At 40.6% G+C, this 72,089-nt stretch overlaps 2 protein-coding genes, 1 non-coding gene and 1 pseudogene across 3 annotated transcripts; 1 reads left to right on the plus strand and 3 right to left on the minus strand.

Annotated features, from left to right (window-relative positions):
• Positions 1–19,333: 19,333 nt before the first annotated feature.
• Positions 19,334–19,967, minus strand: LOC131228802 (auxin-responsive protein SAUR64-like). Its single transcript, XM_058224664.1, has one exon. It carries the CDS (start codon positions 19,889–19,891, stop codon positions 19,448–19,450), a length of 444 nt encoding a protein of 147 aa, XP_058080647.1. The 5' UTR covers positions 19,892–19,967; the 3' UTR covers positions 19,334–19,447.
• A 389-nt stretch (positions 19,968–20,356) lies between these two features.
• Positions 20,357–20,532, minus strand: LOC131238091 (U2 spliceosomal RNA; annotated as a pseudogene).
• Positions 20,533–39,205: 18,673 nt separating this feature from the next.
• LOC131225414 (uncharacterized) lies at positions 39,206–41,779 on the minus strand. Its single transcript, XM_058220949.1, has 3 exons — positions 41,652–41,779; positions 40,716–40,962; positions 39,206–39,568 (listed from the first exon to the last, which is right to left on the minus strand). The coding sequence occupies exons 1-3, from the start codon at positions 41,777–41,779 to the stop codon at positions 39,338–39,340; spliced, it is 606 nt and encodes a 201-aa protein (XP_058076932.1). The 3' UTR covers positions 39,206–39,337.
• Positions 41,780–63,925: 22,146 nt separating this feature from the next.
• On the plus strand, positions 63,926–64,032 carry LOC131238179 (small nucleolar RNA R71). The gene has a single exon (XR_009167589.1). It is a non-coding gene; the product is annotated as a small nucleolar RNA R71 (small nucleolar RNA).
• Positions 64,033–72,089: the final 8,057 nt, after the last annotated feature.

Genomic DNA, 72,089 nt, shown 5'->3' on the forward strand with positions numbered 1-72,089 from the left:
AAAGATAATTTTAAGACTTGTAATAGAAGAAAAATGAGACAGATCCAATTATCTGGTGGACCATATTATAGAAAAACAATGGGTTTGAACATCCACATTAAGCCTTTGGGCTTCAAAGTTTGGACCAATATGATATTTGTTTTTCCTCTAAATCCAGGTCTTTGTGACCTTATGAATAGGCTGGATGGGAAATATACCCTATGATGGGGCCCACTAGAATTTAACCATGGAAATCATTATCAACACGGTTAAATATGGTATGGTCTAGTTGATCTTTTGATATGGTTCATGTTTATACAATACTCTACATTGATATCTAAAAATAAATGAATTGTGCTCAGCCTATTCGCCTTGGCCCATTTGATTAGGTCTGATGTGATATATGAGGCCCGTTGTTGAGGCCCACCTTAATATGATGTATGAGGCCCGTTGTTGAGGCCCACCTTTATGGGATGTATGAGGCCCATTGTTGAGGCCCACCTTGATGTGTATAAGGCCCATTTGATGTATTTGAGGCCCTTGGGTTGAGGCCTAATGGGATGTACGTAAGGTCTATTGCAATGTGTGATTCCACCATGGTTTATGTGATGATGTTTGGGCTATGCCTTGAGAGCAATGATGGTTTGACGTCCACATTGTAAAAATAATGCTGGTTAAATGTCCGCATTATATCTCTCCCTAGGGCCCATTTATAGGCTCATACTTGTTATGTGTAGGCCGTCTAGGCCCATCTTCGTTGTAAGGATAGTTCATCACTTTATAACATGCTTAGTATAATTCCATGACTCATGCCATACGCATCATATGTATGCTTGATATGAGTAATGACTGATCATAGCATATGTCATTGGGCAGATTATTTATGGGACTCACTGATAGGAGTTACCCACATGAGCGCGTGGTACGCACAAGATTGCTGCATGACTAACAATATGACTCATACATTTCGCATATGTGTGACATGATCATTGTACGCCCTAGCTACATCAGGGTCGTGGCTTCCACAGGCACATCGTGGATGGCCGTATCGGATAATGGAAATATTGGATTTAGCATTGTGGGTACTGAGGATGTCCCTAGGTAAAAATTCCAGAACCTTTTTGGTACCAGGAGATGCTCCAACGTCTAGACCGAGTAGATACACGAGTGCCCGAGTGCTGAATACCAGTAGTCCGCGTCTCCCACTATGTCATGGTCAGTTGGAAGGGAGTATGGCCTTATCCGCCCGAGTGAGGGGGTTGTAAGCTAGGCTGAGTTTGACCAGCTTGCAAATGATTCCGCTATCGACAAGCCGGGTAGGTATTAGCAGACTACTGGTCAGGCGGATAGTGTGGTCTATTCCACTTACCGGGCTGTGCGGCTAGGGAGACGGCAGTTAGTGTGAAGTGTATTAGACCCCGGTGATATTCTAGAGAGAAACTGTACTGATATGTATACTTGATTAGGACTCACATCTTGCTTTGCATCTCGCATATGACATTTGGCTACATAGGCCTCGCATCGCATGGTATTGGTATGGCCGATAGCATTCATGTCTTGCATCACATAGCTTTGGTACGGCTGATTGTATTTACGGGCTTACCCACATATTTTCGCATTACTCTGATATTGTATACTTGGCACTTACCTTGCGCACACACTTACACCATCCACTAAGCTTTTATAAGCTTATACACGACCGTTGCGTGCAGGTGTCATTGGATCGCAGCAACACTGAGGCAGGAGTGCGTATCAAATTATTTTAGAGCTTTTTTATTACCTTGTATTTCCCTTTCTGCATTATACTTAAAAGTTTTTGATATAGTGGATATGTGATAATGTTGTTTTGTGACTTGGTTATGCTTGTTGTTATGCTCCATCATAAAAAAAAAATCATACTGAAAATTCTCCTTGTAGGATCCCATGATCGAAATCTGGCATACGAGTGCCGAGAGCCTAGAATGGGGCACTAAGGAGGCTGTCGGCGCCAGATTCGGCGATCAAGAATTTTGTGAGCCCGTTTTCCGAGTTTGGGGTGTGACAAGTGGTGTGTGGGACACCACGCAATTCATTTCCTAGCTAGGAGGCACAATGTTGGTTGATTGGTCAAATCACTCCAGCTAAGGTCCCTAGGCTTTGTTTTAACTTTCCAAACATTTTACTTTTCCATCTTTTGTAAGCTTTTCGCTAAATATTAAACCACTGTAGTAGCGTGAGATGGTTTTATGCAATCATTGCAGGCATCATTTTTTGCATGTGGCTTAAATCCTATCGATATGGTTTTAGACCTTTAAATCTCCTAATCAGGTCTATAAATGGTTGGGTTTAGGGTGGGTTTAACCAAAACTAGTCCTCCACATTTACTAAGTGGGTTTAGGTCAAAATTTTGGACCCAGGCCCTTTTACTAAATGGGTGGGTTGGGGTCGGGTCTGGGTCGGGTTTGAGTCAACCCATCTACCCATTTATAAATGGGTCTGGGTCTGGTAAAGGGAGATCCACCTAAACCCATTAATAAATGGATTGGCTCTAAACGGGTCTGACAATTCTAGTCAGGTCTAACAAGTCTGAGTCACCTTAATTTTATACCAAAATTAATCAAAAGCCTTTGATATGCAATCCGTGTCCATCCTAATTAACTAATCCTAATATCTTCAGCATGTCGATTTGGATTACGTGGTACCCCATAGTCCTAACTGGATATGGGGTGTATTTCTCATTTTCCCATGTTACTTGTCAGGGTATGTGTGTCACACCTTGCACTTCGGATATAGAGTGAGCACCCTCAGACCCAAGTTATGGTTCATGACTCGTATACTAAGTATACATGAATCCACTCATTATACAATTATTAAGATGCACAATTTATATATATTCTACATCATTACAACATTAATATTCATATAACCTACTATTTTTACTACATTTATCAATACTGCATCCATAACATTCTTCATTCATAAAATAATGACCAAAACTAGTCAAAGTCCACCCATTTTGGACTTTATTCGATTAAAATAATCAATCATGGTCTATTAAGGTCATGGCTATAAATATATTTCAAATTTAATCAAATCAGCAGCAATTAAAAAGAATGTAAACTGAAACTACTAGAATCAATCGCATAATTAATTTAGTTGTATAATGCAGCAAGCTCATCTTCTATTAAATACGACCATTGGTCTTAAGTTTCATCCACCAACTAGGTCTCATTTTTTGGCACTTGATTAGATCATCCTACATCATCCATCTCCATAAGTTGTTAATCCACAACGTTAGTTGGCCAAGCTAGTGAGTGAACCCAAGTAGTTTATACGTAATACAATATAAGTTAGCACAATATAACTGAAATAGTATATATGCAGTATAAGTATGAATTTATGAATGTCATGAAGTATATGTCAAGTAGGATGATCATCCACTTACATAGGTTGGATATCTATCAACCCAAAAATTATACCCTTTAGACATGCACCTTAGGTAGGTATGGGCAACTATACTCGTTAGACATCCACTTAGATCGGCATGACTAATCATACATCTACGCTTTGATCTGGCTCCCACTATCACGGGCATCTGGTGATAAATCTACCAGGCATAACCATCCTAAGAGGTCCCTGAGGAACCCAAGGACAAGGTGTGCATACAATCACGATGGATGCACGTCATCCGTGCTCAATGTCCATGCATGGTAATGTATAGTTAGCAGATACATCTCTCTCTATGAGAAATAATGAAATTAAAATATCAATGATTGGTATGTTTATATGTTCAATATGTATATATCAAAATTATTTCAGATAATATGTCATATAACAGAGATCATATTATCAAAACGATACAACAGTCACATGGAAATCATACCACATATATCAATCAACAGAATCACATCTTTGTCATAGTCGTACAGGTATGAGACCTGTTGGGATTCACTCACGTATTTATAGTAGGGTCGAGTCCTTCAAATAATTGAATGTATTGGAAACTATACTTCAAATCCATACTAAGATGATTTAGCATACCACAATTCAATCACATTATCCTAACGACTAGGGTGTTGAGTGTCCAATATTGCACATTTTCCCCTATTTATATTGTAGTTTTATGAACATTATAAGGCGTACTGGTCTATTTTATACATATTTGTGTTGCAAGGTGAATCGGAGAGCTTGGATTGAAAAGAATACTAAAAACATGGATTTAATGCTCAACAATCACCAAGGAAAAAGATGGATCTTAGGAGACTAAGTGTCATACAACAAACTCAGAAACCGGGCTCACAAAATTTTCAATCACCGAATCCGGTGCCGACAGCCTCCGTAGTACCCCATTCTCGGCTCCCAGTGTCCATATGCCAGATTCCGATCCTGGGATCCTACAAGGAAGATTTTCGAACTTACATTTAACTCGTAATTAGTATAACCATAAGTTTACCCAAATCACAAAGGCAACATCATCATCACATATCCACTAATCACATTTGAATACAGCGCTAAAAGGGAAATACATATGACAAAATTAAAGCTCTAGAGGTCTTCTGCATGCTCCAAGCTCAATGTTGCTACAACCTAACGCCACTTGCATGCATCTATCATGCATAAGCTTATAGAAAGCTTAGTGGGTGGTGACAGTGTGTGAACAACATAAGTGCCAAGTAAGCAATATCAGAGTAATCAGAGTAAACAGAAATATTAATAAGCCCATAATTATACAATATCAGAGTAATACGAAAATATGCTGATAGGCCCATAAATACCATCAGCCTTATCCAAGCTATGCAATGCAAATATATAATAAAAATAATATTATATACTGATGAAGCAATGTAGATCAGCTATGCAATGCGGGGATAATAAGCCAAATCTCATATAATGATGATACAATGCAATATGCGGTACGAATGAAATGACCAAGCTGGAGTGAAGTTAGGATGATAATACTTAGTATCATAGGTTATGGGTCCATCACAAAGGACTTCTATCCAAACGAGTCTAATAACTAAAATTGGATAGCCAGACTCAATGTAGTAGACTCCTGATCTTAGGTTAATCGCACGCCCAACCGAAATCCTTACCATTATGAAGGTACACAACAATTAGTTACGCACCGCCAACCCAAGTAGATAGTGAATGAATAAATGAGTATATAACTCCTGCTCAATAAATCCACATATTAGTACGGTTCTTGTCTGGGATCATCACCAGGGTCTAGTACACTCTACATGCAAATCGTCGCCCACTGACGCGTGACCATGCAAGTGGAAGAGACCTCACCATCCGCCTGGCTAGTAGTCAGCCAATATCTACCTGGCATGTCGATAGCGGACTCATTCATGAGTTGGTCAAACTCATCCTAGCAATGCCCCCTACTCTCAGGCGGGTAAGGCCACACCCCCTCCCAACGACCACGACACAATAGGAGACGCGACCTCCTGGTATTTAACGCTCATGCGCTCATATATATACACTCGGTCTCGACGTTGGGGCATCTCCTGGCCACGAAGGCTTAGGGATTTTCACCCAGGGACATCTATGGCGCCCATATGTTAGAACCAAATATTTTCGATGTCCCATCTGGCCATCCACAATATGCCTATAGAGGCTATGGCCCTAATATCGCTAGGGCATATAGTAGTCATAATACACAATGCAAGATGCATGAGTCATACAATCCAGTCATGCATCAATCCTTCGCATACCGTGTGCTCATGTGAGATAACCTCTGCCTATCATGGAGTCTCATAACAACCTGCCCAATGACATATGCAATGGTCAACCACATCTCATAACAAACATACAGGTAATGTGTATGGGCATGTATCATGATGTTATGTTGTCACATACTCATAATTGGTATTAATAACCAGCATCAACAATCGGCCTCGATAATGTGGACATTTAACCAATATTACCCCCAAGGAATGGCCCACGTAGAGTCTAACATATAGTGGACCCATGGCCTCGCATAAGGGCCTAATATATAACACCATGGACCTTACTCAAGAGCTTAAGACACATCACAATGGGCTTTATTGTATGACCCTCAAATGTATCACAATAGGCCTCATCATATTGACCTCATATTCATCACATTAGGTCTTAAACACAGGCTGAATACACATCCCAATGGGCCTCAAATACGAGCTGCATATACACCATATTGGGCCTTAAACAGGGGCCACATATACATCACATTGGGCCTCAAACACGAGCTGCATATACATCACATAGGTCTTGACAATCGGCCTCAGCAATCGAAATTGGCCTCGACAATTGGCCTGGACAATCGGAATCGGCCTTGATAATCATAATCGATGATCAGCATCAACAATCGGCACTGACAATCAGCATCAATAATCGGCACCGATAATTAGCATATAAATAAGGCTGGAGCCATAGATGAACAACCGATCAACCATAATATAAAGATCGGACCTCGGCCGTGGTTATATCAAATCTGATAGCGCGAAACCATCCGTCTATGGCGAATGAGACCCACTTATCTGGGTTAACCCACAATAGAATTATGAGAATGGGCCTAACAAGGCTTAAGGGAAGGTCATAATGTGGACATCCAACCATTATTGCCCATCAATGTGGACATCTAACTAACATTGCTCCCAATGAGTGGCATACATATAGATCCAAAACGTATAATGAGCTCGCGGCCTCGCGTAAGGGCCATATACATGTCAAGTGGGCTGCATCGCATGGGCCTTGAGTACATCACAATGGGTCTCGCTCATGGGCCTCGAATACATCACATTGGGCCTCGCCCACGGGCCTCGAATACATCACATTAGGCCTTGCCCACGAGCCTCGAATACATCACATTGGGCGCCACCCACGAGCCTCAAATACATCACATTGGGCTGATCAAAAGGGTTGATCAAATGGCCGAATCAAATGAGTCAATCAAATGGGCTAATTCAAGTGAGCCGAATCAATGGGCCGGATCAAATGGGCTGATTCAAATGGGCCGAATCAATGGGCTGGATCAAATGGGCCAATTCAAATGGGCTGAATCAATGGGCTGGATCAAATGGGCCTATTCAAATGGGCTGAGCCGAATAGGCCAAATCGAATTGGTCGAGTCGAATAGGACGAGTCAAATAGGCCGAGTTAAATGGCTGAGTCAAATGGCCGAGTCGAATAGGTCGAGTCGAATGGGCCAAGTTGAATGGGCTGAGTCAAATGGTCGAGTCGAATAGGCCAAGTCCAATGACCGATTCGAATAGGCCGAGTCGAATGGGCCGAGTTGAATGGGCTGAGTCAAATGCACCATTAATCCATTGTTAGAGATCATTATAGTGCATAAAAAATGAATCATATCCGAGGGATCATCTAGACCATACCACAAATGGCAGTGGTGATAATGATTTCCACAGTTAAATTTCTAGTGGGCCCAACATAGTATTTATTTTCCATCCAAACTATTCATAAGTCACAAGGACCTGAACAGGGAAGGAAAATAAATATCATATTGAATCAAAACTTCTGTAACCCAAAGGGGTTTTAAGGGTGGGCATTCAACACCACTATTTTCTGTAGTGTGGTCCACTTTATATTAGATCTGTCTTATTTCTCTTCCTAAGCCTGACCGGCTCACCAAATGGATGGACGGTTGGATGAACCATATATATCAGGGTGGGGTCCACGTACGTGACCCACTAGAGACGTGAATCTGCTTCATTTTTAGTCTCAAGCCTTAAGAGAGCTCACCATGAGAATGGACGGTTGGGGTATAACGCCTACATCATCGGAGGTGGGTCCCACCCGTCTAGATTGCTGGACGGTGTGGATGAGACCCTTACAGCAGCTGGGTCCTAGGGACCTTACTGACGTCAATACACGGCTAGCCGGTGTGGGGATCCCAACCAGTCCGTCCAGCAGGTGGGTCCCACACGGGACCACTACACACCGATATATGAGATATATTATATATATATATATATATATATATATATACATATTATATATATATATATATATATATATATATATTATCATATAAAAACAACAACAACACATATATATATAATATTATATATATTATAACTGTCTAGTGTCCAGGTGGTGATCTCGTCCCAACAGTGGACGGTGTGAGTGAAACACATGCACAGGGGTGGGTCCCACCGTCCAGATTGTTGGACGGTGTGGATAAGACCCATACATTATGGTGGCCCTACCTGACACGTCTAAAATGGACGATGTTGATATAGAATACCTACATCAATATGGACCACACCGTCCTCAGCTAGATGGTGTGAGTGAAACACATACACTATGGTGGTTCCATGTGCTAAATAAAGCATGGTGGGCTCCACCTGATATTCGAATCTGCCTCATTCATGTGGCCCACACCTGATGTTGGATGATACAATCCATCAAGGTGGGTCCATGCGCCGCATCAAGCTGATATTTATGTTTCCCATCATTTGGGCCGTCCAGACGGACCAGCGGCAAGGTGGGTCTCACAATCAGACGGTTAGGATCATTTGTATCATGGTGGGCCACAAGACATCACAAAGAGAGAGAGAGAGAGAGACGTGAAGGGGAGGGACCCCGCCACTATTGGGCCCTCCCTTATACAATGCATACATCAAGTGGGTCCCACAACAAGTGGGCCTTAAAAAATGGAATCCAATGGTCGATCACCCACCTATCGACCTTCTTCCTTAGCTCCTTGGACTCCTATGCTCATTACCTTCAATTTTGATGGAGGATGATGAAGAATGAAGGGTTAAGATGAGAGATGAGAGGGTGGGAAAGTGGGCCACACATGTTTTTGAGAAATCTTAGGGATCTCATATGTTGGGGCTTGGGTTGCTTGGGAGTGAAGAGAGAAATGAGAGGGATAGAGAAGTGATGGAAGAAAAGAGATGGGATGATGGGTGATGGGTGGAGTGATGGAGTTGTAAGAAAGGGATGGGTGGAGAGAGAGAGAGAGTTGACTTAGGGAATGAGAGAGAGATAGGTTGCTTGTACTTGACTTTTACTTGTGATAGGATATGTACTTGACATTGATTGATTGATTGATTGATGGGATAGGTTGTAGAGATTCTCTTGGAATTCGCAACGCACGACATTTTTCTCAAACTGAACGCGGGCCCACATCTCCTGGCTTGGGTATCGGATCGATGCGTGAGTCACGGTGTTGGAACTGCGACGACGGCGCGGTTGCTAAGATAGAAGTTTCAAGTCGATCTGACTTCAGTATGCAAGACTCAGCTTAGGATTACGCGTAAACATCGGATACAGGTGAAGGGTTGCCAGAATTCCACCAGGAGGATCGCGGAAGCCTACGGAATGGTACGGGCTAAGATACGGGCCTTACACTAAGAATGAAGAATTCATATGTCAAAGATCTAAGGAAACCAAGTGCAAAATCTAAAGAAAAGACTAGAAAGATCACAAAATTTGTAGCAGAAAACAGACAAGTTCGGTCAAACCGAACCCATGTTCAGTCGGACCGAAGGGAGGATTCGGTGCGACAAGAAGTGCATAAAAAGCTCCAGTGCTGAAAGGAGTTAATTCAGTCCGATTGATGACTTAAGTTCGATCCAACCGAAACCATCTTGGTCCGATCGAAATCAGGCAACTGCTGAAACGAGATCCTTTCCAAATTCATACTCGACTTCGGATTTGACTTCGGTCCAACCGAATATGACTTCGGTCCAACCAAAGCGTAACGCGGAAAAGTAGTGAATTGCGTAATTCAAGTTGGTTTGCAAAAATTCCAAGTCAGTGCGTATGGTGGAGCTTTACAAGTATAAATAGGAGTCCCTATGATGTCCATAGGTATCTTCTAGGGTTCAAGGAGTTCGGAAAAAGGGTGGAGCCGCCGCTTGGGAGTTTTTTTTTCTTCTTCCTTAGTTGGTCTTTTCGTTTTGTTTAAGAGTTCTTAGTTCAATCATGTCTATGGTTGGATAAACCTCTTAGCTGGGGCTAAGAGGGGAAGCTTATAGCGTGATTATGATGTTTAGTTTGCTTTGATTCATATTTATGTTGAACTTCATTGATTTCTAGTTGATTTTGAGGAATATTTTTAGTGTTCAATGGTTTGTTATGACTTAAATTATAATAGATCTATGATAGCTTTAGATATCTTCTTTTCTTAATTGAGATTGTGGGATTGGTAAATCCTATTGTTTGCCATCATCTCCGGGGCATGGTTTGGTGACGAAATTCCTTCCAAATTCTCATAAATCTCCTCCTCTGAGACTTATCAATGAGAAGTTCAGAGATTCGATCATCTCTTTCTTCAACTAGACAAGATAGGACTTTGATTCCAGTTGGATCCCTTGAATCAAGTGAGGTAACTTCCCAATTGCTACAAGTAGATCCTTGGCATCCTAGTTTCCACCCTTAAATTGATAGTTTAATTACAATATTCACAATTCCTTTCGTATTTCAAATAGTTTATATCTTTCTCTAGTTTTAGTTCTACTTACTTTCAGAAATATATAAAATTAGTCCCTATGGATTCGACCTTGGTCTCACCGAGATTATTACTACATCGCGACCCCACACTTGGGGTTGTGAACATAGGGTCCACCTATGATTCAATCAAGATGCCTAACATTAATTCTTAAATTTAAAATTTGGAAAACGATAGGGTTTATCAATCAATGCAGTGATCGAGATAACTTGAGGCCCCTCGCTTGATCGAAGATCGATCGATCATGGTTGATAAATTTTTAATTTAGTTCCTTAAGTCTCTAGATAGTTTTGGGTACCTTCGATTGATCGAAACCTGCTCATCGATCAATCGAGCTTGGTTAGATTAAATCAATTTGCTTGCTGGATAATTTTGATTATTCTCATTCGGTACCCTCGATCGATTGAGACCAGTGAAGGAGACCCTCGATCGATCGAACCTATACATCGATTAATCAAAAATCAACATGATCTTTTTTACTTTGGTCTCTAGACAAAAATAAACACCTTCGATCGATTGAATACTGACTTCAATTGTTGACTAAAATCAGATAGGTTCTGTTACACAATCCGATTTTTGAAAATTTTAAGGTTTCTTATATTCTTACTTAGCTTTTGTGAAAACTATGGATTCCTAGATCGGGTCCAACTCATCTAATGGTTTTTCTCATTGTCAAATTCAGAATAAGCAAAAGATCGCTTGGTTCTAAAATATCTGAAATCCATAACTAGAAAATGAAAGTTGTCTTTTTGCATAAAATAAAATCATCCATACTATTCACAGATCATTGTTGGAAATCTTTCAGTCGAATCACTTTAGGATTCAAAGTCCTGACCCGTTTGGCTTTAAAATCCTCTTATTCTAATCTCCTGAACCGATACAGCTGGATTTCTCAAAGTTGATCTTCCAATGGAGGCTCCTCTTTTATTCTCTCTTTCTGTTTTTTTAGGTTTGAGGTTTCTATAGGAATTTCCAACAGCTCTTCCCTTTAAATAGACAAAGAGTCATGGATCTATAATATTCCACCAGGGTTTTAAGGATTTTACCAAAAAATATAACACTTGAGGTGTGAGGGATCAATCCACCAACCCATTTCTCTACTGAGAGTGCTACTTTTTTTTTTTTTTTTTTTAAAGAAGATTCCATTGATGAGGCAAAATTTACAATGAGGATGTTCGAGTGAAGACTAGGGACAAAAAGGTTGGCCCACCTATCATATCCTATACACAGTAGATCTTTTTAACTTCCTAATTGAGCCCAGCCTAGTTTTGTCCAGAAAAAATGAACCTCTAACTAGAGATCGGAGATTAGTGGGGACCATGTAAACCCGAGTCTCTTGGGACAAACTACTCTGCTTAGCCAAGCAATCAGCTGGACTGTTGGCCTCTCTAGGGATGAGGGCGAGAGAGAACGATCCCATGAGAAGGAGGTTCTTAATCCTTGCCGCCCAATATTTCCATTTCCAAGTAATAGTGGACTTCCCTAGAATGCAATCTACTACCCATTTAGAGACTGATTCGATGAGGACATTTGTAAGAACGAGATGGACACACATCTCCACCCCATTGTTAAGAGCCCAGATTTTTGTTGTGTTGTTAAAGGTGACTCCGTAACCATTGGAAAAGGCGAACATCTTGAGGCCGTTATGATCTCTACAGATTCCGCCACCCTCAGCCAGCCTTGGATTACCTATGGCAGAACTGTCAACATTGAGCTTGCACCAGCCGGCAGGGGTTTTGTCCACTTCATGACCTCGAAGTGAGTGGCCAGGAGACGAGGCAGGGAGCAGGGGACAGCTGAATGGGGAGGAGCAAAAAGGTGAGACCTGGGCAGTGCGATGAGATTGCCCAGCCACTAGATGACTCTCCAATATACACCTTGGAACGGGAATTTCTGGCCGTCAAATCTGGACCTATTTTGGCCTTCCAAATCTCCCATAACATGAAGGGCAAGGCAGAGTGAGACGAAGGGCTATGGCAAAGCGCCTGCGAGGGCGGGGCAGCAACCACCATCAGAGGAGGCGATCTTGGATGGAGGAGTGGGCAGCTGTGGGCACATCCAGCAGGCTGGCAATGAGGCTCCAGACTCCCTGCGTGAGGTACCCGTGTAAGAACGGGTGGGACAACGTCTCAGGGAGAGTGAGAGGAACAAAGTTGTTGATGAATCCAGGCCGGGAGAGATACCACCCTGCATGATGTGGACCCGAATCCAGGCCAGGAGAGATACCGGCGTGACCTGGTTGAGACTGTCAACTCCCAGGAAATCAGCCACTACGAGGCCCCGAAGCTCAGCCAGGATCTAAATGGAGAGGATGTCCTATAAAGGGCCCAGCCCCAACCAGTTACATTGCCACACGTTGCAACTGTCGTGACCAACTTCCCATTGGGAATTGCTATCTAGGGTGGGGAATAACTTCACCAGATTATTCTAGAAAGGGGAGCACCCAGCTCCAGATCTGAAGTTGTTAAAATTAGTGCCAGTCGATCGGTACTTAGACATCAAAAACTTCGCCCAGAGGCTGTCGTCGACGCTGAATCTGGCCCCCCACGCCATCTTGAGATGAAGTGCTCGCATAACATCTTTCAATTTCCAGATTCCCAGCCCCACCTTCGGCCTTAGGGGTGGACACTGATCCCCAGCTCTTCTAATGGAGTTTATTCCTTCCATCCCGCCAACCCCATAAAAAGTTAGCTATGGACTTCTCAATTCGTTGCAGTGATTTTACAGGGACAATCGAGGCTGACATGATGTGGACTGGAGTGCTACATAAAACTAATGAGATCAAAGTCAGCCTCCACGCTTGGGAGAGTAGCTGATCGTTCCAGCCTTGAATCTTGGCTAAAATCTTATTTACCAGAGGACTGAAATCACTACTAGTAATTCTTCCTTGGACAATGGGGATACCTAGATATGTAAGGCCTCCTAAAGCCTTCCCGAAGCCTAACATCCTCTCTATACTTCTGATCCTGCCAGCTGAGAGCTTAAATGAGCAGAAAAACGTGCTTTTCCTACTTTTCCTCATGTTAACGCCCTGCCTGGAGCCAATTGATATTTTACCAGAAGTCACGAACCGCAAGGAGCGACCAACAGGACCCGTTTAAGAGCAGAACCATATCATCTGCATAGAGGATATGGGTGATTTGGTGGTAACCCTGCTTCATCTTGAAAGGCTTGTACAGCCAGTCCGTGACCAGCCTAGAAAAACCCCTGCTGAGAGCCTCCGCTGCAAGGATGAATAAACTCGGGGATAGAGGGTCACCCTGTCGCAATCCTCCTATGGATTTAAAGAAGCCACAACTTTCCCCATTCACTAAGACCAAGAACCAATTATTGTTCCAGCATGATTCAATCATCTTAACCCAGGGGGCGCAAAACTGAACCACAAAAGGACCCGCTTCAGGAATGACCAGTCCACCTTATCATAAGCCTTCTCCATGTCGAGTTTTAAAAGAAGATTCCCACCCTGCGCATTCCTATTGATATCTCTGAAAGATTCCTAGGCAATGGCGATATTTTCAGTAATTGATCTCCCCTTAACAAACGCGCCTTGCTCCTGAGAAATCAACTTAGGTAGCACCGAACTTAATCTGCACACCACGATTTTGGCAAAAATCTTATAAATGCAGTTACATAAACTGATGGGGCAATAATCCGATAACGATTTTGGTCCAGGCAACTTAGGGATCAATGCTATAAGGGTGGATGAGAAGGCTCGTGGAAGTTATCCCCCTTGAAAAAAATCCACTGCAGCTTTGTGGATATTTGCACCCACAATGTTCCAGCAACTAGAGAAGAATGCTCCAGAAAAACAATCAGGCCCTGGCGCACCATCTAGAGGAAGGGCTGCGGCAGCGAGTCTTACTTCCTCGAAGGATGGGATCTGAATGAGGAGGGAGTTGTCTTCTTCCGTGACAAGGGAGGGGATGGAGAAATCTGCCGGGTTTGGGGTGGGGCAGGCAACAGCTAATGAGGGCGCGGTCAGCAATGTGTGCAGGAAACGAACTGCTTCCTGCTTGAGAGCAACTTGGTCGGTCAAAAGATCTCATGATTCGAGCTTGATCTGATAAATACCAGACCTTCTAATCTTGCTGGAGGCTGAGAGGTGGAAGAATTTAGTGTTCTTGTCGCTTTCTGTAAGCCAACTATTACGGGATTTTTGTTTCCAGAAAATCTCATCCGCAAGCTCCATACGGGCCAGCTTCGATTTGGCTGCGCTAATATCTTCCGAGCTGATGTCTGAGGAGGGTGATTGGGCCGAGGCCTCTAGATGTACTAACGCCTTTTCTGCATCTTTGAAGTTTTGGGAGATGTTCCCAAAGACGTTGTGATTCCAAATCCATAGACACATTTTCGCTTTCTTGAGCTTAAGGAGGAGATTCGTCATGGGCAGGTCTAACAAAGGGAGCCTCCAAGCATCTTCAATCACTTTGGAAAGGGAAGCATCAAGCAGCTACATCCTCTGGAACCAGAAGGGCCTCAGGAAAGCGATGAGCAAGGGAACATGGTCAGAGTTCATTCTAGGAAAATGATGGACTCAGAAGCTAGGAAAATTGCTCATCCAGTCCCCATTTCATAGAACTCTATCCACCCTAGCCCAAACCCTAGCCCTACCAGCCTGGTTGTTGCTCCAAGTGTAGGTGTTACCAATAAATCCAATGTCTATGAGACCTGCCAAATCAATCGCATCTCTGAATTACTGGAACTGGCTTGGTCGTGGTTCTTGTTGCCTATCCTCTCTGATAGGTCCAACACTGCATTGAAATTCCCACTGATTGCCCATGGCCATGTAGTCCTTGCTGCCAACGTATTCAAGCTGTCCCAGAGGAGCCTTCTTTCATATCTTGAACATTTAGCATAGACCAAGGACAACCTGCTGATGGGAGAGAGATCAGCATGACAAACATCTGCTGAGATGATTTGGTTCGACATATTAATGAGGGAGACAAAAATTGAATTACTGAAATAGACCCAGATTTTACCCCCCTCGCCAACATTGGAGAAGGACGAGCGGAAGCCCAGCTTAAGGTCGATCCCAGCTCGCTTGTGCTCACTAGCCATGGGTTTTAAGATGGCCAAAATAGCTGGATTATGTTCTTTTATCAACCTGCGAACAGTTCGGATTGTGGCCAAGTTGGCCATGCCCCGAGCATTCCATATGAGGACTTTATCCATCAACTACGCTTCCGAAGGAGGCCACTTTACCCTTCAATATAGGAAAACTTCCTTTCCTGAAGCTGCTATCCAGCTGAGGTCCCCTAGTAAACTTCAACTGATCAGTCTTCTTGAGCACCCCAGTCCATGGGGCCTTCCTACTAGCCTTAACGGAGAAGATAGGGGAGGGGTGAGAGATGTGGAATCTGATTGGGGGCGAGATTCCTCATTGCATGGAGGGGAGCCCATCTCACCCAAATGACGACCACCATCTGTCGCTAGACTACAAATAGGGCTGCCATCAGACAGCCCACAGTTTCCCTGGTTAGTAACCTGATGGTCGCCGCCTTCGCTGTGAGATAGACAATATGAGGAAAGATCAACAGAGAGATCTAACTTCCTATATACCGAGACATGGCCATCAGACAGCCCAAGGGGTAGTGGAATTCTCTCTGCATCCTCAAGGGGCAGGGGTGTTTGGACAGGGAATGCCGAGTCTTGGGAGTCCGGTTCGCTGCCACTGTCCTCCAGAGGATTAATAGGGGAGTTTCCGACTGATCTGGATAATCCCAACGGTTGGATTTCGACCAAAGTTTCACCTTCTGTGAGGCTTTGGGGACAAGCTCCTACCAACAATCCTGGAGGGGAATTAACATTGTTGTTGTTAATAAAATTGTGCACCTGAATGTTGGGCAGAGACTTCGTAGAAGTCGGACAAAGGAAGTCCAAGTGGAGGGGAATGTGCAACTGCTTCTCTGTTTGGGCCTCCTCTCTCACGACAGAGGGAGCATAGGTATTGGCGAGTGCGTTCTCTGCAAAGGAGGACTAGGAGGGGAATTAACATTGCTGTTGTTAATAAAATTGGGCACCTGAATGTTGGGCAGAGACTTCCTAGAAGAGGGAGAAAGGAAGTCCGAATGGAGGGGAATGCACAACTGCTTCTCTGTTTGGGCCTCCTCTCTCATGGCAGAGGGAGCATAGGTATCGGCGAGCGCATTCTCTGCAGAGGAGGACCAGGAGAGGGAAATAGCAATCCACTGTGGCGGGGGAGACTGTTGTATGTCGACTGCCAAGAGCTCGATGGAGATGCTGGAGGGGAGAACGTGGTGGCCTAGAGTCGGCGAAGGTAGCATGGGAAGGAGAGGGGCAGCTTCAATGGCCGACACTGTCTGAGGATCTGCTACTGCCAGAGAATGTGGGTTGCCTGAATGGGGTTCTCCGAGGGGAGGCGAGCAAGTTGGGCTGGGATCCACATCGAGAAGGGGAACAGAGGGGTGGGAGAGTCTCCCATATGCCTTGGCACTGACACAGGAATTTGCACACACATCTGTGGAGCAAACCTTCGTCCAGGAGTTGCCTCTGAAAAATCTGTTGGCGACCCACTCCCTGGTGGACTCGGGAGTGCCTGCTTGATAACCTTTGGTGTTACCGGTGGAATGGATTGAGACATTGCCCTTGTTGTTCTCCAAATGGCACCAGATGGAGTATGATTTCCGGGCTACCAGGAGGGATTGCTTGGAGTGAAGGAAGAGCCCAGGACCATCCACACCTGGATTCTTGCAAACCGTTGGAAAATCCCGTACCGTGAAAAAGAATCTATCCGAAGGACCGTCCCGTACGTGGACCCCAGATCTCGGAGCACCAACTCAATCCACGCATGCGTTGGAATGCCATAGAGTCTAATCCAGACATCTTCGCACACCGGGTAAATGTCCGGGGACCACAGAGTCACCTTGACAAGGCCAAGGTTATGCCAGAGAGAACTGTCTTCAACAAAATCATTTAGTTCTGACTTGGTTTTGAAGATGACGAGGAACAGGGTCTTGGAGAACCTGACAACGTCAATGGCAGAGGCCCTGAATCTAGATTCCCTGATACCCTCCTGCAGCTGAGTGATGGAAATCAACATCTCACCCGAAAATCTGACCAGGCCAAGTTCCAGTTCCTGAAGCTTTGTAGTAACGGCCGCAGGGTCCGCCAAAATCTGACCATGGTGGGGGCGCACATCTCTTGGATGTTGAGGAGGGGCTTGCCAACCTCTCCTCTTTGGACTAGGATGTCTACTGGAAGAGGGATCTTTGGGGGTCGTGATTGGCGGGAGATCAGCAGGCTTAGGTGGGAGATTGGAGGAGCTTTTGGGGTTTATGGGTTTGGGATGGGCATGTTGGACCGACACTACTCTGCCATCAATCCTCTTCCCGTCTAGCACTCCTTTCGCAGCCTTGCATCGTCCTCATACATGAATTGGACGAACCCATATCCCCGAGATTTTCCTGTCCCGGGGAATAGAGGGAGATACACCTTGGCCATCCTGCCATATTTCTGGAAAATTTGGAATAGGTCCGCAGTGGAACAGCTGAATGCCAGGTTACCGATGAAGAGGGTTTTAGCAGCAGCATCAGTCCTTTTCCTGGCCGGGAATGAAGCAGAAGACCCTCTGATCGTCGGGGCGCGGACTCTCGAGCATCTTCTCATGCCCTAGCTCTCTTCAACACTCGATCTCTTTCCTCAGTTCTGCTTCCTAAAACATACACTAGTTTGTATAGCTTAGCGGAGAGTGCGGTTTGTGCCCTGATTGACGAGAGGTCACCGTTGCGCGGTACCTCGTTGCGCATTGGCCACTGTTGCACGGTCACCGTAGCATTTTGTGAACAAACCTGATAGACGTGAGGTTACCGTTGCGCGCTGGCAATCGTTGCGCAGAACAGAGCCGTTGTGCGTTAGGTACCTTTGCGCGCGGACACCTTAGAGAGAGACCCTTCCGCTCAGCATTCCACTCCGCCTATAATGCTGAATAGTCGGAGATTTGGGGGATTTCACGCTACTGACGTTGCGCGCTAACATTCAGCTTCGCATATTGACTTTCCTTCCGTTGCGCGCTAGCATTCGGCGCCGACGTGAACCATTCAGCGCCGACGTTTTAAACTTATTACCTGTTAATCGTCGCGCGCTGGCAATCGTTGCGCAGAACAGAGCCGTTGTGTGCTAGGTACCTTTGCGCGCGGACACCTTAGAGAGAGACCCTTCCGCTCAGCATTCCACTCCGCCACTTCTAGCAGTAGAGCTAAACCAACGCATGTGGGGTCGAAAGGACACGATTCTGAGAGTGGGATAAATGCTTAATTTGTTAATAAAATAAAATTCAAATTATTAGTGAGTCACAAAAAATTTACAATGCAAACATTTTTACCGAGTTTTAAATCGGGTCTAGATGGGTCCCTTGCAACATAAACCAGATCTGCTTCCTAAATGGGTTTTAGGTCTAGCCGGGCATATTATAAAGGAAACCAAATGGAGACCCATTTAGTAACTGGGTCTGTTCTTTGACATGGACCTTTACCATTTAACAAACAGGAAAGATCCGGTTTGGATCTAATGGGCCGGGTCTAGTTACCCCATCGGGTCTGCTAACCCATTTACAACCCTACTCCTAATGAGACACTTCCTGCTTAGCCTCTTGTTAATAATTAAATTAATTAGTGCTATGTGGATAAAGGACTGGATACCTGATACTTAGTGGTTGCTGATATGTCCATTAAAGTAAAACATTACATGGTTTATAATATTGGTGATAAGTAACCAACCAAACCTGTTACTAACGTATATTTTTCAGCATAAATATGAGAGTAACTTAATGACTTTCAATCTTAAAGAGAAACACATTTTCAAAGCCTTGACGCACTCTTCATTGGAATTTCAGATCTTAAAGAGAAACACATTTTCAAAGCCTTGACACACTCTTCATTGGAATTTCAGCCTTAAAACTGAGAAATAGCAAACAAGATTTGGATTGAATCAAAATTGTAGAATAGAGCATATATACATGTAAACTTTTTGGAAAGAGACAAGAATTTTTGCACCACCGTCCGTAAGGCTCAATTAGAAGCCGTGAAGGAGTATGTTTTGATTGGGCAATCCTTCAAGTTGTAATGAAGAAGTCGAACAATGCCCAAGGGTTATGGAAGCAAGCAAGGCCTTCTCTACATCTTCAGACATGCTTCTTTGGATCATCGAGACAATGTAATTAATTAAGACCGCATCGCAGGGAAATGTGATAGGCCCATTACATGGTAACCCAAACATATCTTCAGACATTTTAAAGAGCTCTTTGAAGATGGGACTGCTGAGATACACCAAAGGAATCACAAAACGGCTTCCATCTGTGGTGTACACGACGAAGTGTCCCGTATCTGCCACCGAAGTGCTGCACCCACTTGAATCTGCAGAGCCATCAGTTCTTGAAAATGAGTTTCTCCTCCTCCCAAGGGCAGCCACCTTCTGGCCCTTCTTCACCATCTCCACAAGCTTCTTGGGATTGATCATTGTCTACTTTATGAGTTGAAGGTGACCTAAATCTTAGATTGCAAAAGATGTGAATCGTGCTGTGAAAAAAGGAGCGGAAGTGGTTAGTTATATACATGCAAGGGTGGACACTACATCCAAATGTAGCTTTCTTATGTTAGGGAGCAAAGGATACAATACCATGTGCTGATTAGATGAGATTTTAAGTTTGGTGGTGGACATGTCTGCGTTTTGTTGTCAAGGCTTTGTAAAATCATTTATGGTTTGGAGATTTCGAAGATGAAATTGAGGGGATCAACTCTAGGGCATTCAGCTGACTTCTCATTATTAGTGATTGCTATATTCATCAATCAAGATAGAACTATAAATTATACAGTGTCAAGGATAAATGCAGTGTAAATACATGTAAGATTTGAAATTGGTTAGAATTTTACCAATTTTTTATTTTTATTTATTTTTATTTTTTCACTTCCTTTTCATTTCATTGGGTTGTACTCAGTCCCATAAAGAAGTGCAAGGTATGGCCCACATTCAAGGCCCCAGCAAGCTGCTTTAGTGGGCCCTCTCACAGAAGAGATTAATTTAATGTCATGTGGCCTGGTGGCCACGTATCAGACATTGAGCTGGACAGGTACTACACTTGAGCCATAGCTGGCCTAAATGTCGTAAAAGAGGAAAATGCCAGCGAAGATGACTTCTCAACCGATCGACTCGAAATGTAATCACAACCTTAATCCTTCAGTGGTCCACAATCACGTGGTTTTGCTTGCCTTCCCACCCAACATTAATGATGCTACACCAGCTGTGGTGGGCCTTCCTTGCAAATACCTCGCCAACTCTCTATCATTGTTTTAAAATCCAATAACGTCCACAGAAACCCAACATGTTCATACTCCACGCCAATCAATGCTGGCCTTAGTAGAGGTGGAATGCATTGATCATCTTGGGTAGAATTACCTGATCGTCTAAACGGACCTTATATATAAATGTTTCTTTAATCCTAAACCCTAAACCCTCGGTGTGTACATGCATTGGCCATCGCTCCATATCCAAAAGTCCACCACATCGAAATATACAATTGTCCAATCTTTGGTCTTTTCTCAACAGAATCTTTACCTTACTGTCTACTTGCTGGGGTATGATTTCAATTGGGGAAATATTTTCAGTACGGTTCATCCACTGAGGGTGTGGCGTCAGATCAGGAGTCTGGATCATCCAAACATGGACCAGCTTTAGTTTTTGCTCTATTGATAATTCTTTTCTTTCCAATGGTAGGGAAGCCTACATGAGGATAATCCTTCCCTGCACCGTCATCTTGAATCATCGTGATGCTTAGAGCAACAGTCTGTCTCAGTTAGGCTCTTGGACGGTGGGAGCCAACTAGGAATGGGCTTAGCCCATTTGTTTGATGGACCTGAAACTGGGCTTAGGCCCATCATGCCGGAGAAGTTTACTCTGGAGGCCGGGTGCAATGTAAATCATCCTGGATCTTGATTTGGGCTTTGAATCAATAAGAAAATTGTAGAACCTGTGACAAGCCAAGCCCATTTATCCATGGGCTCTGAAATTAGATCCATGTTTAGCCCAAGAAGATGCAGGAAGCATATGGGGCATGTTGATCTCAAGCATTGATTTCTTACAAGGCCTGCAACTGGACCATTCAAATTCATGAAAAGTTTGGGAATGTGAACAAGTTGTCATCTATGACCCCACTGGATCGAACACATCACCAACAGTACGCCCTACAGGCGCTATTTCAGACCATGACCTTGGAACACAACCAGCCCTTTGGAGCATTAATGAAGTGGGCCTCCTGAATGTATTTTAGCCACTGGTGGGCCTACTTGTCAACATTTTTTTTTTCCCAGAAAGGTAAGAGCACAGCACCTGTAATTTTGTTGATGTACAAAATAATTTACATCCATTTCCCTAGAGATCTGCATTTTTTTGGAAAGGTGGGAGCACACGACCAATAACTTTAATTCGTTTCCATACGTCCCGTAAAGATCTGCATTTTTTCCTCTTTTGCTACAATTGAGCTTTCAAAATTGGACTCCACCCCGTGCTATCACTCTTCACAAGACAACCATATCCACAGCGTGGACGATGTGAACCACCAGATCCTGTATTTTGTGGCCCCTACTACCACCGGACATGGGCTGTTTTGCAAGCTCCTTGGTCTCAAGGGAGTTGGTTGTGTGGGTGTGAAGAAAGTGGGTCCCACGTAGGACATGCACAAACCCAAGTCATGTAACAAATGAAAATATGTAGTACTTAGGCATTACAGCTGAAGTCAATGCTTGCAGGTGCCAGACTTGGACAACAATTTTTCTAATACATCGCGTTCATCTTCAATTTTTACAACACGAATTGAATTTTCTGAATCTTTGCACCTCAAATCAGGTAGAACATAGTTCGCCCAACTCTTTCACTGTTTTGATAGCAAGTTTCTTAAGCTTTGTTTTGTTGTGCGCGGCCACCACAGGTTAGGTACGGATGAAACCTTAGAATGAATGAAACACACAATAAAGAAACGAAAAATTCAAACAATCACAGAGAATATATATTTGACATGGAAAATCCCTTGTAACAAAAAATCATGGCACGAAGCGACAAACAATCCGCCATGAACAAAATGTTATAAGAGGAATAACTTACATATCTGAACACCTTAGTTTTCTCCTTTCAAAACCCTTTTGTCTCTGAAGCTCTCACGTTTTGCATTCTTAGAACTTCCCTAATCTTGTATTAACACGATTTATATAACTCACTTACAGAAATAGCAAAACATCGCACTTACGCAAAAGTTGCGCGAGCCATTGATTGAACCATCGATCGATCAACTCTGATCGATGATCTTCAATCGATCAACACCCCATGATCGATCGAATTGAAGACACCCAAAAGTTTCCAGAGAGAAGACTGAATAATTTGAATTTTCTCGATTAATCAATAGTCTATTCGATTCGATCAAAATCCTTGTTTCAACAACAAATCGATGTTACTCAATTAACAATCTCTATTATGCCTTAAATCTTGCATCTCCAATATTCTAAGATTCTATCACCATATCTAAATTTCTTCATAGTAAAATCACTATCGTCGCTTCTTGTGCACACTCCATCTTCATTCATTATTTCCCATGTTTAGAGAAATTTAGAAAAACCTGAACTTCTTTGCAGGGACAACCGTAGTAAGCATATCCTCCAATTTTTTTTTCTTTTATGAATATTTTTAAGAGTAACACTGCCTTCCTCTAGTATCTATAAGATAAAATGACGATTCACATCAATGTGTTTAGCTCGTGAGTGATAGTTTTTTGACAAATTGATCGTGTTTTCACTGTTATAATGCATAAGCATGATTTCTTACTAAAGCCTAACTCATTCAACATTTATCTCAATTAAATTGCTTCTTTAAATGCTTCCATCACTGCATATACTTAGCTTCGATTGTGGAAAGTGCAACTATAGACTAAAGCTTCGACATCCAACTAATCGCTCCACTCGCTAACACCAATGAGTAACCGGAAGTCGATCTTCTATTATTCACACTACCAACATAATCAACATCAACATAGCCTACCAATTCTCTTAGATTTACAAAATGTCTAGACATAGTCAGTCGTACCTTGTATGTTATAAAGTATCTATTTCACAGCCTCCTAGTGTTTCTTGTCGGGGTTTGATATATATCGACTCACAACACCCAATGCTTGTAAAATATCAGGTATAATACAGATCATAGCGTACATAAGACTATCGGCCACACTCGATTAGAGCACATGAAACATATACTACTTTTTTTTTCATCTGATGTAGGACATTGTTTCTAAGAAAGTCAAAAGTCAGCAGCGTGAGAGACGCTTATCGGTTTAGCCTTTTCAAGTCCGAACTTAACCAAGACCTTCTTGAGAGACTTCCTAAGAAAACCATAACTTGCTTCTTTCCCTATCCCTATGTACATCAATGTCGAGAATTCTTTTTGTAGGCCATAAAATTTTCATCTCGACTATCCTAGATAAATTAGCCTTTAGTATTTTGAATTTAGACATGCTATGGCTAGCAGTAAGCATATCATCAGTATACAATACTGCTATAATGAATTTAGGGATCTAAAGTAAACACAATGATCGAATTCATTTCTGATAAATAATTGACTCATCATAAAAGAATTAAACTTTATTACGACTGCCTAGGCAACGATTTTAGGTTGTACAATGACCTCCTTAATATGCAAATCTTATTCTCTACACCCCACACCTTGAAACCTTAGGTTACCTCATGTAAATCTACCCTTCTCGTTCCACATGTGAAAAAGTTGTATCCACATCCAACTGTTCCAATTCCAAATTATATCAGGTTACCAACACCAATAAGAAGCTAATAGATACCTGTAAATGCTATATTGTAAATCTAGCACCCAGTGTTGTCAAATTTTGTTGTGTCAAATCATTTAGAATCTGTATCATGTATTGATGAGATCAATTTCGTACATTTTAAAGTTGTCCACGTCTTCGTCGAACTTCTTTATGTATTCAAGTTGAAATAGCATTGTCGAAGTTCAAGATTTTAAGCTCAAGTACAAGTACAAGTTTAAGACTCAAGTTCAAGTCTAATCTTCAAGTTCAGTACTTTAAAGACTCAAGAACTCAAGTCTTTACTCAAGCTCAAGTTCAAGATTTGAAGATAAGCTTCAAGTATTTCAAATGTGTGAATTAGTAGAGCGAATGATATTTCAATTGTTCAAACTCACAAACAAGATATGGATGACCCTAGATTGACCATAAGTTAGGTCATATTCATTGCATTTGTTATGTGAGTCATTTCCTCGACCAATCTTAGTCTTTATTCGACTAGTCCAAGCTCTGGCTCAACCAGTCCAAGAGTTTTTCGACCAATCCAGGATTTGTTGCAAATTTTGAGAACTTTTGGTTGGACCCTCGATCAGTTGTGGAGACTGCTCGACCAGTCGAGTGAACAGTACTTGACTAGTCGTGCAGGCTCGACTCAAAGTCTAACAAGGTTTTTTGGTCCCACTCAACCAGTCGAGCAAGCCATTCGACCAGTCGAGCAAGCCATTCGACTAGTCAAGCAAGCCACTCGACCAATTGAGTAATGACCTTATCTTATCGCGCCAGAAATTTTAAAATTTGGTTGATCCTTCGACCAATCGAATCAACCCTTAAACCAGTCAAGATAACAATATTTTCACCTATAAATAGAGGACGAATCTCAGAGTTTTTCATTCATTCTAAGCGATATCAAACCATCAATCTAAGAGATAAGTTTCAGCACTTCTTAAGCTATATTGTGTTCATTTTAAATTCTCTTAAATAGCTTTTTGCATTTGATTTTGTGATCACCATTCAACTCAATTTCATTAAAGAAGGGATTTGTGATTTTACCCTCTTTGAGATCAAAATTAAATCAAGGTAGCCCAGGATGAATTAATCTAAAAATCATTTAGATTTCGTACCTTTCATTTGTGAGATTGGACATTAAACATCTTCGTCTACATCGAATTAGTTCTACTGGGCTTCTTCATAAGGAGAATTTTAAGATAAGTATCATTTAGTCTTTGTGTATCTTTTGTACTTTGTGAGGTTGTGCCAGAAAATCTCATTTTTTGTTTTGCCTGAGGTAATCTAGAAAATCTTAGAGTGTGGGTTTTTGTAATTGTGTAAGCCCAACTAAAAACACAATTATGAAAGTTTTAAGGTGAACCTTGTAAAACCTTTTTTCATAGTGAAAGCTAATATCCCAAGGGAGTGGATATTAGGAGTGGAGTAGTTGTGTGGCTGTTTTTTTAATAGTTGGTGTACACACACACACACACACAAATGAACCACTATAATTCCTGGAGTTGTGGTGGATGATTGAATTTGGTTACGTGTGTGAATATTGTAATTTACTCTATGCACTTATGGTGAATGATGTAATTTACTTTATGCATTTGTGGTGAATCTTGTAATACCTTAGTTTATTTCCTTTGCCTCTTTATTAGTTTGAATTTTTGATACTTATAAACGTTCTAATAAGGTTGTCCTATGATAAACCTTTGGTTTTTGCTGTTAGGCTGTCCTTAGAACTAAGTTTGTATCAACCTCTCAAAACTAGTGCATTTGAGGTTACTATTTACTTGTATTATTTTATTATTTGATTGTGCTATCTATCTTTATATTTCGCATTTATTTTTAATTTACCACGGTCCTATTCACCCCCCCCCCCCCCCCTCCCCAGGACTTTTAGCTCGGCCTTTTCAATACTTGCTTCACAACTGGTGTGGATATCTCACCGTAGTCGATGCCTTCTTTTTTAACATAACCCTTTGCTAGCAATTTAGTCTTGTACCTATCAATTTCTTACGAAAAGTTCACTTTCACTTGATTGCTTTCCTTCTAACAGGTAGTTGTATCAGCTCTCATGTTTCATTATTGTATAGAGAATCCATATCATCATGCATCACCACCATCCACTTCTCAGCATTTATGCCATCTAATGCTTCCTGAAAGGTAGATGGATCTCCCACATCTGTAATGAGGGTAAACGCAATATTTGAGTTATCTATTTCTCTCAACGATACAATGCAATTTCTCGATGGGTTCCTCCTCACGGGTGGTGGCTCCACCTCTTCTTGCAACTTAGCTTTTTCAAGTATTTCATCTCTATATATTTCAACATCAACAACTGATTTTTTAGTTAACATGTGCTGATCCTTTTGATATGAGGAACCTTCACTGAATTTGACGTCACGACTACATATAATTTTTCATAAAACCTGGTCGTACAGTTTGTACCCTTTCACCCCATCACCATAGCTGACAAAGCTACACTTTTTAGCCCTTTGGTCTAGCCTATCTCCATCAACAAATATTATATAAGAGTAAGCATTGCAGTCAAATATCTATTACCACGAGTAGTCAACTTCCTGACTATTCCATACTTCCTCTAGAATTTTAAAATCAATCGGTATAAATGGAGAATGATTTGTCAAATAACAAGCAGTGTTAATGGCCTCAGCTCGTAGCTCCTTACCCAACCCAACGTTACTCAACATAATTTGGGCTCTTTACAATAGATTCTGATTCATACACTCCGACAGACCATTCTTCTCAGTTGTATGCCTTATTGTGTTATGCCTCACGATCCCCTTATTCTTTTAAAATAAATTATTCTTTAGAAATAAACTCTTCATCGTTATTATCTCTCAGTAGTTTTAGTTTTTGTCCTAACTATTTTTAACCATAACCTTTCACGAATTGAAAGTGGCAAACACATCAGATTTATATTTTAAAAAATAAACTCAAATTTTTTACAAAAGTTATTAATGAATGTTACAAAGAATGACAACCCTCCTCTAGAAACAATAGACGTCGACCCTCACAAATTAGACTGCATATATTCAAGCGATCATTTACTAATATGCTTCTCATTTTTAAATGACAATCTTGATTATTTACCATATATGCAATGCTCACATATATCTAAATAAGAAATTTTAAAAGGAGGCATTAAACCATGATCGAGTAGTGCCTTCATACCACACTTTCTCATGTGGCCCAAGAATGTATGTCATAAATGTGTTGACATGGACTCTATTACAGACAGAGCAACACCACTCGATATAGTGCTCATGATCAACCTGTAAAGGTTTCTTCTCCTCCGTACCCTCATAACAGTGAGTGCCCTTTTTGAAACTTTCAGGACAACATCGTAGCTGGAGAACTTACACCTGAGTGCATAAAGAGCTCTTGGAGATATCATATTTTTCTTCAGGTCCAGAACGTGCCTCTCACATCGATCAGTATATATGTGACCCTATTGAATATTTATTACAAACCGATCCAATTCCAATTATCTTATAAGCATGATCATTGTAAACAAGAACCAAGCCACCATCATACTCTTTGTACATGGCAAACCAACTCTGATGAGGACAAATGTAATATGATGCCCTCGTATCCAAAATCAACTCGTTATATAAGTGTTTGACCTTAGACACAAACGATACTTTGCAATCGCTCATCTCTTTATTGGATTTCGCTGAATTGGCCTCCTTTGGTGAAGTATCTGAATTCACATTTTTATAGGCTTTGGGATTTGTGCTATCCTTCTTCATATGTCCCATCCTACCATAATTCCTACACTTTAACTTTCATTTGCCTTTCGACTTAGACCTCGATTATGACTTCTCCTTCTTTCACTAAGACGATCTCCCATAAGTAACCAATGCACCTGTAAAAGTACCATCCCCACCGTTATTCCTTCTCTTCTACTTCCACTGAAGGGTTGAGATAATGGTAGTCCAAGGTATCCCTACCATACATAAAGTATCCACCAGATTCTCGTAGGATTTCAGAAGGGACGTTAATAAAATTAGAGCTTTATCTTCTTTATCGATCTTCACCTTCACACTTGTAAGTTAATGAACTAGTTTGTTGAAGACATTTATATTCTTAGAGAGATCTTAACCTTATGTTATCTTTAAAGTGTACAAACGTCTCTTCATATATAGATGATTGGAGAGCGACTTCGTCATGTAGATGCTCTCCAAATTCACCAATTAGCTAACGGTAATTGTCTCATTGATGACATTATAAAGGATTTTGTCGGCCAAGCACAATTGAATAGTGTTAATAGCCCTCTGATTAAGTTCACCACAATTCTCTTCTTTTGTTGAATCGGGACATTTCGCTTTACCAAGGAGTGTCTGTGACACCCATTGCTGAGTTACGAGGGCTTTTATCTTCAGCCTCCAAAATTTAAAGTTGTTTTAGCCTGTAAACTTTTCCATCTCGAACATCTCATTTGATCCTTTCGATTCCATGTCTCAGATTCAATCTAAAAAAAATAAACATAAAGCCTAGCTTATTTTTTTAAAGAAAGAAAAATTGTATTTCCAAGATTAGAACAAGGAACTTACAAATTCGGATAGACCCATGAGAAAAATAAATAAATAAATAACACGTTAGGGACTATCTATCATTTAATCCCACCACGGCAAGGCCTCGGGCTTTAAGAGGGCCCTCTTTTGCCTAGTCATAGATTTCCCAATCCAACTTTATCAAGGAAAAATGTACATCTAAGGTCCATAGGTAAATTTGAGTAAGTCAGGTAAATACGATTCACTTGAAGCATACTCCCCATTCTTGGGAGACTGTCAGCTAAACCATTTTCTTCCCTTGGGACAAACTAGATCTTCACTTTTGCTCTTCTCTTGATCGAGGATAATCTAGCCTTCCAGTACCAAACATTCTAAGATGGGGCACACTCGCTGCTGAATAAGTCCACAATGACCTTAGAATCTATTTCCACCACTAATTTCTAGTAGCCTCTTAGCACATAGAGCTAGGCCTTCAACTAGAACATGAGCTTCTGCCCTCACATAGAGCCAGTAACATATCAACTAGAGAAAGCGAAGATGAATTCCCCTTTAAAACCTCTATCAACACCCCCTCCACCAAATTGGCCTGAATTTCCTCTAACTGAGTTGTCAACATTGATTTTGATCCATTGATCTTTTAATTTCTCCCATCTAACCAGCGACATTGATATACTCTTAGGAAAGGGCTTAGTAATACCTAAGGAGTTTAGGAACAACTGATGCACCAAGTTGAGGACCTTAGGAAGTTCAAATGTTGAATCAGACTTCGTCAACCAAGATCCAAAGCTAAATCAGACTTCCTCAACTAACTCTGAACTTCCTATATAACCCTATCTACCTTGGTAGGAACTCCTTCAAAATGGTTTATATTCCTTTTACGCCAGACTCCCCATAAAAGAAAATAGGGTAGCAACCCTTTTAGATGTAAGAAAAGGTTGCCAAAGTAGGACAACTCCCACCACATAGAAGTTTTGGTTGAGATCGTTTGACCTTTAAAGGAAGCAACATCAAACAAATTATCGAAATAAGCCCAAACCTCAGAAGCCATATTTCCTACCACAAATAAGTGGTCTATAGATTCAATCTGATTAGTGGCAACAACTTCCACTAAACAGTAGCAACATTTGGAGGCCAAGGAAATCCCTTTCATTTGAACTCTTTCATCCACCGGGATTACTTTATATAAAACCTTCCAAACAAAAATTGATGTTCTATGAGGCACTTTAGGATGCCAAATCCATCTAGCCCATCTTCTGCATGGATCTCTTTCTCTGCAGAGTTTACAAGCTGACTTGACAGAGAACATTCCCGACAATGTGAAAGCCAGATGCATCTGTTAGAACCTCCTGATAAGCGACACTTATCTTCAATTATCCTATCCATCACTTAAGGCTGAAAAATTGCAGTAAAGCCTATGCTTCGATACTACTTGTTGTGCATAGCCACCACACATTAGGTGCAGAAGCAACCTTAGAATGAATCAAACATATAATAGAGAAACATAAAAAATTTAGCAATCATAAAGTGCACAAAGAAGTTTATGTGGAAAAACCCATACGAAGGAAAACCACTTCACCAGGCGACTAACAATCCATTATGAACTGAAAGTTACAAGAGATGGAACAACTAACATATCAAAAATCCTTAGTTTTCTCCCTTTAAAATCCTTTTGGCTCTCAAGCTCTCACATTTTGCACTCTTTGAACTTAACCTAATCCCATATTAACACAATTAATATAACCTGCTTACAAAATTATAAACAAAATAGTGTACTTATGTAAAAGTTGTGTGAGCCGTCAATTCAACCATCGATTGATTGACTTTGATCAATTGAGACCCCATGTTCAATCTAATTGAACATACTAAAAAGTGTCCAAAGAGCATACTAATTAATTCAGGACTTTCTTGATTAATCAATAGTCTATTCAATTAGATCAAAATCCCTATTTCAGTAATGAATTGAAGGCACTCAATCAACATGTCTTTGGTACTAATTTCCATTGAAAAACTTCCATACACAATCGGTGCAACTCAAAAGAAAAGTTTAAAAGATTAACAATAAACAAGAGGCACTAATGCAGGACAATTAACCAGTTGCTCTAAAAGCTTGAACTGTTAGAGTATGGCGAATTAATCCTTTTATCTCATAGCCTAGGCCCCACATCTCATGGGTTAGGAACTCGGCCGAATCCCCTTCATGGGCCCCAAAACACATGGGTCGCCCACCTCATGTGTGTCCCCACGTCCCACGGGCTACCCCACTCAAGCCCGGTGTGAAATGCGCATTAATCACCCATAGTAAGGAGTCTCGAACACGAAACCTCCCCCCGTGTGTCCCAAATCGTATGGTTCACCCACCCCGAGTGTGCTCCTGCATCCAACAGACGACCCCACTCGTGCTTAGTGTGAAAATGCCCTTGCATTAATCACCCCTGGTGAGGAGTCTTGAACACGAGACCTCCTACTTTGATACCAATTTGATACAGGACATGAAATTCAAACATGATGTGCGAGATTTCAAGCTCAAGATCATGTTAGTTCAGAAACAATTACACAAAAATTTCACATCCCATACAAAAGTCCAAACATTCAATTAAGGGGAACCTATGCGGGTTCAGGCCTACACATGATAAGGCCGGATTAATAAAAATTATGAACCAAATGATGCTTGAAGATAAGAAATAATCATTCGCACATGCATAGTAATCAGCCCCTAATCCAAGGGATTCCCCAAGTTCAATTCAAGGAACCCTAGGGTGAGAAAATGGGGCAAATAAATTATGGCTAATGCAAGCTAGGGTTAGGGTTTATGAAATAGGAATGAAAAGAGGAAAATAAGAGGAAAACCCGACCCAAGGAAAGCTCCCATGTGCAGACGGTGACATGGGGCTGACGCACGAGATGCAAGGGTCGATCGTTTGGTCAAGCTGGGCTAGCCACACGTGTAATGGAAGCCTGCCTTCCCAAATTGACACCTATGCCTTGGTCGGCTAAGGGAGGCCTCCAATCCCTCCAAGTTTAACAATGATCCGGTGTACGGTCGCGGTGTGGTGCTCCATTGAAGTTTCAACCCTCCTATAGGTCTAGATTCTGAAAACTGACCGTAGGAGGGATGAATGGCTGTAAAAGCTGAAAAATTTAAAGCAATAATGATGATAGAAGATGAGAGATATGGATGGAAAATGGTAGGGATGGATGGGGATAGATGTGGTTTCGCACCGCGGCAGTTAACCCTTCGAAAAGTGAGGGCTTCGCACCCACTTGAATTCTCCCACAACTCACGAAGAGAGCAGAAAAATAAAGCAGGAATTTTTATTAAGCTTAAATGAATCAAAAGAACTATAAGGGGTGCCTATTTATAAGAAAAACCATATACCCCTAAACTCACGCCATGTGCGCAACCTATTACTTAGCGATGAAGTAAACTAAAATAAAAATGAAACAAAGAAATCTAAAGCATTTATGATGTTCTAAATAATAATAATACGGAAAACCTAAAATATGAAATCAATCTGACTAGTGGGCTATGATCATGAGATCCCATGATGGGCTTTTCTTGACTATCAGGCCCACTCTTTTGAACCAAACTTCATCTTCTACCTAAGAGGCCCTCCTTGGACGTCGTCATCAAGCCAGATCGACGGTGGGGCTCTCCTACTCCATGCGTACATGTGTAGGTGGGGAGGCATGTGTGCACTTGTGCTCGAGATGTCCTCATCAATTCTCCTCGGCTGCGAAGATTTCTCCAATAGCGAAATAAAACTCCTGAACTGCTCCATAATGGCAGGATCAAGTCTTTGAAGCTCCTCCGCAGTGAGCCACGTGCTCTCTAAAGCTGGGTGTGACTTCATTTAACCAGTTACTTCTGAAACCCGCCGTCCGACATTGAAACTATCTAATGGTCCAAGATATCTTCTATTTCCTCTCTAGGTATGTGAAGGTTAGGTATGGGAGGAAGAGGCTAGGAAGAAAGGTTAGGAAGAGTAGGTATAGGAGGTAGAGGCTGGAAAAATGGGTTGGGACGGGTAGGTATGGGACGTAGAGGCTGAAAAAACAGGTCGGGGGCCATGGATTAAGGGATAAATCTGAGAAATCAGGATGGGTAGGCAAAGGGATAGACCAAGTATCAGTGGTCCCCTGAAAAGTAACTAGATCCTCCACGTAAATGTGAAACTAATTCTCATAGAACGTGAAAGATCTACCTCATACGCATTGAGACCATTTCGTTTAATAATTTTGAACGGTCCATCGCTATACACGTATAAGTTTCGAACGGTACCCTGAGGGTATCACTCTGGCTTGATTCGGATCATCACAGAGTCCCTTACATTAAATTTCATGAAACATTTATGTTGGTCTGCAGAAGATGAGTAATGTTCATTACTAATCATGATCTTCTGCCTGATTTCTTGATGACATGAATGAATGTGATACGCAAAAAACTCTGCGGGCTCTGACGGCCTATGGGACAGTGACATAGAGACAAGATCAATAGGTTTTCCAGGTTTATAACCAGTAACAACTTCATAAGGATTGAGACATGTGGACCTATCGACAGAACTATTAAACACAAACTCGGCTATAGGTATTACGGTGTTCCATGTTCTACTGTGCTCTATATCCCTCATAGGGGGAGACTCATCCAGTAGATCATCAGGAATGACATCACAAAACTCATCCACTATCAGAATGATCTCAGTGGGTAATTCTACACTAGCCTCTGGTGCACTCACTCTAGCCACGAGGCTGCACATGTTGTACCCTTCAAAATAATGGTCTTGATGTCCCTCATAGGGTGGGGGTGCGGGTGTATGCCTATGACTGATTCCTTGGCCACTTCCATTCATTGGTCTATCCTTCTGGCCACCTTCCTGAGATTAGTCATCTTCCCTAATGGTGGGGTTTGTCCTAAGGGAGACCTCTATTTGGTTAATGCGTTGATCTATGCTTTGTTCCAAGCACTTACCCCAAGACTCGATCTGTTGAGACAACTTGTTTAGTGACTCTAGCAGTTGTTTCATGTTTAATGTAGGGTGTTAGCCAAAACCATGATCCGTACATGTGGGCGTACAAGTTGTTAACTCCACCTAAGGACTTTCTACGATGACTATATGAGACTAAATGATCCTATGAGACTCTATATGAGGGGACTATGCAATGTTACTCCAGCAATATATTTAATAAAATAAGGGACTATGGACTCCTAAAAGCTACATGTGAATGACTAGATGCATGACGGACTCAAACAAAGTAACCCTAAACAAATAATGTATTCCCCTATAAGAACTCTAAGCTCTTATACCAAATTTGATACAAGACAATTAACTATTTTCTCTAAAAGCTTGAACTGTTAGAGTATGGCGAATTAATCCCTTTATCTCATAGCCCATGCCCCACATCTCAGGGGTTAGGACCTCGGCCGAACTCCCTTCGTGGGCCCCAAATCACATGGGCCGCTCACCCTGAGTATGTCCCCGCATCACACGAGCTACCGCACTCAAGCCCGGTGTGAAATGCACATTAATCACCCTTAGTAAGGAGTCTCGAACACAAGACCTCCCCCGTGGGCCCCAAATCGCATGGGTCAACCACCTCGAGTGTACCCCTACGTTCAACAGGTGACCCCACTCGAGCCCAATGTGAAAATGCCCATGCATTAGGCACATAAATAGTGGTTTGCCAATTTACTTATCTACATTCGGAGCTTTCTTCTTCACTAAGCTAGAAAATTTTAAGGAGAATAAATGGAGTTTATTTCTTACCACTACCAAAAAACAGGGCAAAGGCTACGGATAAAAACCGTAGCTAAAGGCCTATGGCTACGGTTAAAGTCCGTAGCACAACCGTAGCCATTGGTACCGTAGCCATAGGTCTAAAAGTTATGGCTACGGATTTTAACCGTAGCCATCGAAACAATGGGTACAGATTAAATCCGTAGCTGTAGCTTCCGTAGCCCTAAGGTATTTATAGCTACGGATTATATCTGTAGCTAAAGGTAAAGCAAGAACCGTAGCAATAGGTTTAATCAGCAACAGCTACGGTTTTTATATAAAAAGCTACGGTTAATAGCCGTAGCTTTTGGAACAATAGGTACAGATTAAATCCATAGCAATATTTTCCGTAGTTTTAAATTATATACAGCTACGGATTATATCTATAGTTAAAAGTAGAATGAGAACCGTAGAAATAGGCTGAAATTAGTAAGAGCTACGGTTAATTGCCGTAGCTAATGCCTATGTTTTTATAAAAAAATTAAATAATAATGGTAGCTCTTACCATTATAGTACACCCTGATAACTCATATAAGCTAATATAGATAAATACTTCGTGGCTAAATCATTCATTCATTCGATCAAACACAATCATTTATTCATTCAATCATATACAATCATTCATTTCCATTGACAAAAGTATAATAGTTATATGCCTCTACTGGTTATCAATTTACCATAAACTAACATCCTATTTTCAGCTTCGCTTTGATCCGAAAGCTTACTGCACATGGCTGAAAATCAATTTCATCATACAAAATGAAAGAAATTGCATGTTATGACATTATACATGAGGCTGAAAATGTTTTTGTGGGTGCTTTGAAGATTGAGCTGAAAATGCAATGGTCTCACTTGAACAATGGACACTCTGAGGATTGTGCCTCTGAGGCCAACCCCAACAAATGCGATCGCCATGATAGCCGGGCCAGCGAGGAACCTCGCAACCATTCTGTATGCAGCGAGTTTAGTCCCACAGGCTATGATTCTTGGCTGTAAGGGCCATGAACAGTCCTGAAAATTCAAAAAATTCAAAGGCAGTTCAAGTCAATTCAAAACACTTGAAAAACAAGGACTAAGAATCATGATGAGCATATCAATGATCTTACCGAGACTGAACATGACCATCCCAAGACCTGCATTCGACAAGATCGTGACAGAATTTTCCATGATTTGAGGCTTCTTACAATGAGCATATCTATGATTTTTACTCTTTGTGACTTGTGTGTGACCAATATAACAAAAACAGTAGCTACATACAAGGCAGTCAACTTGCAAAACATGAGAAATTAGTGAGCAATATGTATATATGAGATGCCAATGTAATAAGAGTGAGACTAAACCACTACATGACCTCCACACTTGTTGAATGGCAGTTACTCATCCACCGTACACGTGGGACATGGCATATATGTATTTCAATGCCAACCACCAAAATAGTCAGCCCCACTATGGGTGCAGCACAGCCCAAAAATCACTCTGACTGATCTTAACCACACATCCTATTAATTTGGACATTTGACCATTTCTCTCTTAGGTGTGTGTTGGCTGCAAATTGGATGGCTACATACATCCAATAAGTGCAATTTCAGGACACAATATATCCTCATTAGAACCGAGTGACCATGTATGCCACATGTACAGTGGATGAGGCACCACCATCAAGAAATCACAGAGAAACCATATAGAAGTCTAGCCGAAGAATATGAAGAAACTGCAAATTCCAGAGAAAGAATGGAAAAATGAAAGATTAGTTAGAGATAAAAGCAAAAACATGGTCATTGGCACAACCTTATTCGAACTGTGTTGAGCGCCAACAAGCATTTGGTCCCTAAAAATCAACTCACCCTCTTTGAATTCCAAGCTTGCATAGAGAGCTGCAGTTGCCTATCCAAATTGAAGATATCACAATTCATGAGAAGTACAATAAAAGCGAATAGACAGTGCAAATAGATTTTTCTAAGGGAGTGTTTGGGTTGAGAGTATACTACAGAAAGCAAATAATTTTCCTTTGATTTGACATTTCCTTTTTTTTCTCTCTTTTTCATTTTTCCTTTGGAAAGGCTTTCATTTGACATTTTTCTCTGTTTGATAAACATAAAAGGAGAAGGAAATCAATTTCCATTGCTAAGCAAGGGAGTAAAACTTTTTTTCCAAAATATCAATTGATGGGAAAAGAGGTTTCTGTATGATGTGACGCTTTTAGGGCGTGTTTGGGCAATGGGAGTAGAAGGGATTAGGTGGGATGGAATTGCATCTGGTCCTGTGCCAATTCCACTCCATGTTTGGGAAGAATGGAAAAGCTGCAGATGGAATTGTATTGGGTCCTATGCCAATTTCACCCAATGTTATGTGTGGGCTATATCCACACCGTCCACCCATTTTTCGAGATTATTTTAGAGTATGGGCCAAAAAATCAGGTAAATCTAAAGCTCAAGTAGACCCCACCATAGAAAGCAATGGGGATTGAATACTTACCGTTGAAAACTTCTTTGGTGCCACATAAGTTTTGGATCTGCCTCATTTTTAGGCCCATGCCATAAAATGAGGTTACAAAACAAATGAACGGTTTAGATATAACACTTGTGTTATTCTCAGTAATTTCAAATGATGGTGGGTATATCCATTCAATGTACCACCATATTACCAACAAAGCATGGAATTAATCTTATCCCATGGCAACAGGGGACAATCCCTTCCATGGGTAATAATTATGTTTTTTGAATCCCATCCCACCTAATCCCTTCTAATCCCACCGCCCAGACACGCCCTTAGTGCAAAATTGGAAGGAAAAATGTTTCCCTTTGAAAATTGAAATTCAAACCAGACAGTTTCTATAGTAAAACGAACAGGTGCAAAGGTTTTCCTTCCCCCAATGTCAATCTCACTTTACCATCTGCTTATGTCACACTTGTACTTTCCCTCGCTTTCCCTAGTTTACCGTCAATCTAAACACACCCTAATATATCACAAAATGTAAAAGATAATCCTCAACATTGAAAAGGCAAAGTATGATCTACGAATTGTTTCTAGCATCATTCGTAATGCCTTTTATAACTTTTCCAATTTATCCTGTTTTCTCACACATTAGTAATTGAGCACAAAACTCTTTAGACCCAGTCTGCAAAAAACCATAATATTCAGCCCTTGTTGAAAAGAATAAGATACATTGAAGATGAAAAGAATAATTCAATTTAGATTATCCAAGTGAGTGGGTAAAGTTGACTCGGGTGTCTTAGGCCCTTGTTGTGAACTATTCTTCTTATAATATTCATGTTAAACATTACTAAAAAAAATAATCTTAATGTTAAACTTCACACATCTAATCCTTTTTTGAACATGAGAATACTTGATTACTTCAAAGTGTACTAGAAGACTGACAAGATTCTGTGTAGGACTAGACTCTAGTGGCTTAATTCCTATAGGTAAAAGAGTTGCACCTTGTAGGAAGACTTGTGCTAATGAGCATCTTTAGAGCACCAACATCCATGACATTTTAAAATGAAGTTCCCATAAGAGACATTGAAAGGAAAATAATATTTTAACATTGATTATCTTAGTGCTACTATAAGGAGATTCAAAATCAACATATTTGGTACAAACAGAAAAAGGTGCAAGAACCATGTTTTATGCCATCAAATGTAGCTGGAAGCCTAGACCAAAAGGATGAATGTTAATACATTAGTTAGAGTTATCAGTTTTACTTTGGAAAAATACTAGTTCAATCATTGAATATCATGTGGGGACACAACAAATATTATTGATCATTGATGTTTTACATAATAACATTGAATACATGTCTTGGTATGCATGTATCTAAAAACAACAACACATGCACAAATATCCTTGGTAACTTGTGAATTTGAATGCTATATCACCCTTACGGCACTAGGTCACCAGGTGCTTATCCTGGAATGGGAAAAATGCTTATGCAAAAGCATTCTTATATGAGAATTAAAATACTCATTACTCACTTCTCGAATAATGTAATTTCTACTTCAAAAGCATTAGCTGAATGCATTCTAGATCTTCCTTCAAAACTAATATGTAAAGGATTTTTTTCTTTTTGTACTGATGAGTTGATTTTGGTAATGATGAATTGATTTTCCTCTTATGAACACAAGTTGCACATGTGAAGCCCAAGATTGATGATCCAGACAATTGAGCTCATAGCTCTCATCATGGATGGACCATGGCCAAAGAATATCTTCAATCAGACAATGCTAACCTTTCCATCAGCAGCAAGAAAAAAGTTCATTACGAAGAATTTCACAGCAATCCAAACTCAATGGAAAAGAAGGCCAAATATTAGGTGGCTAGGCTTCCAATTTGGGAAAATTTTCTGTGAGCAGTCTATCCATGATGAGGACCATCAGGTCAATGACTTGGATATCCCAACCATGAACCCCACAAAAATGAACTTCATGCACAATAGGGAGTTCCCTACTAGTCACTAATTGAGAACTCAGCCTCTAATGTTAAATGTAATCATCACTTGAAGTAAACTATGTAAAAGTTTTTAATATCTCAATTATTTAAAACAACATATTAGCATTCACCGATACTTTGGCTGGGATCTCGGCCGTTGTCATGCAATCTCTATTCATTGTAGTTAATATTTCTTGTTAAGTATTTGAGAGCAAATGCATATGCATCTGTGTGTAGGCGGAAGAACATGAGATGTCCTACATACCACTCATAAATTGGATCAGGAACAAGGAATTTTCAGTATGCCTGCATATCCTACCATGAAAGATGTCAGGAATCATGAGAAGTACACTATCATTAACATAGAAATCCTAGTAAGCCTCCATCAACAATATGTCAATACAAGCAGGGGCCTAGATTTAATAAAGGTAGTGATTACGTGTTGTATTATACTTAACCCATTATACTTAACCCCAAGGCGGAATGCAGTGCCATTGAGCCGGCAATCTTTAGCCAAATTTTTGGTAAATTTTAGGCCATCTTGCATGCTGTTTCCAGAAGCATTCACCATAGAGACTATGACACCGGCTGACGAACCGGCCAGTGGTGTGGTTTCCTGAGCACACGAAAAGATCCCATTTTATTAAAAAGAAGAAAAAGAGTGTACTATACAAGAACTTTGCATTTTCCCATATCAATGACAGGTAAAACGTAACAAAAGAATTACAAATAATGGCAGGTAATATTTCCTTCAAATTTTGGTCCTGAAATTGGAGATATCAGTAGTATAGGCGGTTTAACTTGTGTCTGAAACAAACACCTCAAGAACATTGGTAAGACCTACAGTAATCTATTGCTGATTTAAGTAGCATAAGTTGCTTTCAAAATGTGATTAGCTTCAAAAGCCCAAAATCAACTAATCATTTGTTAAAACAGAATGTATCTTACAACCACTGAAATCTTCTAAACAACACATGACAGCAGAGAATACAAAACATAAGGGTGCTGTTAATAACATGAACATATCTGAAGGCCAAAACATAAAGTTACATGCTACTTAAGTAGGCATAGAAATTTCGACATGGCATATCATAGGATTTCAAATATCAACCCCCACACACAAATACAAAAAAGAAAGAAATGACTTAATCCCCAAAAATGCACTAGAATTGCTATTCTGGTAGTCATGCACATAACAATTATCTTTTAGTACAGTGACTTACTAATGGTCTAATTAGAACAAAATCTTCCTTGATCAGATTATCTTGTAAGATTAGTTCCTTCTTCCAAACAGTCACATAGTCAAATAAAGAAACAGAAAAATATATCTAAAACTACTCAAAACTAGTCACAATGAAAAGGACGAATGGTCCAGAAGACGTAATAAGTTGAGTCTGAATTAAGACAGACGCACCTAAGGGCCTGATGAAGGGCCATCATCCCAACCACTGCTGTTCTGACCCTTGTTTGGGCCTCTCTCTGCTGCAAATGCCACCCATCTGCTCTCATTTCTGGGGCTTTTGATTGGGGTTTTGGGGAGCCAAGGAGAGGTAAATTTGGAATTGGGGGGAACTGTTGGAGAAGCGCTGAAATCCCCACCATTTATCTCTCCTCAATCCACTCCTTCGAAAAAGATTCTTAGTTGAAGCATTTCTTCAAACATGTAGGAGGCCATGGACAGTGGCGGATATGTCTGCCACTACCATGGTTGCTGCCCAATTTTCGGCCATCAAAAGAGGAAATGAGAGAGAAAGAGAGAGTACCTCTGACTTCGTGCTCTGATTTCTTCTATTCCCGTTGGCTATTGGAGGGAGATCGATCAAATGACTGCTTCGAAGAGAACGAACTGGGAGACGCCGATAGAGAGGGAGGGAAATCAGGGAGATCGAGAGAGGGAGCGAGAGGAAGGGAGAGCGATCAAGAGAGTACGAGGGAGAGAGATCGAGGAAGGCAAAGGGAGAAGATCGGGAGAGAGAGAGAGAGAGAGAGAGGGAAAGAGGAGAATGGGAGCTAAGATCGGGAGAGAGAGAGAGAGAGAGAGAGAGAGAGAGAGAGAGAGAGAGGAGAATGGGAGCAGAGATCGGGAGAGAGTGAGCTAGGGAAATAAGGGAATGGAGGGAGAGAGGAGAAGAAAAGAAATTTTTGGGCGCGCCTCTATTTTGAGCGCGCGCCCTTTTTGGGCATGGATTGGGTTCCAACCAGGACGGTCCTATTAGGGGCTCTGTGGTGCCCATCATGATGTACGTAGTTTATCCATGCCGTCCATTCGTTTTGATAATTATTTTTAGGTTATGATCTTAAAAATAAGGTATATTGAAGGCCCAAGTGGACCACACCATAGAAATCACATGTGATTTAATTTTCATTGTTTCCTACCATGTGGTCTACTTGATCCTTCAATCTACCTAATTTTTTGGGTTCATGCCTAAATGATATGTCAAAACAGATGGATGGATTAGATAGTACACATACATTTTGGTGGGCCTCAGAGAGCCCCTTACACGATCATCAATTTCAGGTGGTGTAGCAATCTTTTAGCTACGGATTAAACCCGTAGTAGTATAGCTACGGTTTATATCCGTAGCAAAAAAATAACATAGTCCGTAGCCTTTGCTCATTTTTTTGGTAGTGTACCCTCAACATATATATAGAGATCTCAATAAAGAAGATTTGCACTTTTTTTTCTCACTCATTCTCACCTGTATTCCACAAGTACCTCAACAGATAATTGACATACACACCTAAGGATGTTATGGACGCCATTTGATTGGAGAAAAGTGTAGAGAGTTGGAGACCTGTCATTGGCTTTGGACAGCCCAGTACACATGCTACAGTTTTATTAATGTCAGGGGACATGTCGGGCACAACCACTTTATTTGCAGTCCACACGAAAGGATTCAGCTTGCATACCATCAGATCTTATATTTTGTGGCCCTCACTAAAACCAGACATGGGCTGTCTTGCATGCTTCATGTAGGTAAGGGAGTAGTTTGTGTGGGTGTTGAAGAAAGTGGGTCCCATGTAGGACATGCACAAGCCTAAGTGATGTAACAAGTGAAAATATGTGGGTTTAGGCATTACAACTCATCATTGCCAATCTATTCTAGCAAGTGCCAAACTTGGGCAAAATTTATTCAGATCCAGTTCTTGCACGAGCCTTTATCAATAACGCCAAACTCTGGCACTTTCACTATTACAGTTATTACAAGAAAAAAGGCCTTTACCGACAATCAGAAGTGCTGGTAAAAGTAGTTTATCAGCGAGGTGAAGCATCTGTAAAACATTTATCAGCGGGGTGCGTAGGCAAAGGATTTATCGGCACTAATCATCCTTTACCGACGCTCTTTGCGGTCGATGTAATTGAGTAGACTTTTCCAGCGCCCATTCTCCTTTTACCGGCCCCTTCTATTGGCCGCTGGTAAAAGTTTTTTTTTTTTTTTTTAAGTGCTGATAAAACTTTTACCGGTGCTCAAAACAAGCGCCATCATAGGGGTGCATCAGCAATACCGAGGCTAATCAACCTTTACTAACGCATTTTGCAGTCGCCGTAATTGAGTAGACTTTTTCAACACCCATTCTCCTTTTACTGGTGCCTTCTGCTGGTCGTCAGTGATATCTGAAAAAGCACTAACAAAAGTTGTAAAAGCTTCGGCAAAAGTCTGTCCAAGTGCTAGTTATAAAGGTATTCCAAACCACAGTTTCTAGCCACAATTAATCACGGAAAAGCGCCAATAGAAGTCTATACAAGCGCTAGTAAAAGTCTTTCAAAGGGCTATAGAGATTTGAAAGGCCTTGGTTAAAAGTTGTGCGATCCTCGGCACACAGGCCAGTAAATTATTTTTATAATTCAATTGGAACCTATATTTTTTTAATATTTGAAACCTAAAAAATATTGCAATATAATTAAAACTGAATATTAAAAAAAATTATATTACTTTACAACAAAAAAATATAATATTTACAATAACATGTTAAAAATAGTCTTGAATACATTAAAAAATAAAATAACAAATCCTCCATGTGATCCACTCCTAGCACAAGTGGTGTCAAAAGGCATCTATGCTTATGGGCCTAAATTTAGGGGCAATTGATCAAATCTTGCACACAAGGTAAAAAAGTCAAAAAGTAGCATTCCACAACGATATAATCAATGAACTAAAAAAATGTGGTAGATATAAAAGATTTTTTTTTATTTTTTTTTAAGTGAAATTTTAAAGACAGCTGAAAAGGAGGTGAAAAAGTGGATGGTGGTAACTTTTTTTTTTTTTTTAAAGAAAAGAAAAAGATGGGGGCTCACCCCAATATATTGATTTTATGAATAGGGGATGAACGAACACTCTTTCAGGAGGGCTCCACAAAAAAAACCGGGCCTCACCTATCATATCAACTAACACTCAAAAAAGAGAAAGGAACGAACTCCACTACCTACTCAAAAACTCCAACTTAGCACCACCTCCATCAGCCCTGCACTGCTGAGCAGAAAATGGAGACCACAATGAACATGGAGAAAAGAGGAATGGGGTCTCTGAGCCGCCCTAACCAGCAGAGAAACCAACCCATGCCACTCCCATGACATCTAAAAAGAGGATGCCAACAAATGCCCAAAATCAGCGGCAATTCCTCCTGGCTACTTCCCTAATCGATGCCAGCCCCAACTTGTCAAGAAAGATGATGATAATGTTGGCATAAGGAAGATGATTCGGCAAATTGTCATCTAGTCTCCAAATGCCTCTTTTTATAAGAATACTTCCCTTGATTTTGGAGGGAACTTTCACCAACTCAGCTCACACAAACATGAGGCATCAAACATGGCTACTCTGAGAGACCCAATATGCCAACATTCCCAATAGAGTTATGTAGTAACATCAAAACATTTTGTATTATTCAATAAGCAATAGCTCATAAAAACATGACATACAGGGAAAAAAGTAATCTAGATTAATATAAATGAATGAACTATATATAAAATAATTAAAAAATATAAATTAAGATATTTTCCAAATGGTGGTGTCAATGTGTTTGATACACATCTGACCCAGAATTCTTTTGAGAAATGGATCTGAATGGTTGAAACACTATGGCTTCTTCAGGATTGGTTGAAGATGCATTAATCTCGTATTTATTTTAGTTTATGATAGGTCTTTTTCTTTTTCCTTTTTTTTTTTTTTCTTTCTTTCCTGCCTTTTGAGAGCTAACGAAAACTTTGTTAATGACCAAAACTTTTCATTTTCCACACTTTTCCTTAGACGTGATGTTTCCTTTCCTCAGCTACTATTTGGCTTCCACCATTCCATAGTAGATTCACATTAAGGCCACAACTGTCTTTGTATAAAATGTATTAGGACTAGTAAGCACGAACTAGCCAAATTAATCTTTCATTTTCCTAGTCCATCCTAATATATTCAAAATATTTCCTAAAACTTCTATGCACCTTCAAGTTATTAGCATGAAGCTTATGGTTTTATGCTCCCTCTCTAAACCCCACGTTCCAGCATGGTCATAAAGAATTTCTAATTCATTGTAATAAGTAACGCATTAGAATCTCAAACAAGCATAGATTAACCACTCAAAGTATGAAATGAAACCCAAAGTCTTGACCACCAGTGGAACGATTGGCGTGTCTAATTACAATCCTGCACTTTGCAAATGGAAATAGAGCATCAAAACATTATCCTGGTACCTCTACAACAAGAACAAGCTGAGGCAATTCTCAAAATAATAATGTCAGCAACAGAAATGAAACTTAGAGGGGTTTACGCAGCAACAATTTTCAAGCAGTAAAATACAATAATATTAAAAGTTACTGGTTTTCAGAACAGCCTACTGATTCAAAATTCTGAGAAATGAAAACACTTTTAACAATCAAATTATTGGTCTGTTTACCAGAAAAGGAAAAAAGAAAAATATCTACTTTGGAAGGTCCAAAATCTTATCACGATTTCAAGTTATATAAAAGGGAGAGTTAGTACCGAATTCTCTGTAGTAATTTGGAACTTCCCATGTATGGAAAGTCCATCCCCTCATCCCATGACGAATCCATTAAGAATTGAAACCTTGAACCATGTTTCGTAGTTAGTATTGAAAATAGTTTCCAGTCATGTACACAAGAACCTGGACCATGCACTCAGACAAAACATAAAATCTTATAAATTACTCATGTAAAGAAAAAAGAAGAAGAAGAAGAAGAAGAAGAAGAAGAAGAAACAAAAAAGAAGAAAAAAAGTTATTCGCAAATACATTCATGAATGAGTAACAGAGATAAGCATTTAACATGCTTATAACAGACTGGTTGTTACAAATACCCAATGTTTTTATATATACTGTTTCCAAATTGGTATCCAAAGCATATCTACATGGTATGAAGGGAAAACATGCTACCCCTGTAACTATATTTTTAAGAATTAGGTAAACAACAATCTATTATAATAAAGCAGGAATGTTTCAAAAACAAATGACAAGGACCCTGCAAACTAGTAACCAGACCAATGTTGGTGAAAAGCACGAGAAAAAATGAAGAGGACAAATGTCAACTTATTTCAAATCATTTAATTTACAACATATTTTCGTATCTTTTCAAGTTCATCAGGAGTTCTTATAGAAAGCTTCTCTCCATAATACATTTTTTTCCAGCCTGGTTCTCCCAATTTGACCTGACAACATGAATATCAAATCTGTAACTTACAAAAGTAAATAGAAAAGCCTAAAGATTTGTGCCAATACGATGAAATACAATAATAATAATAATAATAATAATGATGATGATGATGATGATGATGATAATAATGATGATAATAATAATAATAATAATAATAATAATAATAATGATAATGATAATGATAATGATAATAATGATGATGATGATGATGATGATAATAATAATAATAATAATAATAATAATAATAATGATGATGATGATAATGATAATAATAATAATGATAATAATAATAATAATTTAAAAAAAAAATCATACAAATACATGGTTGTTATCCTCATCTGAAGGCTAGATGGATAAACTACATAAAGTAATCAAAGCACAAATAACAAATATGCAAATACATTTCATGGGTGTTCTAAGGGAGATCTTTTGGGAAGTTGGGGTACGAGAAGATTCTTGGCTTGTGGTTTTTTTCATCTTTTTTCCATGTCATATGATTTATGTGGGCTCAAAACTTTTGAGTGACAAGAGGGTAACTTACATGTTGCACCGGTCCTAAATGATGCATCCTTCTTTTGGAGTGAATACAATTGTCAAATTTTTAACCAAAAAGGAAAAAATATAAACAGACCCAAGAAGTGACAAAGGTGATCATTCATATCTAGGAAAGAACCAGGACCTTAAGTGGGCCCAAGTTGGTCCCAAGCAGGGTTCGAAAGTTGGCCCAATAACAACCACTCAACAGCAGCAAACAGGGAGTCATACTGCTTGTAGGCTGAAGTTAAGGGCTGATACCAGCACCCTTGTAGAGGGAATTAAACATGATTACGGCTTGTGCATGGACCCCACTTTAAGGCTATTTTACTTATATTAATAGTCTTGGATAGGAGTTACAATAGCTTCGATTTAACCAAATCTATAACGGAGATTAAGAGAGAGGTTTAAGGCATCCTTAAGAGTGTATAGGGCTTTATTTCATCTCTGTGGATGTTTATGTTATGAGTTTCTTTGAAGAGTTTGATGTGTAATTTCTTTTTGGGGATAAATAAGATGGACGGTCATTTTGTTGGGTTTGGGGAGTTATCAACCCTTGATTTATCATTGTCATATGAATCTTGTATGGTTTTAATCACAGTTTAAAAACACTAAGAGTTAATTTGAACCTCGATTAAGTCACCTCAACTCGATTGTCTTTTGAGTCAACTCACAATAGAAATCAATTCATTTGAGTTTCGTCAAGTTGCATTTGAATACTATTTCGAGCTTTTTATGGTCAATCAGATCTTGTTCTTTTTCTTTCACTCAGGATGATGAGATATTTTTCCCTAAATTTCTAGGATTTCTTAGATTTTAGATGTTTTCTTCCTATCTATTACATTTTTATTATCGTACAGATTTCATAACATTTCAATATTCACAAACACTCACCAAATAGCGGGTTTTACATTTGGGTTGTGCCAAGTTGTCTGCCAAATCTTGGGGTCTAGCAAACCTGATGGACTTACGAGTCAAGTTTACTTTTTAGGACTTTGAACCATGGTTTTAATTTGTTTTTGAATGCTAGAATCTTTTCATAAATGCTGGAAATTCTGATTTATTGCTCATATTCGTTATTACTAGCTAGATATTGCAATTTGAGTGTTGGAGAACAAGAGTGCTGGAAGCCTAAAACTAGTTTTCTAACAGCTGGAACAACTTTCCAATTGCTGGAGATTGTTACTAATTACTAAAAAATTGATTTCCATGGTTAATTTCATAATAATCTACTGCGATCAAATTTGATTGAGTGGGAAATTCTTTGGGCCTGTCCTAAAGTCTTGGATCTGAAGACTGCAATTGACAGGGACTCTCTATACACAATTAACTGAATAATAGCATAATCAACAATAGTTATTATTTGTGCAGACAACAGATAACTATAAAATAAGGAGAACGCCCACCTATCAAAAGTGCGAATTGGGCCTGTAACAACATTATACAGAGAGCATTTCACTGCTAAACTCCTAGAGAAAACATTCAAGTGCAGAGGTTAGCGGCAAGCTAAAATAGCAACAACTAAACTGAGAAGTCAAAGCAGATAATCTCCTTGGCATTTTAACAAACAACTCCTCTGCATATATACCATTCTCCACACACACATACACAGTACAACCAAACTGAATGCATATGTACCATTCTCTACAAAATCACATCTCTTTGGCATTTTAACAAACAACTCCTCTGCATTTTTTTTAAAAATACTAACAGAGAGAGAGAGAGAGAGAGAGAGAGAGAGAGAGAGAGAGAGATGGTAAAGAGGCTAGCAAATGATTAAGAGCGTCAATCTTGATATGAAGGCTCCCATTTTACCAGATCAATCGGCAAAAAATCATCAATTTATAAAAGAGAATACCAAATCTTATCAAATTGAAGAAGGAAAAGCACATATCCAAGATAAATCCAGACAAAAAAATCCTTTAGAAAAATGAATAATCATTGAATTGGATTGAAAAATAAAGGCAATGATGCATGGTGGTGGTGAGATGCACGAAGGGACTGAAGCTTCGTGCAATGGTCGCGAGTGTGGTGCCAAGAAAGGCTGCCGCAAGAGTGGTCCGTGGTGGAAGTATGGCAGAGAGGGTTTTGATGGGGGGCTACCGATTATGGAAATCATGATGATGTAATGGCGATGGCGGCGGCTTGGTCAGCTACAACAATGGCAGAGGATGTATTGATGGAGGGTTTCGCAATGGATTGTAAGGGTTACGAGCAATCCGGCCCTCACAAAAAGACAGAGAGAGAGAGAGAGAGTGGGATTTTCGTGCCGAGAGAGAGAATGATAAATGATATTATGGCTCTTTCTTTTTAACTTTTAGGGCCCTTTGCCGACCCCCAATTTTTGGCTGCCGATAAAAATGAGTCGGCGATGCCCCATCTTCTTGTAGTCGGTGTTATTAGACTTCTCAAGCTTTATCTTTGGTACCAATTGCCATGTAAAAAAGCTTCCATACACCCGAGAGAAAAGGGTAAGAGAATAATAACAGGCGAGAAGCACAAAAGCTATATATGGTTTGATAATTTGTATGCGTTCATGGGACAACGACATGGAGCTTATTTCTTAACTAAAATATAAAAAAATTTAAGGAGAAAAAAAAAGTTTCTCTCTCACCCTCAACATACACAAAAAGAAGACTTATTCTCTTTATATTTGTTACCATATATACACACACACACACATATATATATATATAGAGGATATGCCCTAAGGAGGTGATTGGATCGTAAGTTACATAAAATAAGTTACTTCTGCCTCAAGTATCTTATCTTGATTTATACTTGTTGATGCAAAAATCTAGTTCACCCTCGCTGAGCTGCTGGACCTTCAAACACCTACACAGGAAGAAGATAAAGGAAACTCTGGCTAAAGCAGGGGACCTTCCGATGCCAAAGTCAGGCTAGGAATCTAGGTCTGGTATATCGAGGGGTTCTAGGTGAGAGATTTTATGTACCTTTCACCATAGATAAGTCTTTTATTTATAGGGCAATAGTTGATTACATGGGTGAAGACGTTTCTTGAATTATAGGTGTGCATTCAGCGGATGTCTCTCAACTGTTTCGCATGATCTCTGGTGAAGATAAGATCAACTTATTGAACCCTAAGAAAGTTGAAGCAGATGGCCGATGCTGAGGTCTATGGCCGACCTGCCAATGCCGAGGTGGTTTTGGTCAACCTGACCTTCTAAGGCTGATTTGCAGGCCGAGGTGGTTTTGGCTGACCTGACTTGCTGAGGCCGATTTGCATGCTGAGGTGGTTTTGGCCGACTTGACTTGCCAAGGTCGAGGTGGTTTTGGCCTGCCAACCTGACCTAGGGGTAGTATGCCGGCCTGTCCTAGTCGACCTGACCTGGGTACTCGGATTAGCTTTGAGCCTCCCCTTATCATTGGCCATATAGCAAACTTGCCGACATGTTGACCTCTCTTCCTTGGCCATTGAGGAGGTCATTGGTCATGATCGACGTTGGCCCACCACGTATCCCACATAGATGTCTAAGCTGACCTCTTCTCTTTAGTCAATCCATTTTTACCCATAACAGTAAAGCCCCTACTTTCGAGCTCGCACAGCGAGCTTGGAAAGTAAGTTGACTTTGGTGAGGTTAAACATTTTAGCCAAGTAGGAGCATTGGGGTGAGCTCTTGAGCGCTTCCTTTTACTAGGGGAATTCTACTTTTATCGAACAGATGTGTTAGCTGCAATAACCCCTTCATGAGGAGCCAAGCAGTTTGCTTAGGAGGATTATTTTTCCTTACACTAAGAGATCCTCATTGTAGATTGTGCAATTCAAGTGTTGTTACTAATTATTGGTCCGGCCTCTTCTTTAAGGGTCGAAGGACTGGTTAAGGACTGTTTTTTCCCTGCACTAAGGGAAGTCCTCGTAGTAGATCATATAGTTCTAGTAAGACGGATTTTCTTCCCTTTAATTGAGGGAAGTCCCAGTAGCTCGAATCATCGATACATTTAAAAGAAATTCCCTTCTCCTGACTGGGAGAAATTCTTTTATTGTAAAAATCATCGAACAATAGAAAGCACAATAGTAGAATCATGAGTGCCTTTTTTCCTTTTAAAAAGGTAGGTCGCTCTTAGTCGAGAGTAGGTCAAGGTTGGCCGACGAGTCCTATTACCGAGCTCGGTTGTTTGGTTCAGCTCGGTTGTTACGTTTCCTTGCTCAGCTTGACTTCTTTTAGTACCTGCTCTAGCTTGGTGTTCAAGGGAGTGCACTGATGAAAGTGACTTTCCGGATGTCGGTTGGAACGATAGTTTCGGTCTTACTCGTCCTCTTTCTTTCTTTTGTCATTAACGTAAGAGAGCTCCCCTCTTTCCCTTCACTTCATATCCTCAGTCGAGTTATTTTTTCTTCCAGCAACTCTTCATAAACTAAATAGCTCCTCGACATTGAAATATTTTTTAGCTTGGTTAATTAGGTCAGCAATGGTAGTCAGAGGGCTCTTTCTAATAGTTTTATCTTGGTTAATTAGGTCGGCAATGGTAGTCAGAGGGTTCTTACCAATCGAGAAAAGGAACTTTCCTTGTTTGAGGCCGACTACCATGGCGGTCGGATATATCTAGTCGGAATGATTGTTGATCTGGATAGCTACAACATCGAAACGGATGAAGTAGTCTTTTAATAGTTTGTCATCCCTCTGCTTGATCATGAGAAGATAAGACAATGGCTTTCTTCTGTCTCTCCCACCAATGAACTATGTGAGGAAAGCTTTGCTGAGCTGCCAGAAGAAACTGATGGTCCTCGGCTTCACCTGCCTGAACCATTGCCGAGCAGCTCCTGATATGGTTAGGGAGAATGCTCGGCACATTACAGGGCATGAGGTGCCATGAAGCTTCATCCAGGCTTCAAAGGACTCAAGGTGCTCGGTGGGATCGGTGGTTACAGAATAGGGGGTCATATGCGACATTCAGAACTTAGGCAAAAGTGATGCCATAATGTTATCGGTGAATGGTGGTTCAGTTTCATAAAATGGCCTCTACTGAGGTTGGCACTCAGGCACGATGGGCTTATCTGCCCTCAAAGTCTTTCGAGCTCTCCCTCCCAAGGGCCCTCGTTCTTGGCCACTGCTTCGGTGGCTTTTCCACAGCTTTTTCCTCTCTAGTGTGGGGCGCAGGTTGGAGTCTGCAAGCGTGGCTGCTCCCAAAGTGTGGGAAAGATCCTGTGCTAGCAGCTCATGAAGTTGCTTGTTTATCCGTGAGTTTACCGATGCTTGAGGTGGTGCACTAGTAGCACTCTCTTTTACATTGTGACCGCGGGGTGGATTCTGTCTCTCCAAGAGTTGAATGAGTTCGTCTATGCTTTTATCCATGGCTTTGGCTCAGTTCTCCAAGGAGACTAATCGACCACCCCGAGTGCGGGATTGAGGAGTGGGGGCTGTAAGAGTAGAGTTGGCCCACTACTGGTAGGGCTGGGCACCCTACTCGGTTGATGATTCATGAAGAGATATGCAGTAACTCTAGCTAGAGCTTTCTTCTCTCCTTTTACCATTGTAGTTTTTTGGTAAAGTGAGAACAATTTTGATGTCATTCCCATAGACGACACCAAAATGTTGATGCAAAAATCTAGTGCACCCTCGCTGAGCTACTAGACCTTCAAACACTTACACAGGAAGAAGATAAATGAGACCCTGGCTAAAGTAGGGGACCCTCCGATGCCAAAGTCAGGCTAGGGATCTGGGTTTAGTAGTATCAAGGGGTTCTAGGTAAGAGATTTTTTGTACCTTTCACCATAAATAAGTCCTCTATTTGTAGGTCAAGGGTTTATTACGTGGGTGGAGACGTTTCCTAAATTATAGGCATGCGTTTAGCGGACGTCTCTCAATCGTTTAGCATGATCTCTGGTCAAGATAAGATTAAATGGTCGAACCCTAATAGACCTGTCGAGGCCAATTTGCAGGCTAAGGTGGTTTTGGCCAACCTGACCTGCCGAGGCCGGTTTGCAGGTGATGTGGTTTTGGCCGACCTCACCTGCTAAGGCTGACCTGTCGATGCTGACCTGTCGAGGCTGAGGTGGTTTTGGCCTACTGAGACTTGACCTTCCAATGCCGACATGACGTGGGGGTAGTATACCGACCTATCTTGGTCGACCTAACCTGGGTACTTGGATGAGCTTTAAGCCTCCCCTTATCATTAGGTAAATAGCGGACCTGCCGACATGTTGACCTCTCTTCCTTGGCCATTGAGGAGCTCGTTGGTCATGACTAGCGCAGGCCAACCTAATGTCCCGCAGAGATGTCCAAGCCGACCTCTTCTCTTTAGTCAGTCCATTTTTACCCATAACACTAGTGGCCCTACTTTCGAGCTCGAGCAATTGGCGTAAGTTGGCTTTGGGTAGATTGAACATTTTAGCCGAGTAGGAGCGTTAAGATGAGCTCTTGAGCTCTTCCTTTTTACTAGGGGAATTCTGCTTTTGTCAAACAGATTGGTTAGCTACAATGACCCTTTTATGAGGAGCCGATCAATTTACTTAGGAGGATTATTTTCCCTTACACTAAGAGATCTTCATTGTAGATCGTGCGATTCGAGTGACATTACTAATTAGTAGTCTGACCTCTTCTTTAAGGGTTGGACGACTGGTTAAGGACTATTTTTCCCTTGCACTAAGGGAAGTCCACGTAGTCAGTCGTGTAGTTCTAGTAAGAGTGACTTTCTTGCCTTTAATTGAGGGAAGTCCTAGTAACTCTGATCGTTAATAGATTTAAAAGAAATTCCCTTCTCCTGACTGGGAGAAGTTCATTTATTGTAGAAATTTTCAAACAATAGAAAGCACAATAGTAGAATTATGAGCGCCTTTTTTCCTTTTAAAAAGGGAGGTCGCTCTTAGTCGAGAGTAGGTCGAGGTTGGCCGACGAGTCTTATTACCGAGCTCGGTTGATTGATTCAGCTCGGTCGTCAGTTTTCCTTGTTCGGCACAGCTTCTTTCAGTACCTACTCCAGCTCGGTGTTCAACGGAGTCTACTGATGGAAGCAACTTTTTGGATGTTGGTTGGTACGATAATTTCAGTCTTACTCGTCCTCTTTCTTTCTTTTGGTGTTAACTTAAGAGGGCTCCCCTCTTTCCCTTTGCTTCCTATCCTCAGTCGAGTTATTTCCTCTTCGAACAGCTCTTCGTGAACTAAAGATCTCCTTGGCATTGGAATATTTTTTAGCTCGGTTAAGTAGGTCAGCGATGGTAGTCGGGGGGTTCTTACTAATAGAGAAAAAGAACTTTCCTTCTTTGAGGCCGACTACCATGGCGTTCAGAGCTATCTGATCGAAATAAGAGTCGACCTGAACAACTTCAGCATTGAAACAGATGAGGTAGTCTCTTAATAACTCATCCTCCCTCTGCTTGATTGTGAGAAGATGAGCTGATGGCTTTCTTTTATGTAACATTTTGAATTTTCGTGGCTCGAGTACATACTCGTGCCCGATAGTTTCGGGTTTTAATAATGTAAAGATTTGGGTGCTTTAAAATCTTACCTTGATTTTCTTTCCATTTAAATCACATCAAGTTACATTCAAGAAGGTAACCATTCACAATAGTAAAATCAACTGTGTTTATTATTCTATTAGATTAAAAGAATTTAACAAATTATCATATGCCCTCTTAATGGGAGCTTATTATATTATCAAAGTTTACAGTGAAAATAAATAAAACTAAACATAAAGTTATCTCTTTATTTATTTAAAATAATCTTTCGTAAGGGGATTGTCATCCGTGTCTTGAATCTGCACATTACCTGCATCATCTGTACGGTTGGAGAGGGTCAATGCCCTACTCATAGTGATGGTTATCCTTTAAGATTAATAATAATTTAAGAGATTCAAGATTAATGTAATCGAGTAGGCCACTACGAGTGGTATCGGTATGCACAACCAGCCGAGTGCAGGGCTTGACCAATCAAGCAGGCCACTCGACCAGTTGAGTAGTAATCTTATCTTATCGCGCCAGAAATTTTGAAAAGTTGTTAGTCCTTCGACTAGTCAAGTTGACCACTAGACTAGTTGAGTGAACAATATTTTTGTTTATAAATTGAAGACGATTTTCAGAGTTTTTCAATTCATTCAAAGTTATTCAAGTCACAACTCTGAGAAACTTGTCCCCACATTCTAAAAGCTAATTGGTTAGTATTTAAGATTTGTTTAATAGCTTTTTTGCATTTGATTTTGAGATCTCTATTCAATTTTATTTCTTTTAAAAAGGGAATATTGATTTTACCATTTGGGATATCAAAATCAAATCAAACTAGCCCAGGATTGTTTTAATCTAAAATCATTTAGACCTAAGAACCCTTTCATATGTAAGATTGGACATTGAACATCTACATCGATTTGGTTCTTCCGGGCTTCATCAGTAGGAGAATCTTCAGATAAGTATATTTCAATTTTCTATATTTGGTTTGTAAAATTGCCAAAAAATCTTTCATTTTGGTTTTGACTGAGATAGCCAGAAAATCTCGGTGTGTGGGGTTTTTAATTGTGGTAGCCCTTTTGAAAGTACAATTGTGAAGGTTTTAGGTTCATGGAAAACCTATTTCATAGTGAAAGCCAATATCCCTTGGGTGAGGATATTAGGAGTGGAGTAGTTGTTTGGCTGTTTTCTAATAGTTGGTGTACACACAAGCGAACCACTATAATTGTAGGAGTTGTGGTGAATGATTGTAATTTACTTTCTACACATATGGTGAATGTTGTAATAGTAGTAGATATTTATTTCTTTTTTATTCCTCTGTGTCAGTTTGGGATTTTGATACACAGACCGTTCTAAAAATCAGGTTGTCCTACCATAAGCCATTGGTTTTTGGTGTAAGGTTGTCCTTAGAACAATATCTATATCAACCTCTCCATACTTGTGCATTTGAGGTTGATATTTATTTCTGCTATTTGAGATTGATAAGTGTTATCTTGTGTGATGTGAGGCTAAATAACTTCTTTCTTATCTATATTGGCCTGGCCCACCTAGGTTATGTGAAGTATGGCCAAGTATAAAATGCTAAACGGAGGGCAAACGTCTCAAGCACGGGCCACAAGTCAGTGTGGGCACCCACAATAAGAACAAAAGCTATGGGTCGTCTGCAGCAGGGGTTGATGCCTATATAAGGCACCTTGGGCCACACAGGAAGGACAGAAGGTAAAAATCAAAAGGGAGAGAGAAGTTAAGGCACAGGGTTTAAGCAGACAGAGAGAAACAGAGAGTGAAAGAGAGAAAATTGAGAGTAGAAAGAGAGATAGAAAAACACAGAGAGGGTCTAAGAGTTGGAGTTTTCCTGGAGGTGCTACCCAAAATACCTTAAAGATTTCAATGTGCTGACATGCTGCCTAATACAGGAGACAAAAATGGCCATCAAAGGAGTAAAAAAAGCTAAGAACTTGTCCATTTCTATTTAATTTGCATTCCACTCCGCACATCTCAATTGCATTAATTACTTTCACATTTTATTTTGTATTATTCTCCATCTTTCATTTTTCACTTTATTTGCCTACCCAGGATCTTAAATCGTATGAAGTACAAAAAACCTTGTTCACTCCCCAAGTATAGGGTTGTGATGTAGTAATAAACTCGGTAAGACCGAGTTCGAATCCACAGGGACTGATACCTGTACGTTATCTGAAACCAAGTAGAACTAGAACTAGACTAAGATGTGATCTAACCAAATAGAATTTTAAGGAATAATTGTGGAATAATTATCTAAAACTTTAAGGAATTCAGAGGAAGGAAACTAGGGATTCAGAGGATCCACTTGTAGAGATCAGGGAGATCTTATGCCTGCTTCGAAAATCATGGAAATCAACTAGACTTCCTTTGATATAGTTTTCAAGAGATGAAAGGTATATGAATTAGAATGGATTCCATCATCAAACCATGCCCAGGAGATAGAGCAAACAACAGAATTAGACTAATTACCAACCAATCAACAATGCATGGAAGTTTAGGAAGGATTCCGCCATCCGACCATGCCGAGGGGACTATGGTGAACAACAGGGCTTCCTGACGTCATGAACATCAAAATGAAAAAGAAATACTCAAAATCATCGCTGATCCATTGTAATTTCAGTCACAACAAACCCTTAAAAATAACTGAAAGTATTCTTTTTAATTTGAACAAAAATCAATATCAATCCATCTAAACAATAGGCACAAGCAAAGTTTCTCCCATCAGACTACAAGCTTCACCTCTTAGCCCTAGCTAAGAGGTTTAGCCACACATGGATGGCCTGAACCTCAAACAAATACAAAGGAAAAGAAAAACGGAATAAAAAGAAAAGGAAAGAAAAAAAACACTTAAGGCTTTTTCTCCCACTCACATTCCAGCCTTTTCACGTTCCAGCAGCCCTCTCTCCAAAACCGAGCACAGCTCACGTGCCACGTTCCAGCAGCTCTCTCTCCAAAACCGAGCACACCCTCTGTTCACGGCTGCACTCTCCCCACGGCTGCACTCTTTTTTTTTTCCTTCCTCCCCTTTTCTCTTCCTTTCTTATAGGCAGCCTAAGCATCCGTCCGTATCCGTGTGCGATCGGGAGCCTCCTTGCTGCCGTAGGCGATCAGGAACCTCTGTAGATAAGTCGGCGCAGAAGTCTTTTTTTTCGCAGCAAAAATGGATCCTCCCAACGCCCATGCTCCTATGATTCTGTTCGAACAAATAACATCCCTTGGGACGTTTTCGAGTGGCCTACACGATGGACGGACCAGATCGGCCGTCCGATCATCACCATGGGCATATAAGAGTCCCAAAACTGGTCAGCAGCGGCCGCGGAAACAGGGCCTACGTACGCCGGTGACACTGTGACGATGGTGGGGTCCATGATCGGCTTCAAATGAGAGATCCAAGCCGTCCACCCGTTTTCCCTCGAGAAAACAGTCGGGAATGGCCAGTTTTTACACTGATTTCGGTGTGGCCCACTGACTTTTCTTTCTACCGTCCGTCCTGCTTTTGGACGGTTAAAAACCGATCAAGCTGTCCTCTTTAAATTATCTCTCCTAGGTCTGAGTGAGAGGGGCTGTGCAAGTCTTATGGACGGTCCGGATTGGTCCGTCGAATCATGGTGGTGGCCCATAAGAAAAAACCGGAACCTCTGTTTCTTTCGCAAGAAAGAAGTGGAGTTGGAGAGGGAGAGCTCGGTCAGCGGCCGTTTTGACCGCTGTATGGTCTGGTGTAACGTAGGTGAAACTGCTATGTGTGCACGCCTGCTGCATAAAGTACGTCCCTTGATGTTTCTACAAAACCACACCGACCATCTGCTTACCCATCTCATTTTAAGTGTTGACCCCAAACTTGAAGCAGATCCAAACATCAGGTGGGCCTTAAATTGTTGATGTGTGGGCTGATATGTCCGTTGGGCCACTTTTACAATGATCTGAAGGCTGAAATTTGATATGTACGGTTAATTTATGGCCCTTAGGCCATGCATGCATTTTTTAGCCAATCAGATGGTGGGAACTATGTGATCTTGCATTCTTCATCAATTTCGGGCCTCTTTAACGTGAATGACTTGATTTTTTCGGATCCCTGGCATGTAAATTCTTCAGTCTTGGTTCTCTGGAGTGTGTCCCTTGCCTTTAGTGTCATCAGAGCGTTAAATTCATGCTTTGAGCTCTCTTTTCAGTCAATGCTCGTAAATATGCCCTGCAACACAAACACGATTAAATCGGGCCATTAAAGAGTATCATGTTTGAAAATCCAGGTAAAAACTGGGGTTTGATATGCAATATTTGACCCTCAACACAACCCCCAACTAGCATCTTGCTAGTCCCGAGCAAGGTATGCGAAAAATAAATTAAGAATTACAGGACAATTTCTACAAACTCAAGAGATTTTGTGAAAAACAATTCAGATACTCGAATTCTAAGATTCATGAATGTTGGCATTACTATCTCCTGAGATCAAGCTCACGGTAAACTTCATAATTAAGCTCAAATATTAATCCATTAATTAGAATGATTCTAAATATTGAGTTCCATGAGTGTATGGTGTAATCTCGGCTTAACTTTATTAAAATTCACTTCTCTATTTCAGGATATCATTGGTAACCACAAGAGAATTCATGATAACCAACACCTAAACCAAAGCTTGATTCATTCTTCCAGCTTTTGATGATTTTCACACTCTGTCCACTTTTTAAAACTACAGCCAAGGAGGAGAATCGAATCAACACCTATAAGGAGCAAACCTATGGTAAAGACCAGTCGCCAAAAAGTTCATGGATGTCAACCTTGGGGAATCGAATCTATACCTGTAGGGAGCAAACCTATGGTGAAAACCATTCGCCCAATCTTTTCAATTTCTCAGGTTGGTTCCTTTCAAACTTAGTGATCACCAAATTAATCCTTTAATATCGAATGAAACCTTAATGTGTAAGCGAGATGTGACATGTAAAATTATGATTCAATCAATGTTTAAAACTTCTAATCATGGATTAATAGTTCTAACTTAACTGTGAAATCTAACAAATAGTTGAATCCAAGAGTCATCAATTCCAACATCACTTATCTTGTAATTCTAAATCCAAGATGGCCATCAAAATCGCTTCGAATTCATACGAAATTCTAGAAAAATTTTAAAAATTTTCACAATTTCTGCTCAAGACTAAGAAAATACTGATTAGGAAACCTAATCTCCCACCCCCAACCTAAAATCTACATTGTCCTCAATGTAAAAGAAATAAGCATGCAATGCACATGGGACAACGAAAATATAAGAGTGATGAAAAGATAGTACCTAGACGAAGGAATCACGAGGCTTTCCAAAGATATCTACGTAAGAGCGGGTCAGCATAAGAGAGAAACCAACAGAAGAAAAAAAAAATGAAATCCTACCTACACCACTTTCGCAGGTACTCTCGATTGCATTTAGCGTATGCAACAAGCCTTTAAACCCCTAGGTTGCCCCTAGTGGACGAGTTGTAGTCTCGTGAGGGTTTGCAGTAATGTTACCCACAAACATTGAACTAATTAAGGAAATGAAATAAAGAGCTGGGTTGCCTCCCAGGAGCGCTAAGTTTACCGTCTTCAGCCAGACAAATAAAGCAACTACCCTAGTCCTATGAAAGCGATAAACTTACCTATACCTCCTTCAGATTAGGAGATCAATCCTGGTAAACAGGAGCAGTCAGGGGCATGGACATGTCCTCTGAATCAAATTTCTCGACAAATGGTTTCAATCGATGTCCATTGACTTTAAACTCCTTGCCATTGTCGGGATCTCTTATCTCAAAAGCCCCATAAGGAAAAACAGTAACAACAATGTAAGGGCCGGTCCAACGAGATCGAAGCTTACCCGGAAAGAGATGTAATCGAGAATTGTACAAAAGGACCTTCTGACCAGGCATGAATGATTTTCGCAAAATGTGTTGGTCATGAAATGCTTTCATCTTGTCCTTGTAAATTCTCGAATTATCGTACGCATCATTCCGGATTTCCTCAAGTTCATTCAATTGAAGTTTGCGTAACGAGCCAGCGTTGTCCAGATTGAAATTTAGATTTTTGATCGCCCAGTATGCTTTATGTTCCAGCTCCACAGGCAAGTAACAAGCTTTCCCATAGACAAGTCTAAAGGGAGACATTCCAATAGGAGTTTTAAAGGCAGTACGGTATGCCCATAAGGCATCGGTCAATCGGATTGACCAATCCTTACGATCAGGGTTAACCGTTTTCTCTAGGATATGTTTGATCTCCCTATTGGAAATCTCAGCTTGTCCACTTGTCTGTGGATGGTATGGGGTGCTCACCTTATGAGAGATACCGTATTTCTTCATTAAGCTCTCAAATGGTTTATTACAAAAGTGTGAGCCCCCATCACTAATGATGGCTCGAGGCGTTCCGAATCGAGAAAGGATGTTTTCTTTTAGGAATTTAATGACCGTGCGATGGTCATTCTTTCGACACGGAATCGCTTCGACCCATTTAGTGACATAATCCACGGCGAGCAAAATATACAGATTTCCAAACGATTGGGGGAATGGTCCCATGAAATCGATGCCCCAGCAATCAAATGCTTCAATGATAAGGATGGGATTCAAAGGCATCATATTTCGATGGGACAATGCTCCCAATTTCTGACAACGCTTACAAGCTTTACAAAACTCATGAGTGTCCCTAAACATAGTGGGCCAGTAAAAGCCACACTGCAGAATCTTGGCCGTGGTCTTATTTGCAGAAAAGTGACCACCCAGGCCTGTGAGTGACAAAAGGAGATGACGCTCTGATGCTCATCGTCTAGTACACATCTCCTTAGGATTTGGTCTGGGTAATATTTAAATAAATAAGGATCATCCCAGAAAAAATTGCGCACCTCGGTGAAAATTTTCTTCTTATCTTGCGCAGTCCACTGTGTCGGTATGGCACCTGTAGCAAGATAATTAGCAATATCAGCAAACTAAGGTGAATGGGAGACTCTGAACAGTTGTTCATCAGGGAACATGGCGTTGATATGAGTTATCTCAAGGGAATCAGAGGTATTAAGGCGAGATAGATGATCGGCCACTACGTTCTCTACTCCCTCTTTATCTTTAATTTCCAAATCGAATTCTTGGAGTAGGAGGATCCATCGTATCAGGCGGGGCTTAGAATCATTTTTAGAAAGAAGATACTTAAGTGCCGCATGATCTGTGTAGATAATGATCTTGGATCCGATCAAGTAGGACCTAAATTTGTCCAAGTCGAACACTACAGCTAAGAGTTCCTTTTCCGTAGTCGAGTAGTTCACCTGGGCAAAATTTAAAGTTCTACTTACGTAATGAATGACGTAGGGCCTCTTATCTTTTCTTTGGCCTAGGACCGCCCCAAGAGCATAATCAGAAGCGTCGCACATAAGCTCAAAAGGAAGGCTCCAGTCGGGTGGCTGCATAATAGGTGCAGTGGTTAACGTGCCCTTAAGCTTGGTGAAAGCTTCCTGACATTGCTCAGTCCACTTGTATGGAGCATCCTTTTGAAGAAGAGTACATAAAGGACGAGAGAGGAGACTAAAGTCCTTTATGAATCGCCTGTAAAATCCCGCGTGTCCTAAGAAGGATCGCACGTCTCTGATGTTCTTGAGTGGAGGTAGGTTAGAGATAAGATCGATTTTTGCCTTATCTACCTCAATTCCCTTGGACGAGATGATATGCCCAAGGACAATTCCCTTCTGAACCATGAAATGACACTTCTCCCAATTAAGTACCAAGTTCTTTTCTTCACATCTTTTCAGCACACATTTAAGACTTTCCAAGCACTCGCTAAAAGATGGACTGTAAACAGAGAAATCATCCATGAAGACCTCTAGATATTTCCCCACCATATCAGAAAAGATACTAAGCATACATCGCTGAAAGATGGCAGGGGCATTACATAGTCCGAATGGCATCCTTCGATAGGCAAAGGTGTCGTATGGACATGTAAATGTGGTCTTTTCCTGGTCTTCAGGAGCTATCTCTATTTGGTTGTAGTCCGAATACCCGTCAAGGAAACTATAATAGGAATGACCAGCTAACCTTTCCAGGATCTGATCAATGAATGGTAAAGGAAAGTGGTCTTTCCTCGTGACGGTATTCAATTTCCTGTAGTCAATGCACATTCTCCAACCAGTAGTGACTCTACTTGGCACGAGTTCATTATTAGCATTGGCTACGACGGTGATTCCGGACTTCTTAGGGACCACTTGAGTTGGACTCACCCATTGACTATCAGATATAGGATATATGATACCCACGTCCAATAGTTTAAGAACCTCGGCCTTAACCACTTCCTTCATGTTTGGATTTAGTCTACGTTGTGGTTGCCGAGCGGTTTTTGCATTATCCTCAAGATATATGCGGTGAGTACAAATCGAGGGATCGATTCCCTTGAGGTCCGCTATCGTCCATCCCAGGGCTCCTTTATGCTCAATGATAGTAGAAATGAGCATACTCTCTTGTTCTTTCTCCAGGTGGGCAAAGATCACCACCGGGTATGTCTCATCTTGACCTAAATAGGCATATTTCAAATCAGAGGGCAAAGGTTTTAGGTTAAGCTTCGGCGGCTTGAGGTTAGACGGTAGAGGCACTACATTGGTTTGTGGCAATTCTTCAAATTGTGGCCTCCACCGGTTAACTTCAAGTACCGGTGCAGTATCAAGCAAGGCACACGTCTCCCTAATCATGTCATCATCAAAATAATGGGAGTGGGCCAGGCACGTCTCCAGATGGTCGGAGGATAAGGTCAGCGGTGTCGTATCTTCCACGAAAGAGTCAATCATGTTAATGTCGTGGAAATTGTCATCATCCTCTGAGTTACTGCCGTTATTGAAAAAAATATTTGACTCCAATGTCAAATTTCCAAAAGACATAGTCATGACACCATTCCTGCAATTGATAATTGCATTTGACGTGGCAAGGAATGGGCGACCAAGAATGACAGGAATCTGAGTGCTCATGTTATTGATGGGTTCGGTGTCCAGGATGATAAAATCTACAGGGTAGTAAAATCTATTGACCTGGACTAACACATCCTCAATTATCCCTCTTGGTACACGAACAGAGCGATCAGCAAGTTGTAGTGTGGTTAGGGTGGATTTTAGTTCACCCAAACCTAACTGTTTGTATACCGAGTAGGGAATCAGATTGACGCTCGCTCCTAAGTCAAGAAGTGCGTGATCAATTCGATGGTTCCCGATTACACATGATATGGTTGGGCTACCGAGATCCTTGAATTTCTACGGCACGTCTTGCTTCAGGATGGCACTCACTTTCTCAGTCAAGAAGATTTTCTTTTGAATAATTTTCCTTCTTTTGGTTGTGCATAAGTCTTTCAGAAATTTGGCATATGAAGGAATCTGTTTCATGACATCAAGTAGAGGAATGTTGACTTTCACTTGTTTCAACACCTCTAGGATATCCTGAGAGTTAGAGAGAGGTTTTGGTGAAACCAACCGTTGGGGGAACGGAGCAACTGGCTTCTCTAGAAGTTCCGGTTCTAATTTTTGTGGGGCATCACTGGATCCATCATTGTTGTCCTCTTCTGGTTCTTGAGGCTTTTCAGGCCTAACCGGAAGAGTTTTATCAATGATCTTTCCACTCCTAAGAGTGGTGATGGATTTAACATGCCCCATCTGATTTGAATAGCTGGGATCATTAATCTCGTATTGCGGTTTAGGATTGGGGAGAGGTTGTGCAGGAAGCATCCCCTTTTCTATAACCGTCATACGAGAATCTATCTTTTGCATAAAATCTGTAATTCCCCGCATTGCCTGAGCCAGCTCTTGTATGGAATTTTGAACCGGTTCCTCTTGAGGTTTCACTTGATTTGGATTTTGATTGAAGAAACCTGGAGGAGTAGCCATTTGTCCGTTCCTCCAACTAAAGTTTGGATGATTTTTCCAGCCAGGATTGTATGTATTGGAGTTAGGTCGAGTAAAAGGTCTTTGATAATTATTTACGGCATTGGCTTGTTCATTCAACACTCCTCGAAAGGCAGGTATTGTAGGACAGTTTTCAGTTGTGTGAATGTTGCAATCACAGATGCCGTAAACAATTTCATTGACCTTATCCTTCTTTCCTTCCATGGCCTCAACTTTCCTTATGAGCGTAGTCACTTTACACTTGAGATCATCCTCTTCTTTCAAGAGATATAATCCACCTTTCTCCTTTAGTTGAGTCGGCCTAGACGTGGTGTTCGACTTTGGGTAATAGTCCCAAGATTGTGTTTTTTCAGCCAAACTGTCGAGGTAGTCCCATACCTCGTCGACATCTTTATTAATGAACTCTCCATTACACATTGTCTCGACCATTTGGCGCATGGAAGATGTCAGTCCATCGTAGAAAAAATTTGTAATGTGCCACGTTTCAAATCTGTGTTGTGGGCATGAACTGACCAAATCTTTGAACCTTTCCCAACATTGGAAGAATGTTTCATCTTCCTTTTGGGCAAAGTTCATGATTGCTTTTCTAAGGGTAATCGTTTTATGATGTGGGAAGAATTTTTTTATGAATTCCCTCTGCATGTCGTTCCATGTGCCAATGGATCTAGGACACAGTGAATGTAACCACGTCTTAGCTTTCTCTTTTAAGGAAAAAGGAAAGAGTTTCAGCCTAATTGTATCCTCAGATACATTAGGAAAACATAATGTAGCTATAATCTCATCGAACTCTTTCAAATGCAAATATGGACTCTCTGATTCAAGTCCATGGAATTTGGGAAGGAGTTGGATAACTCCTGGCTTGATGTCCATTTGTCCTGTGTTTTCAGGCAAAATCATGCATGAGGGCGTACTCACTCCCGCTGGTTGTAGATAATCTCTTAAAGTACGAGGCGGGGGTGCCTGTTGCACCTCATTCTTATCTTGGGTATCCTCCACCCTGGGCGGAAGTAGAGGAGGTTGGTCTTCAGCCATAACTTCACTTAACTTAGGGGATTTTGAGCGGTGTCTAGTCCTGCAATGGATAGTCAACCCCTCAACCAATCCTCCTTCAGTCAAGAGACGTCGAGTGTCGTCACAGGCCCACTTGGGCATGAAACACTCGCAGCCCTCAATCAAATTCGAACGAAAAGAAAATCTAGAAAGAAGGAGAGAGAGAAAGTTAGAAAGAAATTACCAAATTGAAGCCCCTAAGTTAAGGACCTGCAAAATAAAACAAAAATAAGTTAGATTCTAAAAAGGAGAAAAACAATCCTTTAAAAGAAAGATAACAGTAAACTGATTTCTAAAAGAAAGTGGAAACTTCTAAAATAAATTAGGAAAGTCGTAAACTAGAAAGTAAATTACTAAAAGAGAACTGAAAAATAGAAAGTAGGGAAGGAGCTTACCGAATTAGAAATTTCTATCTTAAAGGCCTACAAAATAGGAAGGTTAGTTTCTAAACAAAAATTTTAAAAATAAATTAGGAAACAAATTAGATTCTAAGAGAGTTAGAATTAGAAAGTTACTAAAATAAAAATAGAAAGTTAATTTCTAAAACGGGAAAGAAATAACCTAATTTCTAAAAATAAACTATTTCCTACAGAAGGGAGGGTACTAGAATTAAAAAATTTCTAAAATTTTAAAGCCTAATTCTAAAAAAAATAAGAAAAAGTAGAGAGATTAAGAAGGAATTACCAATTGAGAAACTTATGTCAAGATCCTATAAAACAGGAAACAAGTTAGTTTTGAACTCAAATAAAAATAAAAAACTAAGGTTAGTAAAATCCTAATCTTAAACTAATCCTAAAACCAATTAATTTCAGAGAATCTTAACCGTCAGTCCCCGGCAACGGCGCCAAAAAAACTTGTTCACTCCCCAAGTATAGGGTTGTGATGTAGTAATAAACTCGGTAAGACCGAGGTCGAATCCACAGGGACTGAAACTTGTACGTTTCCTGGAACTAGGTAGAAATAGAACTAGTTTAAGAAGTGATCTAACCAAATAGAATTTTAAGGAATAATTGTGGAATAATTATCTAAAACTTTAAGGAATTCAGAGGAAGGAAACTAGGGATTCAGAGGATCCACTTGTAGAGATCAGGGAGATCTTATGCCTGCTTCGAAAATCATGGAAATCAACTAGACTTCCTTTGATATAGTTTTCAAGAGATGAAAGGTATATGAATTAGAATGGATTCCATCATCAAACCATGCCCAGGAGATAGAGCAAACAACAGAATTAGACTAATTACCAACCAATCAACAATGCAGGGAAGTTTAGGAAGGATTCCGCCATCCGACCATGCCCAGGGGACTATGGTGAACAACAGGGCTTCCTGACGTCATGAACATCAAAAGGAAAAAGAAATACTCAAAATCATCGCAGATCCATTGTAATTTCAGTCACAACAAACCCTTAAAAATAACTGAAAGTATTCTTTTTAATTTGAACAAAAATCAATATCAGTCCATCTAAACAATAGGCACAAGCAAAGTTTCTCCCATCAGACTACAAGCTTCACCTCTTAGCCCTAGCTAAGAGGTTTAGCCACACATGGATGGCCTGAACCTCAAACAAATACAAAGGAAAAGAAAAACGGAACAAAAAGAAAAGGAAAGAAAAAAAAACACTTAAGGCTTTTTCTCCCACTCACATTCCAGCCTTTTCACGTTCCAGCAGCCCCCTCACGTTCCAGCCTTCAGATATCTCTCCAAAACCGAGCACACCCTCTGTTCACGGCTGCACTCTCCCCACGGCTGCACTCTTTTTTTTTCCTTCCTCCCCTTTTCTCTTCCTTTCTTATAGGCAGCCCAAGCATCCGTCCGTATCCGTGTGCGAACGGGAGCCTCCTTGCTGCTGTAGGCGATCAGGAACCTCCGCAGATAAGTCGGCGCAGAAGTCTTTTTTTTCGCAGCAAAAACGGATCCTCCCAACGCCCATGCTCCTATGATTCTATTCGAACAAATAACATCCCTTGGGACGTTTTCGAGTGGCCTACACGATGGACGGACCAGATCGGCCGTCCGATCATCACCATAGGCATATAAGAGTCCCAAAACTGGTCAGCAGCGGCCGCGAAAACAGGGCCTGCGTACGCTGGTGACGCTGTGACGATGGTGGGGTCCATGATCGGCTTCAAATGAGAGATCCAAACCGTCCACCTGTTTTCCCTCGAGAAAACAGTCGAGAATGGCCAGTTTTTACACTGATTTTAGTGTGGCCCACTGACTTTTCTTCCTACCGTCCATCCTGCGATTGGACGATTAAAAACTGATCAAGTTGTCCTCTTTAAATTATCTCTCCTAGGTCTGAGTGAGAGGGGCCGTGCAAGTCTTATGGACGGTCCGGATTGGTCCGTCGAATCATGGTGGTGGCCTATAAGAAAAAACCGGAACCTCTGTTTCTTTCCCAAGAAAGAAGTGGAGTTGGAGAGGGAGAGCTCGGTCAGCGGCCGTTTTGACCGCTGTATGGTCTGGTGTAACGTAGGTGAAACTGCTATGTGTGCACGCCCGCTGCATAAAGTACGTCCCTTGATGTTTCTACAAAATCCACACTGACCATCTGCTTACCCATCTCATTTTAAGTGTTGACCCCAAACTTGAAGCAGATCCAAACATTAGGTGGGCCTTAAATTGTTGATGTGTGGGCTGATATGTCTGTTGGGCCACTTCTACAATGATCTGAAGGCTGAAATTTGATATGTGCGGTTAATTTATGGCCCTTAGGCCATGCATGCATTTTTGAGCCAATCAGATGGCGGGAACTATGTGATCTTGCATTCTTCATCAATTTCGGGCCTCTTTAACATGAATGACTTGATTTTTTCGGATCCCTGGCATGTAAATTCTTCAGTCTTGGTTCTCTGGAGTGTGTCCCTTGCCTTTAGTGTCATCAGAGCGTTAAATTCATGCTTTGAGCTCTCTTTTCAGTCAATGCTCGTAAATACGCCCTGCATCACAAACATGCTTAAATCGGGCCGTTAAAAAGTATCATGTTTGAAAATCCAGGTAAAAACTGGGGTCTGATATGCAATATTTGACCCTCAACATAAGGCTAGTTAGCATTTTATCATATTTGCTGCTTTTACTTTATTTTCCCACTCCGGGCTACTTGGTTCTGTGATGTGAGGATGGATAACTTTTTTCTTATCTCTGCCTGCCCGGGCCACCTAGGTTATGCAAAGCATGGCTAATATAAAATGCTGAAGTTCCATTAAATCCCTAAAAATTATAAATCTTATGAAGTAGAGACCGTACATTGTGCAGGTTGAAAAGGGTGCTTAAACCCTTCCTTTTTACACCCAGATCCATAGCTCAACTAGCAGATTGAGTAGAGATACCTCGTTTTAACACTTGAGGTCTTGGTATCGATCCCTAGTGGGGGTGGCTAACATAGAGTGTGTGTACTAACATGGGTGTGTACTAACAAGCTAACAAAAAAAGCATTTTTATACCTGAGTTAATGCACACCTCGCCCACAATAGTAAAAATCAATACAAAAGCCAACAAAGCGAGGGCATCGCCACGCTTGTGTGCGCGTGTGGGAAGAGACGTTCACAATAATATGACTGGATCAACTACCAATGAATCAATAGAAGTTGAATTTGAGGGCTATCCTTCCAGGTTTCTTTTATTGTGAATCTTGCATGTCTGCATATTTCTCGTCGTATCCGTGCCACATTCTTTTAAATCATAGCGTCGTTTACATACCAGCACTAAGGCCAAGCTGGCACTCTTGTGGAACATCCAAGCTTTCCATAGGATGGGTCCACCATCAGTTGGACCACAACACATAAATTTCTAGAAGAATGTGGTAAAGGTTGGTAGTTGTTTATTTTTATACATTGAGGCCCACATGTTGAGTAGACCAGGGTCGGATACTTGGGCCAGGGCACATGTGGGGGGACTCAGATGTGAATTGCTTGGATCTTGTACACTGGCACATGTGGCAGTGTGGAGACGGGATGGGATCCACACAAATGGAATTAACAATCATCGTGTCATTGTTTCATCATTATGGTTTGTAAAGCTTGTTCTTGCATGCTTTTTCAAAGGGTAGAACTAGGGGCCAACATTGCACCCAAGGTGAAAGTCAGGATTCCAACTGATCCTATTGAAAGGAAATTACATGCTAAGTTGGATGGTGGGAAAAAACGAGCAGCCAAAATTCAAGAAGAGTCCAATGCGGCCAAGAAAAACAAAGAACATAGTGATGATTAAGACGGTGATCCAGAGAGCAAAACAAATGCTTTTGTCAAGAAGAAAGAAATATTTGTGGCCACATCTTTGCAGCTAAAGAAGAAACACAAGTGAATTTTTGTTAACTAAATTAATAAGGTGTGTTTTTAGTCTTCATTAAATTCAATGTAGTTTCCTTTGTTATGTCAAGGTATTATTAAATAGTAGCCAGTCTGTATCACTTCCATTATTAACAATGTTAGATATCTATGAGCAACATGCTACTTTCATATGTACATCTGCAAAAACCAGGCACAAGCACAACACATTCCAATGCAGCACACATGTGTGAGATCTAGACCATTCAACATGTGGCCCCGTGATAAATGATCTCATCGCCCAAAACTAGATCAATGCATTTTTAATGTGGGCCATACAATAGCAAAAGTGGTTAGTCTAAAAAGGGTGGCCTACGCCCCACCTCATACACATAGCAGACTTGATTTTGGGTTGGAGGATATTTGTTGGGCTTTTCTTAATAAACAACACAGATATCCAATGTGTGCCATGTCGGCATATGTGGGACACCAACATTTGGCGGCTGCAGATGCACATTTATAGGTAGCATTTTCCCAAGCAATTCTAACACGAGAGAACAAAAAATCTCAAAGCAATGTTGTGGTTCTGTTGGTCATTGTGTGACACTGGTTATGTAGCCATATAGCTTTAGTTTGGTTGTTCTTGCAAAGATATATCACACTCGTCCCTCACAGGAGAGTAGACAAGGGAGTACCAACTAGACCCCTTCTAATGTTTGGGCTTGAAATTCAAGGCATGGATTCTCCCATATCAGTCATAAATGGCCATGGGCCCAGTTTGGGTGTCAATGTTGTTGAACCTTAGACTGGTCCATCATATATACATAATAATCAAGTCTGATTTCAGGCTCATGCATAGTCTTTAGGACCAACCCACATAAAAAGAGAAGCACAGTTGAGGAAACCTAGTCAATCTGGGTTTGAATTGCATGCTGCAATGCAATTTTTTGTGGTTCCATCTATTTGAGATAGTTGAAAGATATGGCCATGGCCAGCCAGAAGCCTTGGCAACAATGTTCCAGATGCTTGCTCATGTTCAAGTGCTGGACAGGGTGGTCTACCTACACTGGCATCCTTGCAGAAGTTGTGCCCTAGCTAGATAGAAAGTTTATTGAAGAAACTAGAGGATGGCTATCTCTATGCTTTTATTAAATTCCAATTTTTTTCTCTTCTCTTATTAATGTTTTTTACTACTAGAAGAATTATAGGCTATGGATTTTGATATATAATAATGTAGTTGCAGTTTAGGGATGGATAAGGGTTAGATTTGAAGTGCAGGGCATCATCGTTATAGATCAGATATGTGGACTCTTTGAAGGTTGGGGTTTAGGAATTAGGGAATCTCATGGAACAAGTGGCGTGTGGATGCCACTAGCTCTTGTTGAACATTGTATATTACCCCCATTGGTTCTATTTTCGCCCCCATTGGGTGAGCACCGAGTTTTTACCTACCAAACAGAAAAGAGAAAAAAACAACTATCTATCAAAATGCAATTTAGGAGGTTAAGATCACAAATCAGTATAGCTTCAACAAATAGGATTACATATCTTTAGAATCTGATAAAGAAGAAATAACTACATTGTATAGTCCTTAGCATCCATATGGATGTTCAGGCTCCAAATTACAAATATGTTACTTTCAAATTGCATTGGCAAGAAACATAATTGCAATGAGGATGCTGATTAATTGATTATTTGCAGAAATGGAATGGTATGGTAGTGCAACTGGAGAGAAGGTTAGTATGTTGCTTCCAATGTTTGTTGAACCGTTGTTGAAGTTCAAAATGTTGGAGCTTGGTGCACTTCCAAATGATTGCATTGGTAGCTGGCTTCTGAATACTCCTGCAGTAACAACAACTCAGTAACTGTTTTCCATAAGACTTTTAGCAATGGAAAAATTCCTAGTAAGTATTTGAATGAGATAATAGCACAACACAATAGGTTAGAGGGAGAGAATAGAAAACAAAATGATATTAAACTGTCTCCTACTTCATCAGGTCTTGTCCTAAAGCCCTGTAGATATGTGCTTGACAAGAATTTCAAAAGATATTGTGTCGTTGCTATATAGGCAACAACAAAAACTCTTTAAAGATTAAAAAATAAAAAAATAAAAAAATAAAAAAGGATAAGAGGATGCCAATAGACATCCATGCCCAAAAGATGTTCATAGTGCTTTGCATGAGAGAAAATAAAATCAGAAGGTGACTTGCATATGTAAGGACTTCTGAATCAAGTGAGGATAATCCATCAATATGTTGGTCATTTTTGCTTCTTCTTCTTCTTCTTCTTCTTCTTCTTCTTCTTCTTCTTCTCTCTCTCTCTCTCTCTCTCTCTCTCTCTCTCTCTCTCTCTCTCTCTCTCTCTCTCTCTCTCTTTCTCTCTCTCTCCCCATCAATATGTTGGTCATTTATGCTTCTTCTTCTTCTTCTCCTCTCTCTCTCTCTCTCTCTCTCTCTCTCTCTCTCTCCTTTTTTTTTCCTTTTTCTTTTTTTCATCTAATTAGTCTCTATGCTTGGTCTATTGGTAGGACTACAAGTTTTCTTCCTACATAAAAATCTTCTTTGTTAAGAAGTGCCACTTTATATTACCAAGTTACTGGCATGCGTTCTATTATATTCCTTCTAAATTAACTACGGCTTTTATCTATAGCCTTTGATCCTTTTTCTGGTAGTGGTTGCAGATGGGTTCCAATGTTGCTTGGTTGAAATGATGTGTGGACAAAGGGGCTGGAGATAGATAGTTGTATTGGACACATTAGGAGTGGACCACAAGAGGATTTTTTTCAATGTATTAAAATTTTTTCAACTTATTGCTGCAAATATTATATACTTTTTATTGTAAAGTTCTACAATATTTGTTTAATATTCATTTTTTAATTGTATTGCAACATTCTTTGGGTTTTAAATATTATATATATATATACACGTATAGGTTTCAACCATCTGTTTTCTAAAATTTGCAACGGTTTTCAACCGTCCATAACTTTTTGTTTTCTAAAATTTGCAATGGTTTTAAACCTTTCCTAATTTAAATTTGCTACGGTTTTCAACCGTTTCTAATTTTTCGTGACGTGCTATTTAGGAACGGTTGAAAACCTTTCCTAAACCATTTAGTAACGGGTCCTTACTCTTGCTCTAGTGGTAGACTCTTTAGGAGTTTCAACACCTAGTCAAGGGTTCGAGTACCCATAGGTGGTGAAATTCCATGATAGTGTGAGTGTGTGGGGGTATGTGTCCGCGTGTAATTAAAAAAAAGAAAACATTTAGGAACCATTTTCAACCATTCCTAAATAGGGATTTTGGTGTAGTGTGCCTATTAGGTTTGTCACCTCATGTT

Source organism: Magnolia sinica, chromosome 2 (assembly GCF_029962835.1).
Source record: "Magnolia sinica isolate HGM2019 chromosome 2, MsV1, whole genome shotgun sequence".
NCBI lineage: Eukaryota > Viridiplantae > Streptophyta > Magnoliopsida > Magnoliales > Magnoliaceae > Magnolia > Magnolia sinica.

Coding starts and splice junctions, on each gene's coding strand:
- LOC131228802 (XM_058224664.1), bottom strand. CDS start 19,891: ATGATCAATCCCAAGAAGCTTGTGGAGATGGTGAAGAAGGGCCAGAAG.
- LOC131225414 (XM_058220949.1), bottom strand. CDS start 41,779: ATGTGTACTGGGCTGTCCAAAGCCAATGACAGGTCTCCAACTCTCTAC. Junction 40,963..41,651: donor GAGGTACTTGTGGAATACAG/GTGAGAATGAGT, acceptor TCCCGATCTTAG/CTCCCATTCTCCTCTTTCCC. Junction 39,569..40,715: donor ATCAGAGCACGAAGTCAGAG/GTACTCTCTCTT, acceptor TCGTGTGCTCAG/GAAACCACACCACTGGCCGG.